The sequence below is a fragment of the Chionomys nivalis genome, chromosome 8, assembly GCF_950005125.1.
Source record: "Chionomys nivalis chromosome 8, mChiNiv1.1, whole genome shotgun sequence".
Taxonomy (NCBI): domain Eukaryota; kingdom Metazoa; phylum Chordata; class Mammalia; order Rodentia; family Cricetidae; genus Chionomys; species Chionomys nivalis.
In genome coordinates, this window is record NC_080093.1 from 28,466,954 (window position 1) to 28,539,042 (window position 72,089).

Genomic DNA, 72,089 nt, shown 5'->3' on the forward strand with positions numbered 1-72,089 from the left:
CAGGGAGGCTGTGATGCGTTGGTTTTAAGAATAGTTGATAAGTAATTCAAGCTCTGGGAATATGCCCTACCAGCATAAAACAACAAACTCAGAATTTATGTATAAAAAAGGAGAGAGAATGGTAAATTAACAATAAATATTCCTGAAAAGCCATAAGGAATCATATCATTAACTATTTACCTAATTGATCTACATGTGAACATACATATATAATTTCATTAAAATGAACTTTTTCTCATCTGGGATGAGCCACAATGTCTCAACTCTCCACAGAACTTCTGGCAACTAAGACATTTAGGAGCAGGAGAAATAGTCTTTCCTAGGAAAAAACACACCAACTGATTATCCAATACCAAATGGGCAACCCTTAAAACATATATACAAGTAACATTGTACAGACTGAACATGTCATATTTATGAATGTATGTATATACATATGGTAACATGTATATATGTATACATGTGGTAACAATGAAAAAAGTACAAGGAAGGTTATATGAGAGGATTTGAAGGGAGAAATGTGATTACATTATAATCTCAAATCTTTTTATATTTATTTTTTTTTAATTTTTTTTTTTTTTTTGATTTTTCGAGACAGGGTTTCTCTGTGGTTTTGGAGCCTGTCCTGGAACTAGCTCTTGTAGACCAGGCTGGTCTCGAACTCACAGAAATCCGCCTGCCTCTGCCTCCCAAGTGCTGGGATTAAAGGCATGCGCCACCACCGCCCGGCTCAAATCTTTTAAAGATTAATTTATGTATAAACAAGATTTCTGCCTTATTAATTGTGATAAAGCCTAGAAGAACTTCTATGACCAAAAATAGGGACACATGATAGCATGGTCATATCAAAAATACTAGAAAGCTATTAAAATCAATTCTGTAAATTATTAAATATGTATGTCATATAATTTAATTCTTCTAAGAACTTCAACCCTAAAACTATTCTAAAGAATGCAAACATAAGTTAATATACTTGTTATGTGATCAAGGGGAAAGTTGGGAGAATTTATACCACAGTTCATGTCTTATTCATGAAATGGTAGAAATTATCAATAAGTTAGGCCTCCCTCAGCTGCAAATACTAAATTTTCAAATAAAACTGATTTTGAGCCAACAGTGATGGGGTGAGACCCATAGCAATCCACCCCCTTGCCCAGACCAGTGGCTGCTTCAGAATCGCTGGCGGCCTGGGCTCTGGGCCCTAGGATTTCTATCCTCTTTGGTGATTTTGACAAGCATCCCCTTTGCTCTTCTTACACTGACAAATAGCTATTGCAATTCTTGGTCTTTTAGCAACACTCCTGGAGCTCCCGCCTATTGTCACATAAACTGAAGGATGAAGGAGTGCCTGGAATACATGCTCCAAGAAACAAGAAAAAGCTGGAACAGTCCCTGGTGAACCATTGCCTCTTGCCTTCACAATATCAAAAATAAAAAGCAGGGAGGGAGCGTTGCCTCCTGATATGGTTTGAATCCTAGCATGTCTCCTACAGGCTCAAGTGTCTGAATGGCTGATCCCAGCTGGAGATGCTGCTTTGACAGGTTATGGAGCCTACAGGAAATGAGGCCTAGCTGGAAAAAATGGGAGGCTGGGGGTGAGTTTTTGACTAAGGTTTCTGTCCCACCTGGTTCTTCAGCCATTCAGTCTGAAACACACAGAGGTCTACATTGATCATAAACTGGTTGTTCTATTAGCTCAGGCTTCTTATTAACCCTTATAACTTACATTAGCCCATAACGCTTGTCTGTATTAACCACGTGGTTTGGTACCTTTTATTAGCGAGGCATTCTCATCTTGCTTGCTCTGTGTCTGGCTTCCTCTGTGTCTGGATTATGACTGCAGACTGAGTCTTTCCTCTTCCCAGAATTATCCTATTCTCGTTCCCCTACCTATACTTCCTACCTGGTTACTGAACAGTCAACATTTTATTAAAATACAACTGATAAATCTGTATAGGGTACAAAATCATTGTCCCATAGCAGTGAATCACTCACAAGCTCCGTGCTTAACTGTTTATTCATTTTTCTGGATTTGGGGGAATTTTTATTATTTTGTGGAATAGATTATTTATATATTTGGGTTCTCTTCAACTCCAGATGTTCTTGGGCTTGGTCTCTTGAAAGTATTTCAGAGTTCTTATACATTTGAATCATGCATATCCGTTTTTGTTCTCACATTTATCTGAGTGTATTATTGTCCTCCATTCTTGAAATTTGTTATTCTGTTTCAACTTGTTTGCTTACTTCTTAGTAATAATGCCTTCTCCTTTCCCTTTTCTGATTCACTTAATCTTTTGCTTCTAGCAGTTTTTTCTTCTTCTGTCTCAATTTCCTTGCTGAATTCACGCTTGACATTTTCTTCTTTTAATTTCTCTACCAAACTGCTCACCATTTTCTCCACCCTGCTAACGTTCTTGAGTAGACTGGATTGATTCTCTTACTTTGTTCTTCTGTTTACTTGTGCCATCTATGTAGTCATTGGTTCTTTTTAAATGTAGGATGCTGGAATCCTTTTCTGACATCTCGGTTGTCTCATTGTCTTTGTCTCCAACACCGAGGAGCTGTTCCATGGGCTTGTTTGAGCCTATTTTGTGTGTGTGCTTCTCTGTTGTTCTTTGCAAACTGTATTTCCCCCCTACTTTTTGTTTGTTCGCCCTTCCCTGCTCTTTTTGCTTCTTTGTTTTCTTTTCCATGAGTCCTTCCTGCCTTCACTTAGTAAGAACACTTGATGCTGTATCAGATGAAATGACTTGACAGCAGCTGCAAGCTGCTTACCTATTCACTTACCTATTCACTTGTGTTTTCAACAAAGTTTGTAAGTTGCATTACTGGAGTGCCAACTGGGGAAAGTATAGTTCACAAGTTTTAAAGTTGAGGATATCAATTAATAATAAAGTTAGTAAGAAACAGGGAAAGAGGGAGTAAAATACAAATGAGAGGCAAAGAATGTGGGTTAGAGGCTTAAGAAAAATAGGTGAAGAGAAAGACAAATGAGTCACAAAATCCCTGAAAGTAAAACAACTAAACAAATGAGCTAGAAAAGTACAAATTACAAGAACAAAATAAAAACTGAAAATGAGAAATAAAATGGAACGAAAGACTTTAGAACTTCAGTGTTTTTCTTCCTTGACATGTGTGATTGTTAGTTTTAGTCAACTTGATAAGAAGCAGAGTCTCCTAGCTAGGGAGCCTCAAAGGACTATCTAGATCAGAAGGGCTGGTGAGCATGTCTGGGGGGCGAGACTGGTGATTGCCTTAATCGGGGTGCAAAGATCCACTCTAACTAGCTGGGCGGCACTTTCTGTAGCAATACAGATAAGAGGGCATGGAAAGATAGATTGATCATTGTTTTGTGGTGCTTGCCTTTCACCCGCACTGGTAAATTCTTTGCCTTGTGGCTGACACTGATGAGTCCTTCACTGATATCACGACCAGCTTCTCTGCACTTCTTGTGTAGACAGCAGCAGCTCTCCAGCTCTCCAGGATTCGTCCAGGACCAGAAAATCCAAGCCTCTGAGGCATCCAGTATTGTGGCCTGAGCAACCAACATTCTCTCACCTCTCTAGCATGAGACACCCATTGTTGGACTTCTCTGACTGCATCCTGCAAACCATGCTAATAAATTCCCTTTTAATGTGTATTCATTCTGTTGATTCCTGTCTTCTAGAGAATCCTGGCTAATGCGGATAAATATGGCTTCTATTTTTAGCAATCTCTGCTGCTGAGGTGATGACAGGTTGAGTAAGGATGCCCTTCATGCAGAGAGGGGTTTCTACTCAGAACTCAACTTTCTGCCTGAGACACCTCAGTCCTGCCTGCCATTTTGAACGTCCTCTCTGATATTTGGGACATCATCCTTAAGGCTCTGAGAGAGTACAGAAGATTTATCTGTCTACCCTTGTTTTGTCATTGTTGGTCATCTCTTGCTCTTGTGTCTGTGAACAAGACTTTACCATGTTTAGAAGCAGTAATTCTCAAATCCTTGGATTGGTGTTTATTCAGGCTGAGGTGGGGGTATGGGGATGTCTTTTGGAGAGGAGGTCCTGAGACTATAAAAGGAACCACAAGAGGGGAAGAAGAGGTCTTAAGGGAGGCATCAGGAGGAAAGAAAAAGGCAGAGAATAATAGAACACATGTGACCTAAAAGCCAAAGGGAGATGTTAAGGGAGAGGAAATAGACCATCAGAAGAGTCTCGGGGGACAGGTGGAAAGACTCCAGAGGGATTAATGAGAACAAAGTATATACTAAAATGTCAGGGCAAAAAAAATCTATCACATGTCATGTTAAGTTTAAATAAAACTTCTAAAAGAAAACTTTGCTTGTATGGTTTCCTTCTGAAAATATAAAAAAATTGTTTGGTTTCTCTAAAATTGTCTTTCAATAGTTGAATCTAACAGTTAAATATAGCCTAGACATATAATGTTATCGCATCAAATCAATGTTCTTAACTGGCAGAGTATTTCCACTGGCAAGGATATGTGTGCGTAAACTTAAAGATGATGAGGAGCGCATGGGTTTTCTCCAATAGTGAAATGAAAATGTAACCAGCCAGCAAAGGTTCTGCTCCTCTCCCGAACTAGTGATCTCATGCTGATGAATTACTCTCTAGGTTTGAATCGATCTGTGACATATCCTAAAACCACTGTTTGAAAATTTCTTAATATTCTACCTATTCAGTTTGTATTCATATGCAGAAGTACAATTGCCTTGTTGTCTGATATTTAGCTTTTATCATGTCAAGCTAAGCTTCAATATTATACTTCCTTAAAAGCATTAGAAAGGGGATTTTCTTCTTTGATCTGGAAAAATAGATATATAACTAAGAAAAGAAGGTTTCTTTATTTACAAATGTCTCTATAGAACAAATAAACAACATTATTCAAAAATTACCAAGTGCTAGTTCCTTCTATCCTCACAAAACTGTTTTTGTTCCTATTTTATAGATGAAAGTTGAGGCACAGAGAAGTTAAGTGATTCGCCAGAGATAACACAGTTGGTAAGTGGCAGAATTTGATAAGATTTGACTCCAGACAGTCTGGTCCCAGCGACTATACGATGACATAATTTAAACCACAGGGCTTCTCCCATGCTTGTATTTTATACTTTTCCAGTTTCTTTCATGATTTCTGGGATTTCCTTTACAAATGACGATCATTTAGTGTGTTAAATTTAATTGTTTTTTGTTTTATAAGGCAGTAAAGCCGACACTAAGTAGTGTGACAAAATTTAAAAATCAGTTCTTCCTGCTGACAAAAATATTTACTGACCTGAACTTGGGGATAAACTTCTGTAAGATCAGCCCTAAAGAGACTGAGACAGGAGGATCAGGAGTTTGAAACCAGCTGGAACACTTCATGGAACTCACCTAAGGAAACTGTAGTAGGAAACCATCCCAAAACTAGGTCGGATCTCTGCTGGCACAGCAGTGATGTTCAAATGGGGCAAGACACGGAAGTCAAATAAATAGGTGGAACATAAGCTGTGAGGAAAGCCAAGTGGAACAAAGACACACAGTGCTGAGCAAGTAAACATCCACAGACAGTGTTGGCAAAACCCGAGGAGGGAGTGGAGCCAGCACGTGTGTAGATACCCTGGGAGCCTCACAACAGCAGTTGGAATGGCCAGTAGGATCGTAAGAAACAGCAGAGGAAGAAAGAGCCAATGTGACAAAAAGGGACAAGGTGAGAAACATCATTAGGAGGCCCCTGGAGTCCGAGTCTTGTGGGAACGTCCATGGGTCATGGTAAGAACAACTTTATCTCATGAAATGTGGCATAAAATGGAAAGTGTAAATAGAGACAGTACACGGACTCCATGAGGAGGACTCTATGGCTCTGTAAAGCTAGAACTAAGGAAAGTAGAACTGGAATCAGAATCCTTGAGGAAAGGCTAGCTGTCATCCACATGACAGCTTCAAATCCAACCAAAAATGACCAAGTCCTTCTATTAGCTGCTGTTATAAGACAGCGTAACCAAGGCAACTCATAGAAGAAATGGTTTATTGTTGCTTACTGCCCCAAAGGGTTAGAGTCCATAGTGATGGAGATACTAGGGCAGTTGGCAACAACATGTCGTCAGGAGCAGTGAACTAAGAGCTCCATATTTTGAACCACTAGTTCAAAGCAGAAAGAAAGACAGAGACAGAGAAACTGGGAATGGTGTGAAATTTTGAAACATCAAAACCCACCCCAAGTGACATAACTGCCTCCAGTAAGACTGCATCTCTTAGATCTGCCTAAGCAGCCACCACCTGAGGACCAAGTGTTCAAATGCCTGAGACTGTGCCGAATATTCATCCAACCACCTGGGTCCCCTACTGCATCACTCCTATTCTTCTGACCCTCTCTCTCTTCTGCTTTCAAGCCTCATTTAAGATGACACTGTCTTACTAAGATAGTCAAGGATGATCTCTCAGTTTTTAAGCTCAGCTAACTAGAAGCCTTAATTATATCAACAACCTTAATGGAAGTTAATACATCCAATAATTTCAGAAATTAGTGTATGGATGTTCTGTGAGGAGCATTGCCCTACCTCACGCAAGAATCTGTCTGATAAACAAATATTCTTTAATGTAGCAAATATAACTTTTCTTTAAGAAGAAAAATGTAGAAAGGGGAGTGGGGGAGGGGGCAATATTTGGGAGGAGGGGGAGGGAAATGGGAAACGGGGACAGGTGGAAATTTTAATTAAAAAAGAATAAAAATAATAAAAAAAGAAGAAAAATGTAAAGAATAAGATGGAAGGTTAAACAGCAATGCAACAATTAGTCTTGCTGTTCTTAAAAAAAAACATTGCCAGTCAGCATTTAAAATTTTAAAAATTGAATAATAAACTTCATTATATCATTACAAATTTGTAGGATGATGTTTCAAGTCATCAGATTATGCACTAATTTTTTATACAGTTAAACCTTTAAAATTGATAATTTTGAGGAAAAATTACTTTAAATCACCTGAATCACAACTGTAGTTCTTATGCTGTAAAGTTTAAATAATTTTAAGTTATGCTTTAAAGCTATTTGCAACAAAGTATACTTAATAACAATCCACTAGAAAATAAATTAAAATGAATTATGGCTAATATTTAAGTATATACTTTGTCATTTCTGTGCAGATACATACAAATACGTGAATATTTATTCATATACTCTTATGTGTGTTTAAGATGTGTTCAATTTTAAAGTAACTCACTAATGTCATAAATACTAGTTGATATCTCAGATATTCTCTGTACCACATTTAGTCTACCACTGGATTCCACTGAATCTTAATGCAGCAAGCTGAGTCTCACTGTTAGATATTTGAATGTCCCAGTCAACTCTAAATATCACTGGAATGATCAAGCTTGTATTGGATTCATTGAATTACCTAGTATTGCTTTTTGAGATAAATCTCTGAAAGAAAAACAGTTGAGACAAATGATTTTCCCTTTTTTCAATGTATTATTTCATAATATATGCTTTGTATTTCTGATATGAAATGAGCATCAGCTTAGTCTCTGAAACAAGTATCTCAAACAAATTAACAAAATCATCATTTAAGACCCATCGCCAGTAACTTCTCACACAAAAATTTCAAATATAGGCATTGCAGCCTTTGAATTTCCAAAATCTCCTACTCTCAAAATGACTAGACTGTGAGGACTGCCAATCATTCCAAGGGTAAACCTAGAGACCACTTTGATTCTCTTGTCCACAAACGTAAAACATTATCCGACTCACGGTGAGAAGAAATATTTATCCTTTCTCCCTCTGCTTCCATTGCAAGTAATAAAAGATGAAATAAAGAATATAATGGGAGATAAATGGTACCTAGTGAGTAACTTCTGTGCATTATGTACTATTCAAACTCTCCACTGTTTTTGCTTACTTGTTTCTCTTTTTTTCTATCTTGAACCTCATAACACAACTATAAGTTAAATATTAAGTTCATTTCTGTTTTTCTGATGAGAAGCCAAGGGTTAGAAACTTGGTCTGCTTGTTAAGGGACAGAGTTAGGAGTCAAAATCAAATCTGTACGGCATCAGGGTACATCCTCCTTTTAATAAAATTCTGTGCTTTCTTGACTTCTTCCAAGAACTATTGGTAGAATTAGTCATAGCAGCATCATTCATTCATTCATTCCTCCATTCATGCATTTACTCGGGAGACTGCTTTACTATCATATAGCCAGATGTCTGCTAGTTATTTGTGAAGCTGTGGAAAACACAGCAGAGTTAATGACCTCACGGAGATTGCAACCTCCTAGAGATGGTGGCTATTTATCTGGCACAATACACTGAGTTGTGTATGTGGAATTACAGAGTATTGCATAATAGTACTTTCTGCAATTCTGGTGAGGAACTCATCTGTATTACCCTCATTACATGAACACATAAATATCAGTGTATGTGCCTATTGCCCCTAAAGATTATGGCTTTCTTGATAGCATGCATCTTATTTATTTTTGTGTGCACATAGTAAGTGCAAAAACCATATTTGTGAACAATTATTTGATTATAACCAGTTCCTAAGTAACTTTTGAGTCCCTCCTCTGGTATTGTCAGTGATTGATTATTTTAAAGTAAACCTGTTAATTATGTGGTTATACTAATCAGCTTAATTTCTAGGAATTAAAAATAATACAGTCCATTCTCTCATTTAACAAACATTTTGCCCACTTACAAGGCACAAAAATGCTACTTTATGTAGGTCAGGAAGGAGAGAAGTAAATTAAAATTTAGGCTCATGTTTAAGATTTGGTATCTAGTGGAAAGTGAAAAATAAATTTATAGATGATCATTCAAGAATTTATGGTATGTGTATGTGGCATGTGTGCATGTGTGTACGTGTCTGTGTGTGTGTGTGTAAGGACTTATGTATCCAAACTCAGAAAGAATGATTATGTTGGAAGGAATGGGAGAATGACTCATTCAGGGTCTCCCTTTCAGTCCTTTTCAAGAAAATGCTGGAGCAGAGAGTGAACCTTTAGACCCAGATGAAGAGTAAATGATAAAAACTAATTTTTGGATTAAGAAATTTTGAGTTTAAGTTCTCGATCTTTCTTTTTGATTTGTGTGACCTGAGTTTCTCATTTCTCTCAGGCATATTTTTTCATCCACAAAGATAAATTTTAAACTCCACATACTTAAAAATCTATTTTTTAATCTATTTTAAAAAATAAAACAAATTACAAACTACCGACAATACTTCCTACCCATACAATACAGGCTAACACATTTATGTCCCCAATGAGTAGCTTCTGTTACCGACTATACTTCCTGCCCATACAATACAGGCTAGCACATCTATGTCCCCGATGAGTAGCTTCTATTACTCATGGGAAGCAATGCAAGTCCCACTGGTTCTTAAAACAAATGCAAAGAGAGTATCCCTGTAGGGCATAGTATCCAAATTCACTACTCTAGAACAAGATTTCAGAAAATGAAAGAGCAAATACGTACTAGCCTAAAGGAAGAAAGGGAATTCTTGATGAATGACTACTGCAACTAGGAAATTTATTCCACAGAGGTAATAAAAGCAAGAGCTTTCTTAAAAAGAATAATCAGATCTGGTTTGCGTTTCACCAGACTGTGTTACAGAGCAAATCTGCTTTACTGTTTCATTTATGTGACCTATGGAGTGACAAGTTATTGAGCTGATAAATTGTTTTAGGTGATTTAATCACAGAGCAATCATTGTACTGTATTTCTGCTCTCCTAATTCCAAACAGATCCACTCCTTTGTCCAGCTGCTTTCCCGTGTGTGTGCCATGCCTGTCAGCCATAGCAACGGGGCTGTCCTCTTCCGACTGTCGGTGTTAGACTTTCGGGGGCAACAGCATGCTTATGTCACAAGGGACGTCTGCCACTGGGTGATTTGTGTTTCTCTTCAGGTTAGTAATATCTAATGTGGGCACCGGGTCTCCTTCCTGTAAAAGCAAGGAGTCAGAAGCCTGCCTGAGAAAGAGGTGCTCCAAAGATCAAAACAGGCAGTGACAGTGACATGTGGGGTCACGAATTGGGAATGGCGGCATCAGATCTCTCCTAAACATGGAAACAGTGGTGACTGTGTAGCATAAAGGGAACATGGGGTATCTCCAGTCCTGACAGAAGGTCAGAGTCTGTGACCTCATACACTGGAGGCTTACACACAGAGAGACAGACACACACATACATGCACACGCGCACACGTGCGCACACACAAACACACACACACGAGTTCTGTCCAGAATGTACAGAATAAAAGAAAATCAGTTAAGATGTGAATTCTCAAATAGACTATGAATTCAGAAATGTGAGCAGAGGTATATGACTTTCAGGGTAAACTTTAAAGAAAACATCTGCTCCGGGTACTCTGAGTATTTAAAACCCTTGATTGGGGAGTTAAGTTAAAGGTTTGGTAGGTTAGTGATTAAACAGATATTTTTAAAGTCCTTAATAATCACCATTATCTACATGTGTTAGCAAGGTAATGCCACCTAGAACTTTTTACTCATATGTACCAGGCAGTCTAGTTTAATTCTCACTGAAAACATGGTGGGACTTTTCACTCGCTAGCTTCACCTCTGCTACACAGTCTCGTTTTGTTCTCACAGTGCTAGGAGACGGCTGTCATCATCAACCCAAGGCCCTCAGAGATGCTGAGAGTGCACAAGTCTGTGCAGCTGGTGGATGGTGGAGGGAGATTCAAGCCCCATCTGTTTCCGGATGCCTCTTAACCTATGGCTCTGAAGGCTCTGCCGTAGCCTTTAACCTCATTAATATGGAGGGTTGGGGGAAATCCCTAACCTACTTAGGCTCAATTCTCTCAGTTCTCATATGTATGATTGCAATCATCATTCTATATACTGAATGGAACTGATATAAAGTTCTATGCGGTAATACATAAAATTCTGTAGCCTATTGACTGGCATATAAGATTTGGGTTTAAACAATCCAGAGTATGTTTCTTGGATTGTTTGTTTATTTGGTTGGTTGGGTGGGGAGGTGGATGGGAGGTTTTGTAGGAGAGGGAGTGTTAATTAAAGATTTCAATCCCAAATGACAGAATATAGTTTTATCCTTTATCATCAGGATTTGAATACTGTGTAGTCCAGTTTTAATTATTTTAACCCAATGTTGTCTTCGTGCCTTTTTTCCCCATCCAACTCCGAGTCTTATATTACTCAGAAAATGTTTGTTAATTTGTTCTTTTCTGTGGGCTCCCATCCAGGCAACATTCTTAAGAGGAGAAACTGAAGTTAAAACCTCACTAAACCTACTCCAGCCAGGGGGTTATGCGTGTGTAACAAAATGCATGGGAAATTTAATCTCTGACTTAAAAAATCATAGTATCTATTAGTGGAAATATTTTCCAAACAGTTAAGTATAAAATCAGATGAAAAATCATGGCCTTAAATCTCTCTGTTAGTTTTTTCCTAAGTACAAACATGTTCTTCCTGTGGCTCAGCAAACATTTCCTTATCTGGGAATTAAGGGACCAGCGGTATAGATAACCTAATAAGGAATGCACTTAGACAAGTCTTGGAAAGTTCCTGTGCCAGAATCATTTCCTTTGTGACCGGGAGCATTGGGAATGGGCAGTCCATTGCAATGTGAGATCTTATTACGACTGTATTACGGAAAAGCCTATGTGGCTTAGTGAACCTGGAGTGCTGCAATCTTTCTGATAATCCCATGCTTGTCACTTGAATACATTTTACCAACAATCTGATAAACTCAGCCACAATTTTTAAAAATCTGCTAGACTCCTATTTATGTAATAGTAAAAGTTTACTTTAAAAAGTAGTGACTGAACCACTGCTTTCTACCATAACAATGTATACAAGCAAGCTAAATTCAACGATCTTTTATTAAACTCTACCAAACTATATTGATATTGTGTTTATATCCACTCTTCTTTCATTAAATATCGAATGTATAATCCCCACTGGAATTACAACTGCTTTTCTCTTAGAAATAAAAAAAAAAATGTGCTCTTTTCTCTTTGAAAACTGAAAAAAAATAGAATTTATGAGGTGATTGTAAAACAAAGCAAAAACGGTAATTCATGGGTAACACTAGTATTGAACTTAATGCACAATCTTGTACTATGAAGTCCACGGTGAATACTAAGGGTTAGTCATAGATTAACATTGCATTTTAGTGACAAAACCAGGAGACACATATTAGAGTTTTTTTTTAGAAAATCTCATTCAACATCCTGCCAGAATATCTGCTAGGATGTACTGGGTGATTTTATTTACTAAGATCTAAGAAAATACAAAATTAAGTGCCAATGTATTAAAGCCAAAGTTATTTAAAAAGAAGTACGTTTTTGAATTTGATATTGAAAATTAAGCACAATTTCTCCTTAAATCATTGTAAAATATGTCTCACTAATTTTAATAGTGACTTTTACTATGATGTGTTGGCAAACAATTACAATGAATCATTTATAAAGATGTTATATACAAAATAAGGGGGATCTAGGAGAAGGGCAATTTAGGCAACCTGAAAGACTCACAGAAGTTGGTGGTCAATTAATATTTAGGCTATTCATGAAAACTTGTAAGTTTCCCAGCAGAATTTACTGGTATTCCAAATAAATAGGGAAAATGACAGATAAGGAGACAAACACTCATGATTCTAAGTTCAGACTGATAGTTACCTAGGTTTTGTGCTGAGGTGACATGCTAACGTGCACCTGCAATTTCAGCTGTCAGGGAGCAGAGGCAGGAGCATTCCCCATGAGTTCAGGACCAGCTGAGCCTACATGGTGAGTTTCAAGCCACACAAGATTTCAAACAAGACTGTTTTTTTAAAAAGTGCAGTAAATGAAGCTGAGTGAGCAGAAAGGCTGAAGATAAAGAGCCTAGGATGCCACGCAGAAAGAAAGCATTCCGACTCTGAAACCACTGGGGAAATGGTGGACTTGCAAATTAGAAAGATAAAGAAAAAGCTGAGGAAAGATGGGACTCTAAAAAGGAAAAAAATGAATATAATGCCCAAAGTAAGAGAAGTATAAGGAACCTGGACAGTGATGTAATAGGTAGAGGAAAGCAGGAATGGACCTGGGGGACGTAGCTGCTGATGCCTTGCTTGACTGAGACATGGCAGCACGTAGTGAACACAGGGAGTACTTTTGTCTTTCTCAGTTTCTAATTGTAGACTGTTTTTCCCCTGGGAAGCAAATTTTCTTTATCACAGCTCTGTGTGTTTTCGTTTCATAGACTTGTAGCCTGTTTTTCTTGTTGCTGGTGCTTTGAGACAAAATCTCCTGCATTAAAGCTGACCTTGAACTCACTCTTTAACTGATGCTAGTAGTGAACCCTTGGTCCCCCTACCACTCCCTCCCCAGTACTGGGGTTACAGGTATGTAAGCACCACCATGCCTAGCGGTTTGCCTGTTTTTCTTAATCCTTCCTGTTTCTTCTCTGCCTGCTCTTTTCTTCAAGGCCACGTGTCAGTGACAGTGTGTGAAAGAGATGACATTTGCTAGCTTCCCTGACTAACAAGGGTGCAAGTATATTACCCTTGTCTCTTGACCAGTAACTCTCAAGGCAAGATGCCAGACTGCTTTAACCCCTCATGATGAGTACATTCTGTGTCTTTTAGAAGTTCGGTTGGCTATATCTAGAAGTTGTAACAAAGCAGTCCCTTCCAGTCTTGTGACATAGAAGAGTTGAATGCTGCTATCTCTTCCTTCTTCCCCCACAGCTCTCCTTTCCTTCCTGTTTTCCCAGGAGTGCTTTTCACCTCCCACAGTCTTTCCTGAGGATTGCTTAACCACTACACACCAAGAGCTCTCAATGGATGGTGGTGATGGAGCCCAAAATATGACTTCAGCCTCAGTCTGTAGTGTAACTCAGGAAAACTTGAGTATACAGACCTTAGCATTGAAGAAAAACTGCCTCTGGTGCTCTGTTTCATCTGCTCTAGCCATTCTGGGTCCTTTCTTCACACTCTAATAAATTCTAATCTGAGGTTCGTCAACTTTTAGGGCAGTTTCCATCACAAGTTGCAACTTAAATGGAGTGTGTACGGAGGGAACTCCTGTAGGAGAGGAGCAGAAAAGTTGGATTATAAGAGTTATAAGGAGAATTAAGAAATGGATGGCAAGCCGGGTGGTGGTGGCGCACGCCTTTAATCCCAGCACTCGGGAGGCAGAGGCAGGCAGATCTCTGTGAGTTCGAGGCCAGCCTGGTCTAGAAGAGCTAGTTCCAGGACAGGAACCAAAAAAAGCTATGGAGAAACCCTGTCTCGAAAAATCCAAAAAAAAAAAAAAAAGAAAGAAAGAAAAAAAAAAAGAAATGGATGGCAGTGTTGCTCCTTTCCAAACTCTGCGTTTCAGGCTGTTTCCCCTTTCCACTCAATTCATATGTTGAGATCATAGCCCATGGGGTGATAGTATTGGGGAGGTCATTAGGTCTAGTGGGGGGGCTCTCATGGATGGGTTAATGCCTTATAAAGAGAGCCTGCAATAGCATCTCATACTCTTTTGGTCCCCCAGGACAGTAAGAAATTTCTGTCACTTATAAGCCAGCTGGTCTATAGCACTTTGCCATAGTCACTTGAGCTACGATACCCTGCATGTCTCTAAAACACGACTCCTCATTTCTTCCTTATCTTTGGCTTACACAGACTGTCAAGTGACTGTCATGAACTTGGGAAAACCAAAGCTCCCCGCTAAACAAACTGTTCTCACGGTAACGCCTTGCTCTACTGATGACGTCCAGGCACTAGAGAAGACTACAATCACTGTATCACACCATTTCATTTCATGGCTTTTGGGAAAATAGGTGAAGAATTATCTAAGAACACTACAGATTTTGCTCTGAAACACCGAGGGAGGGGTAGTAACATCTACCAAGGTAAATTGTACCCCAAAACAAGGATGGTGTAGGTAGAAGAAACTTCCATTTTAGATGTCTAATTCAAGGTGCTCTTAGGCGAACCAGGCAGAAATACTCAGTGCTGATGTACTCCAGGTATTTATTTCTATGGAGAGAGAACACTGGGCTACAAATTCAAATTTTAGGGTAACTATACCTCAAGTGAAGCAATGTATAATGACTTTTAAAATACAAGTTATTCCCAAGCTAAAAAAATAATTCCTCCAAATTTAAAATGTTTTCATAGCATTAAAATTCTTGTACTAAGGAAGGATATAGTCAGATATTTACATGCGGCATTACAACAGTGCAATAAAGGAGGAGGAAAAGGTTGTTGTCGTTGTTGAAGTTTGAGGTGCTCACTTCGGCAGCACATATACTAAAATTGGAACAATACAGAGAAGATTAGCATGGCCCTGCGCAAGGATGACACACAAATTCGTGAAGCGTTCAATTATTTTTATACAGCATCACCTGCATGGAGGATCTAATTCATGAGATCTATACAGTTGGAAAACGCTTCAAGGAAGCGAATAACTTCCTGTGGCCCTTCAAATTGTCTTCTCCACGAGGTGAAATGAAGAAAAAGACAACTCATTTTGTAGAAGGTAAAGGTGGAGATGCTGGCAACAGGAAAGACCAGATAAACAGGCTTATTAGACGCATGAACTAAGGTGTTGCCCATGGTATTTTTGTAATCTGGTCAGTTAATAAATAGTCACAGCTTGGCAAAAAAAAAAAAAAGAAAGAAAAAGATGAGGATCTATACATGATTTTCTAACAACTGCTTATTACTTTATTAGCACTTCCTTGACAAAATTCCACACAGTGGGAAGATTTAACACCAGAGACGGGGTTGGCCATCTAGGTCAGGGCAGGGTAGGTTTCTTCTGAAGACTTGCTCTTTGCCTGGCAGTTGGCGGCCTTCTCTGTGCCATCCCTCTATGTATGTGACTTCTTGTGGTGTGTGTTCCAGACTCTTCTTTAAAAGATAACAGTCCCAACTGTTGGCCTTATTTTAATTTAATAACCTTAAAAATCTTATTTCTCAGAGAAGCTGTCTTCCTAAGACCTGGGAATCTGGACTTCAACTATGAATTGCAAGGGGACCAAATCACCTCATGATAGAATACTTCTCTGTGGCAATTTGAAGTATGTTAGAGATGGAATGTGTATTTCTAACTCCTTCTCACCAGAAAAGCAATCAACAGTTATCAGTTCCAGTCAGCACAGAGAGCCTGGTCATGCAGTCCTCTGAGAGAATGTTCCAGTCTCTTCTTACCTTGCTCAAAGTCCAGCAAAAAATTTTCTTATATCCTACAACCTCTTCCTGGTGTTCTTACCTCTTTAAATTTAGCTTCCTCTCCTCTGCTTGTAGATCTCTATTCCAGCACCCCAGACCACTCCATCAGACCTTACTTCTTCAGTATTTGTGCCTGCTGCTTTTCAGCCATCCATCCCTTTCCCCTACTTGCTCTCTCGCGCTGAGCGATCATCATTTATATATGACTTTCTCATGGGAGCCCCCTGTGAGCTGTATAGTTTGCAATCCTCCACCCTGGCTTGCCTTCAGCATTCGTCACTAGTATATCTTGGTTTTATTTACCATGATGTCTCCTCTCCCACAAGTCCACCTACTAGATTCTGTCAGCTTTATTGATTGATGTGTCCTCAGAACACTGCCTGAAAAGTTACGGGTGCCCAATGAACATTTTGACCAAAATGAAGAAAAGAACAGCGGGGTTCGATTTGGATTCCTTCTCTTTCAACTTCTCTTGTTCTGATGAAACGCAATGCTGAGAGTCCACAGTGGTCAAAGATAAGGGTCTTGGGGAGAGAAACAATTAGACTACCCTTCCTGTTAAATGATTGATCTTAGAAAGTCTTCCAGCTGAGCCTTGGGCTAACTCAGTGAAACTGAAAGTGGTTGCCATCTTTAAAGGGTGATGGATTGAAGTGGGTTAAACAATTAGTTATCAGAGTACTCGGTACACTGTAATTATAAACCCAGGCTTGAGATCAGAGATGAAACTTCTATTGATTAACCAGGTCACCTCTAGGGAGGGTACACGTGTGAACTATCGGGAAAGCTGGTGGATGCCCTAATGCCTGGAAATAGGGAGCCTAGAGTTACAAATCAGGGTCAAATTATGTTTTTTTTTTTTTGTTTTTTTTTTTTTACTTTTTCACAGTATAGAGATCATCATTGAAACTAGTAAAATTAGTCTAATTTGTGTAAGCTTAATTATTTGGGTTTGAAGTTAAAAAACAAGAGGATTTTTTCCTCTCATTAATTTCTGTGATTTTTTTAGTTTTATATATATATACACATGTTGTTTTATTGTTTCACTGTCTTTAGTTTCTTCACATTTCCAAAAATGCTTATAGGATTGTATGACTTGTTGAAAGAGATCATTAAGGTATGCTGCCAATAACCCAGGCTCTACAAGCAATGAGGGTAAAACCCAAGCTGAGGCTTACCCTAAAATACATGTAACTGTTAGAGATCTGGAAACAGACCTGATGTGTAAAAGGAAATAAATACACTGTGAAAAAAATGTGAGCTGCTGAGTTGGGGTAACATGGTCACATAATCTTGTCTTCCTTTAACACTGAGTCTTCTTTTTAAAAATGATGGAGTCAATCCTAGTGACATTAGTGACTCTGGTCACTAAATCCTCAGGGCTTATATTGACCTATATTTGTGAGGCCGTATCTAACTTCATTCCCCAACAAGCAACCACAGACAACTGTGAAAGACCAAAACTCACCCAGGATCGTCCGCCTCTGGGCAATGCCTACAGAATGGCCATTCTTCTAAAGCCTTTATAGTTCCCGGGGGACTTCTTCCTCTTGCTTTTTCCTGAATGAGGAAACGCTTATAATCTCACCTCTTAAATTACATTTTAAGGCCTCACAAAGCACAGTAAAGGAAGGAACAGAGTCAGCACCAATTTCATAAGCTATCTATAAGAGAATTAATTGCAACCTGACATTTTTCTTTTTAGAAAGAAGTTGTAAAAGAGTCCTATAAATTGTGAAGGAGGAATAGCTTTTTTCTCAAAAGGGGAGAGAATAGCAATAAAATGTTAAAATGGCATAGATTAAATTTGACTGAGATCTCCTATAAAATTAAACCAAGCAAAAGGGTAATAAACATCACTCTGAAGAAAAAGCAGTGTGTCCAGCAAAAATCTAAATTATTATATTTACATATATGTTCTGTATAAATTCCTTTAAGTTAGGATCCAAGAAAATTAAATATATCAAGACATGATGTTTTAGACTAAATTTAGTGTTCTTCAAAATAATTCATTTTTTATTATTGACATGTATTCATTGTACATGGTGATAAGTTTCACAAAACGCATATCCAGCATGTACTTTAAGTACATTCATCTGTTCTGCCTCTCCCTCATCCTCACTGGTCCTCTTTCCCCAGGCTCATTTCCACATTTGTTTTATGTGTGAATATATGTATACACACGCACATGCACACACACACATATTTATATATAACCTAGAATCTACATTTAAAAGAAAATATATTTGTCCTTCTGAGTCTGACTTATTTAACTTAATACGGTAAACTCTGGTTGTATTCATTGTCCTGGCAATGACAATAGCTTTCCTTTAATGACTAAATAAAAGTACATTGTGCATATACACCAGTTTCTTTATCCATTCATCTGCTCACAGACACTAAGACTGGGACCCTAAGCTACAATCAGTGCTACAATCAGCTTAGTTGTATGGTTATCTTTGCCATCCAGAAACTTAGACTCCTTTGAGACTCTAAGAAGTTGTAGTTGTATTGCATGGTAGATCTATTCAGAGGTTTTCTGAGAAAGCTTTCTACTGATTTCCACAGTGTCTAAATGAATGAAATTCCCTTCAACAGTGTATAATGGTGTTGCCAATTCACAGCATACAGAGGGAAATCCCACATCATAAGGGTTTCCATCTCACCATATTTTCCTCAACATTTGTCATTTTGCTTCTTATTGATAGACATTCTGACTGAGGTAAATTGGGAACATAATTTCCTTCATTAATGTGGAATGGATCACTTTATTTCTTGTAATTTTTGTTTGAAGTCTTCTCTATCAGATATCAGAATGCTATTGCAACTTGTTTGCAACTTCTGTTCACTTGGTAAATTATTTTCTGTCCTTCGTCTCTTTGCCAGTGAGTGTTTTTCAAAGAGAGATAGATGTTAGATCTAGTTTTCTAGTTTAGTCAAGCAATTTGTGTCTTTAGTTTTCTAGTTTAGTCAAGCAATTTGTGTCTCTCTGTGAGCAATGTGGGGGCATTTGTCATTACCATTATCATAATTGTTATTTTTATGGTTGGGAGATGATACTAGCTCCCATGATTTTTATTTATGATTTCTATGGATGGTTAGATTACAGTTCATCCTTCTCGCTTCATGCTTGAAATACATTAGATATTTGCTGGTTGACTAAGTTGATAAAATAGAGTTCTTTCTAGTTCTCCTTTCTTCAGCTATTTCTCCTAAGAATTTTCTTCTTTCCTGGTTTCTTCTTATTGAGATTCTTTTGTCAAGAGTTTATATTATCAGAAGATTATTTGTCACTTTCAAAATGCAAAATCGCTAGCTTATCAACCTTGTTCAGCAGTTATTTCCTTCTGGGGCTTGAATTACATCATCTGTCTTTTACGATTGCCTGTGAGAGAGCTGATGATATTCTGATGGGTTTTCTGTTATAAGCAAGTTGGCATTTTTCCCTTTCGGGTCTTAATATTATTTATTTGCTTTGTGCTTTTGATATATTGACTCTGATACAGCTCCTCCATCATGTGTACTTAGGGTTCTAAATGCCTCTTGTTGTTGGACTGTCCATTTCATTACCAAGATTTTGGGATTTTCATGCTGTAATTTCATTAACTAGATTTTCTTTAGTTCTTAATTCAGTTTTTTATATATATATATATCTCATGGAGTCTTGAATTTGGATTCTTCTTTTTTTTTTTTTTTCTTTTTCTTTTTGGTTTTTCGAGACAGGGTTTCTCTGTGGCTTTGGAGCCTGTCCTGGAACTAGCTCTGTAGACCAGGCTGGTCTCGAACTCACAGAGATCCGCCTGTCTCTGCCTCCCGAGTGCTGGGATTAAAGGCGTGCGCCACCATCGCCCGGCTTGAATTTGGATTCTTGATCATAGCCCAAAGTTGTTGAATATTGTGGTCATGCTTATTCATTTCTTTTTGGGAGGGAGAGTCTCATTATGCTATTTTGGTTGTCCCTGAACTGTAGACCAAGCTGGCCTCTAAGTTACAGAGATCTGACTGCCTCTGCCTTCTGAGTGCTTGGATTAATATTTCTTTCCTTCTTAATATATGAATCAAGTTTTCTCTGACTTTCTCCTTCAACCTTGGTTTTTTATATGCTTGGTTGATTCTACTGTTGGTGAATTCATGTATGGTTCGCATTTGATTGTTTGAAGTTTTCACTTTTAACATCTTTGTTTCTTTTTTCAAAACCTCAATCTCCTTGTTGAAGTTTTCCTCAATGTTAAAAAAAAAATGACATTTTTAAGCAATTTTCTCATCAACTGGTGATACCTTTTCCATCTCTATTCCCAAATATTCTTTCAGTCCACTATCATTTTTACTAGTAAATTTTTGAAATTTTGATGTGGCATTTACAATAATACCATATATGAAAGGATGGATGTTTGAGTAGCTTCTTTCTGGTTCCTCAAAAATTAGCATCTGGCAATTATGTATACATGTATCATGTGAACTCGTTCGTTTTTGTCTTTCCTATTATTTAGGCTGCAGCCTAGTCTGTATTGGGCAGATGCCTCCTGTTTGCCAGAGCTGTCTTCTCCATCTTGATTTCTTCTTTGATTTCTTCTTTCCTTTTTTGATTATTATTGCCCTCTGATGGCCATACTTAGCTATGCAGTCTTTGAGGCTGGAATGTTATCTCAGATTCTTCTGCCTGAGGAGACTAACTTTCTAAATGGGGAGTGTCTCCCACATACCCTAGAAGTGTAAGAGATACCCATAATGTTGTACCCACATAGGTCAAGCATCTGTCTGCATAATCTCAAGACTCCTGAGCTCCAATTGTCCTGCTGGAGAGAAGTACCTGTTGCTATTAAGTGTGATCTGCCAAGAGAGAGAGCCAAGAGGCTTACAGAGGTTGACCCATCTGTTTGCTTGATGCTCAAAGCCATTGAAGCCCAGAGTTATTTTCATTTGATGTCACTGGGGGAAGTCCTGCCTATATGCACTTTTCCATCTGAGTTGAGCCTCCTGGTGCTTTCCAGTATTTTGCTCTTTGATCTCCAGCTCCCTCTGGTGCTTTCTTCATTCTCAGGTTGCCAAGAGCCTAACTGGTGTTCCCTAATCTGTGGTTGATTCCTCTGGCTGATAGGTCAATGGTGGGGAGAAAGGCATTTTTGTCCCTTCATATAAATAGGAGGGCATACCCAGGGTTTATATTGAGAGATTCTGTACTGTTAAAAACCAACCTGCTACCTAAGAAAGCTCAATACAAGAATCAACCATAAAATAGGAAGCACCAATTTGGCTCATGGCAGCCTGAGAGTGGTTTGTGATGTTTAGAATTATTCACCATGTCTTATATTTTACACATTCATTTATGCAACCCATGGAATTTATCATAAATGTGTTAAATTTTTATTATTTTAAGACTTCTTCGCCTTTTCCTACTTTCTAATCTTTTGTAGAATTATTTTTCCCTCTATATCACAGTTCTTAACATACTACTTTCTTCTAATATCTCTCATAAAAACTGAACATAAACAGGTGTAGCAGCACATGTCTATAATCCCAGCACTAGAGAGGCTGAGGTTGGAGGATCACGAGTTATTGAGATCATTACCTCAAGAACAGACAATAACCAAAACCTAAACCCATGAGTTTGATTAATGAATTATTAAATTCTCTCACATTTCACAAAACTCTTAACAAAAAGTACAGTTTTGTAAATGTAAGTTGATAATTGTTAATAAAACTAGACAGAATTTTAAAAAGATTTTGTGTCTTCTCAGATTTCACTAAACATTTTATTTTTTCATTTTTAATTTGATGTTTGAAAATTTCAGACGAGATATTTTTATCATATTATTTTCTGTCCTCCATTTGCTCCCAGACCATCTACCTCCCTATAGATTTTGGAGTGTTGTGTTTTAATTTTTATCCTATTATAAAACAACTTTAATTTTCTTTTGGTTTCTGCCTTGACCAAATTTTTGTGCAGAAGTGAGGTGTTTTGTTTATCTTTCATAAGTTTGTCCACTTTCTGCCATTTATATTGTTATTGATATCCATCTTTAAGCCATGTTGGTCAGATGTGATTTGGGATAGTCTTACTTTTCCTATATTTGTTCACTAAACACTCTAAAAATCATTTTAATTCATTGTCTGGGGTTTTAAAGGCTTCACTTTAATTGGAATCCACTGCTGTGGAATTAGTGATTTGAGAAGAGTCAAGTTTCCTTAATTTTTCATGTTCCTTGTATCTCTACATTTAGGAATTATGATTCTTTTATTATGTATGTCATTAGACTATTTTGTCAACCATATTATTTATATTAAAGTATTTACAATGTTCAGATGATACAGTAGTACTGAGGTCTTGTTTCTGAACTAGGGGTATAACTCAGTGATTAGCCTCTCAGTCCATGTGATCAGGATACCAGGCACAAGCACCAGCTCCTATCTGCAAGGCCTAACTGGGAGGCAACCACCACAACCGAATAGGCCTGTAATGGAAATATAGCATTAACCAATTGAAAACAGTTGCACCCTCAAGTAAAATAACTTTGAGGAAAATAAATTAAAAAAGGATAGATAGCCTAGTATGTACTAAGAAATTAGTTATTAAGAGCAGGAAGGAAAAGGGGGAAGTAGTGTAAGGCGGATAATTAACATTAGAACAATACAGAAAAAATAGAAGAGGGAAATAAATATGAAGGAGGAACAATAGAGAAGAGGGGAAGAGATAAACCAGCAGCAATAGGCACCAAAATAGATTTTCTTTTAAATGCCGTTAGAAAACTTTTACAAATCTCAGCGCCCAGGAGGGTGAGTCACGGAGACCTCCAGTCCATCTTGTGCCCTTACGAAAGCCTGCCTCCAAACAAGAAAAAAAATCAGAAATAGAGAGAGATAACAAGACAGAACAAAGCTCATCTACAAAGACCAGCATTAAGTACAGGAGGTGTAATAAGGCTAAACTGTCGTCAACTCCTTTTCCCAATTTAAAAGTTAACAATTCCCTAACTCTAAGAAAGATGGCATCTAAATACTTGGTGTACACTTACACACACACAATATGTATATATATATATATATATATATATATATATTACATAAAGATATTAATATGTGTGCTACTCAAATATTTGGGAGTGCCCCCCAGTAAAAACTAAGCATGCTAGAAGTAAGTAGTCTAAAATAGTGGGAATAGACTTTTGGTAAATTTATGTCTCAAACCCAACTGCAAAAGACCTAGCTAGCTTTGCCATTTTGTCGAGCTCGGTATGTCTAGCCTGTAAGTCTCTCTTATAGCTGCTCTTTTAGTAATAAAGGTCTTGCCTTCATTTCTTACCCATCACATATGAGGAGTATCATAGTTTCTGTGGATTATCCTTTTCCCACGGGATTCTGTTATCTATACACTTTAGCAGTTGGGTTCGATGGTTGGTAATTAAAATGCTACTAGTCGAGTATAAAATACACTATAAAATATGGTATAAAGTATAGATCAGATACTATGTCCTCTTTTTCCAGAAAAATCTTTAAATGACCATCCCATGCAATATAAGAAGAGAAGTGTCTGGTAGTGCCTTTCAGCATTTAGTAAAGAGAAGCACAAGATAGGAGTTGTGAACCCACAGCAAGTTCTTTGGCTGAGTTTAACTTTTGGCAACCTCTAATTTTCTTATGCTTTCTTTGGGTTCTTTTTAGAAGTCTGTTCAACTTTGTCTGATTGTGGAACATCATCTATAGAGGTCAAGCAGTTCTTTTGAGATTTTCAAATGTGCTTCCAATCTGCTCTGATAGGTTTTAGAGACACTTTTAGACATAATTTCAATTTTAAAAAATTCTAATGAAAATAGAAGGAGTTCCAGAAGGACGGATTAGTGGATAAAATATACTTTATACAATAGTATTTCTAGCTTAAGGATGGCAAGACAGTTTACAAATCTATTCTACACTTCTGTTGCAGGAGGTCCTTCCGCTCCTCCAGCCAATAGCCGCTGAGATACCAGCCCATTGGGGTGTAATCTCTCTCCCTTTAAAAAAGCGGCCACTTCCCTCCTCACTCTCTCTTACTTTCTGCTCCGCTTCCGGCGACTAGACTCCCTTCCTGATTGTGCAGAGGACTGTTGTCTGGGACGGTGATCTGTAAGTTTTTTCCCCTTTAAATAAATAACCATTCTATTTTTTTTTTTTTATTAATCATAATTCCAAACTAGCGTGGGATTGTTTGTGGCTTATGCCTTCGCCTTCACACTTCTAAGATGTAGTCATATCATCTTAAAAGTCTTTTTTACTTTTTATACTCATTCTTTCCTAAATGTTTTCATGGGTCTTCCTACTTAGCTTGAAATCAGAGTCCTTGCAGTGTTCCTTGTACCCCAAGTCCTCTCCATCTCTTAACCAAAATTAAACCATCCTAGGCCTAACTCCCTTAGTAACCCATTATTCTTCAGTTACATTAATAAGTAATAGATGCAGTTTTAATATTTAGTTTTTAGCTGTGTAGGTCTTTTTCTTGCATGTGTTTCCCTCAGAGACCTAAAGAGGATTTCAAATCCTGGACCAACTGGAACAATAGCCAGGGCCACTGACCACTAAGCCATCTCTTCAACCCATTATCTGCATCCTTAGAAGTTTCAATTTTATGTTCATATGTGATTGAGGAAACACATATGTGGAGGTCAGAAAACAACTTTCTGGAGCTAGCTCCCTCCTACCATGTTGATCTGAATTTCAGGAAATAAACTCAAGTCTCCAGACTTGCATGCCAAGGCAAGTGTCTACCTGCTGAGCCTCATAACTGCTCCTCCCTTTATTGCTGAAGTCAGTCCCTTCCTTTAGAAAGTGAGTCTAAGTTTCAAGACCTTTCCAAGTCATTTTAAAGGAGAGTTTTAAGCCATTCAACTACTCATTCTTTTAAGACCATGTCCTGTTCTGGATCTTCCTGTCCTTCATATTCATCTATCTGCTCGAAAAAGAACTGACATAAATAGTATAGATGTATGATGGCTTTGCAGAACCAATTATCAACTCGACTTCAGTGATGCAATGCATGTTTGGATAATGGAAGACAAACATCCCCTGGACTTTGAACTTGGTCCATGTTTATGCATGAGTTTCTGTTTTAGCGACAAAAAGAGTGGCATACATAGCTGGTACTACAAAGAAAAACTAGCTCTTCCAGCCGGTCATTCGGTGAGCAAACTGTTAACTCAATGGGTAAACCTCAATCCTTCTTTATCCAATAAATGAACTTTTAGTAAAGACGACTTCAAACTTTCAGGTTCTGAATGACTATGGAATTGATTTGTAAACAAAATTTCAAAGACCTGTGAACAGGTTAGTAATGTCAATCTTTTTGAAAATTGGAAGGATAATCATATCTTTTAAAAGAAGAAGTGAACTTGAAAAAAGAATAGGAAATTAGAAAAAAAGAAAGCCTTCAAAGAAGGACATAGGCCCTGTTGTTCCAGATCTCATATGTGTTCCAGCTTCTGCCAAGGTAAGGATTCAGACATACATGTGAATTCTAAGCATCTCATCAAGTCCCTTTATTTTTTTTAATCATTTTAATCATTTTCTTGAGCTCTACATTTTCCTCTCCCCTTCCCTTCAACCGTCTTCCAAGGTCCCCATGCTACCAATTTACTCGGGACATCTTGCCTTTGTCTACTTCCCATGTAGATTAGATCCATATATCTCTCTCTTAGGGTCCTCATTATTGTTTAGGTTCTCTGGTATTGTGATTTGTAGGCTGGTTTTCTTTGCTTTATGTCTAAAAGCCACTTATGAGTGAGTACATATGATATTTGTCTTTCTGGATCTGAGTTACCTCACTCAATATGATGTTTTTTAGCTTCATCCATTTGCCTGCAAATTTCAAATTGTCATTATTTTTTCTGCTGTGTAGAATTCCATTGTATAAATGTACCACATTTTCCTTATCCACTCTTTGGTCGAGGGGCATTTAGGTTGTTTCCAGGTTCTGGCTATGACAAACAATGCTGCTTTGAACATAGTTGAGCACATGTCCTTGTGTATGATTAAGCATCCTTTAGGTATATACCCAAATGTAGTATTGCTGGGTCTTGAGGAAGGCTATTTCCTAATTTTCTGAAAAATCACCACAGTGATATCTAAAGGGGTTGTACCAGCTTGCATTCCCACCAGCAATGCAGGAGTGTTCCCTTTACCCTACAACCTCTCCAGCATAAGTTGTCATCAGTGTTTTTCATCTTGGCAGTTGTAAGATTGTGTAAGATGGAATCTCAGAGCTGTTTTGATTTGTATTTCTCTGATTGCTAAGCATGTTGAGCATTTCCTTAAGTGTCTTTAAGCCATTTCAGATTCCTCTGTTTAGAGGTCTCTGTTTAGGTCTGTACCCCATTTTTATTGAATTATTTATTTTTTGATAAACAATTTCTTAAGTTTTCTGTATATTTTGGAAATTAGCCCTTGTTTCGATGTGGGGTTGGTGAAGATCTTTTCCATTCTGTAGGTTGCCATTTTGTCTTGTTGACCATGTCCTTTGCTTTACAGAAGCTTTTCAGTTTCAGGAGGTCCCATTTATTAATTGTTGCTCTCAGTATCTGTGCTACTGGGGTTATATTTAGGAAGTGATCTTCTGTGCCAATGTGTTCAAGTGTACTTCCCACTGTCTCTTCTTTGAGTCTTAGTGTGGATGGCTTTAAGTTGAAGTCTTTGATCCATTTGGACTTGAGTTTTGTGCATGGTGATAGATATGGATCTATTTTCATTCTTCTACATGTTAATATCCAGTTATGCCAGCACTACTTGTTAAATATGCTTTTTTCCATTTTATATTTTTTGCTTCTTTGTCAAAACTCAGGTGTTTGTAGGTGTGTGGATTAATATCCAGGTCTTCTATTCAGTCCCATTGGTCCTCCTGTCTGTTTTTATGCCAATACCAGGCTCTTTTCAGTACTGTAGCTCTGTAGTAGAGTTTGAAGTCAGGGATTGTGATGTCTTCAGAAATTCCTTTATTGTACAGGATTGTTTTGGCTATCATGGGGTTTTTTTTTTTTTTTTTTGGCTTTTCCATATGAAGTTGAGTATGGTTCTTTCAAGGTCTTTGAAGAATTTTGCTGGGGTTTTGATGCAAGTTCATTTATTTTTAAGACCAGTATTCTAAGCCTATTTTCTCTTGAAGTAGCTTATATCCTAATTGCTGGAATTAGTTCAAACATAAACATCAGACTAATTACAATGAATTTAAGATCCAAAGTTTTTAGAAAGGAAAAACATTGATCTGCATTTATTAGAGTTACTGATCCTTTATTTAAGCATTTAAATCTACAATGGTTGATACACAAAATTTAGCAAATACACACCATTTTTCAGTTTCATTTTCTACAACCCCAAGACCATGATCCACCACCAACCTTCCATCTTTCTTAATAGTTTCTCAGGATAAATCATTTTCCACATGGTATTCTCATTCATCCAATCTCTTGATTTCTTCAAATAGAGTCTAAGCCTAAACCACAAAATATTTCTTTAGTCATCACTTCTCTCCTAAAGCATTTCTGGGTGTCTCTGCCTTTGCCAAGCAGTCTATGCAGCTCCGCATTTGCCAACAATGGCATGAAATAGCATAGCAGCAGCCAGGTACTCAAAGTGAGCTCTTTATTCCTAAGACACGATGTAAGTATTGAGCAAACATAACTCTCCCAGAACACACAGGAAGCACACCTTTTCTTTGAGACTAGACACCAGAAACCTCTGCCAGGCACATGCAGATGTTCTTTTTATAATACTTTTGCCAAGGTCCTTACCCTTTGTTGCTTTTATATATTTCATGGTACTTGGAGTAAAATTGTGTGTGTGCACATTAATAAATAAATAATAACTGACAATACTGAATTAATAAATCTACTTGGACAGGAAGGCTTCTAATGTAATCTTTCATTATGGAGATGTTGAGTGGTGATCGCAAAGAAGATACTAAAATTCTCTGTCCCCTCACCTCCGCATGAGACCCGAGGCTTATGGGAACAGCCAAACAAGCTAATACTTGGATTCCGGGTATGTCTACTTTTGCCCTATACTGCAAATATAACTTTTTACACTAGTCCTGAACTCTTCCTTTCAGATTTGGCAAGAAACCAGGATGTTCGGGATGAGAGACAAAAACAGAAATTACAAGAAGATAATTACATGTTTGACAACACCAGAACAATTGCTCCAAGGCCTGATATAGTGAGTAGGGAGGCATGAATCATAAGGTAAAAGGCAGCTTCGGAGTTAAGTGGCTAACCACAGAAAAATGCATGGGATAAGCCAATAAGCCCCTGAGTGAGGCATAAAATCCACAAATGCACAGCATACATTATTTTTAAAACCACTTACCTGTGAATGATAGATAGTAAATGCGAAAATGAGACCATGAAATTTTTCACTCTATGACTATATTAAGAAATGTTGGCAAGGTGCTGTGCTAAGAATAAGAAAGAAAAATGAGAAAGTGAGTGACGCCATATATCAATAGGTATTCAATTTGTGAGCCAGCCCCAAAGTGATTTTCTTGTTGTATTTTTGTTGGCTTTCTTTTGTGCTTAATAATATGAAAACAGAACAAAACAGCGGTTTTTTTTTGTTTTTGTTTTTGTTTTTGCTTTCATTTGTTGTTACCTCTCCCTCTCCTCTTTCCAGCTCACCCAATTCTCCCCTGATGCCTGGAGAGAAGGGATATTAGTACTGAGTGGGCTGTTTTGTAAGATGTTCAATTAAGACTTTCTAAAAGGACATTTTCTAGGAAGATGATTAAAGAAGCTCATGCAACGTGACTTGTTGAGTTTCCCTTAAGTTTAATATTCAGTATCAGATTAATTTTTGCAACTCTAATGGATAGTAAAGCATTGGTACTTTTCTGTTATTTTAACCTACATGTGAGTGCAGGTATCCACAGAGTCCAGAGGCAACAGACCCTACTGTAGCTGGAGCTAGACCCTCCTGTAGCTGGAGCTAGACCCTCCTATAGCTGTAGCCGTTGTGAGTCATGTGATGTTGGTTCTAAAATCTGAACTTGGGTCCTCTGAAAGCAAGTCCTACTAACCAATCAAACGATTTCTGAAGTCTCTAGAGCACTGATATTTTAATAAACAAGAGAACACGACTTACTGCTGTAGTGATATTTTGTTTGTGCTCTAACAAATAAAACTTGCCCAAGGATCAGAGTGTAGAGCTAAGCCACTAGTTAGTCATAGAGGCCAGGCAGTGGTGACACACACCTTTAATCCCAGCACTCAGGAGGCAGAGGCAAATAAAGGTGGCCTTTAACTCATAGGCCACCCTGGGCTACACGAGACTGACCCAGTCTAAAAGAGAAACAGAGCAGTGACATCTCACAACTTTAATCCCAGTATTTGGGAGTCATGCACCTTTAATCCCAGCACTAGGGAGGTGTAGACAGAAAGGAATACGGCTGGGCAGGCAGGAGGAGGCAGGAGCTCAGGATTCAGTCTGACACCCGCTTGGGTTCGAGGATTTCATTTTGTAGAGGTAAGAACTAGTGACCGACTGCTCTGCTTCTCAGATCTTCTAGCTTTCACCCCATTATCTGACTCCGAATTTTTCTTATTAAGGTCAATTAGCATTCGCTCAGCACACTGCCATTGTCAGGTTTTTAGTATTAAGACCAATTAGAATCTGCCAAACATGAAGAATGGGAGGAAGGAGAATATAAGCAAAAGGTCATGACCATGATGGGGACACCCACTGAAACAGCTTATCTGAGCTAAGGGGAGCTCACCAACTCCAGCTGGACAGGGAAGGAACCAGCATAGGACCAAACTAGACCCTCTGATTGTAGCTGGGTCAGACTGTGGGGCCACTGGCTGTGGCACCAGGATTTATCCCTACTGCTTGTACTGTTTTTTTTTTTTTTTTTTTTTTTTAACCCAAATGGATACCTTGCTCAGCCTAGATATAGTAAGGAGGGCATTGGACCTTCCCCAAAGCCATGTGCCTTACCCTCTCTGAGGATTGGATGGGGGTGCAGTGAAGGATAGATGGAAGGAATGGGAGGAGGGGAGAGAGTGGGAACTGGGATTAGTATGTAAAATGAAAAAAGATAGTTTGTTTTCTTTTTTTAAAAAAAGTAAAATGTTTTTTAAAAATATATTTTAAAAAAAAGAATCGGCCCAAGAGACTCCATTGCTGCGTTAAAGACCTCCCTCCTCAATTCAATCTTTACAAGCTCAGTACCATTTGAGGGGTGATAGGATTCTTACTTCCTTTTTATTATTACTCATACAGTTGATTCAGAGTTTATGCTCTTTTGGCCTATCTGGAGTTCACATTTGTAACAGGCAGCTACATGCCATTCACAAACACTATTTAAAAGAAAATCCCAAAAGTTTGGGGCACTACTAAAACTAGCTACACGGTTACATACTGTGAACTCCATGTAAGGAGTATCACGTGCTACAATAAAAGGTCTGTGGGCCAGCCAAAAGATGCAGAATAATATCAATGAGACCTATTAAGTTAATTAAAACTCAAAAAAATCCCATTTTATTATTTATTCATGATAGTTTTATTTAGTTTCTTGCTCTACACATAATGAAGATTTTTGTAAACGGAGGTCAAATATACAATTATGTCTAAACCACAGTCTATTTTTTACATTTGATTTCACTTGTATTTGCACATCTTCTACATGAAAGAATTTACCACCAAAAATCACCAAAATACCTTATTTTTTAATGTTTGTAAGATTTTGTCTGAAACATATTATATTTTGAATTAATTTATAAAAGTGTAAATATGAGTTATTTATCATTTTATATTGGTTGATTTGTAAAACATAAAGTGGGAAGGATTTTAAACTGCACTGACAAGAACAGATATTGCACCTGATCTTAGCCAAAAGGCTGAGAAATGATGGGAAGAATTTTAAATGTATGATGTATTGAGGCAATAAGCCACATTAGTAACTTTTTGCACTGAAATAACCCATTGATAATGTGTATCTCACTAACTCATAAGTAGATTACATTGTAAAGTTAATAGTTCTAAAGCTGATATATGACAAAGTTGGAAACCCACTCACAGATTTGATGTTAGAACTACAATATAATAAATATCAGATTCTTGTGAATAATTTTCTTAGTTCATGAACTTCTTAGTTATTTGATATAGTTACTCAGAAAATATCAAAAGTTTGCTTCAAGTAGATAGCTAAATAAAATAACAATCTTCAGTATTGTGGCATTTATGTGAAAGAATATAGGTCAAAAATCACACATTATTTTTATTTGTAAATATATATGTGAGAGGATGATACCTTACATGGCAATCCTTTAGCTTTTATATCCTTCTATTCCTCTTCTTTGAATACAATGCACTCTCTGCTCATAGCAAGGAGGAAATACATATTCAAAGAAACTGTTGGCCTAAGTTCAAGACAGAAAGACTTGAGTTCATATTTTCCCAAGAGATCATTGTTATAAATTAGCTTACAGTTCTAGAGGGACAGAGTTCATAGTGGTGGAGAAGGAGTGGCAATAGGCAGGTGACAAGAATAGGAAGCTGGCCGATCACGGTTCATACACACATTGGAAGCAGAGAGAGTGGAAAGAGGAGTGACATATAAAACCTTATAGCCCACCCCCAACGCAATACTTCTTCCAACAAGGTTCCACCTGCTAACCGTTTCACAACCTACTCAACCAGCACCACCAATTGGGGACCAAGTGTTCAAAAACAGGAGCCCATGGGGGACATTTCACATTTAAACCACCAAATGAGCAAAAATGTCTAACTGAAATTTTAGAAATGAAAAGCTCAGTACGCCAAGAAAATAAAACCTTAATAGAAAAAAATCACTGATAGACTGGATCAAGTAGAATACAGAACATCAGAGACTGAATTGGGACTGATAAATTAGAACATCCAGACATTAACAAAGACAAAATAATAAAACAATATGAACAGAACAAAGTGCTTCTATGGAAAACATTAGAAGACAAAATTTATAAACTATGGGGTAGAAGATAATGTCAGAATAAAGATGTAAGTAGTATATTCAATAAAGAAATAGCCGAAAATTTTAAAATCGAATGGAAGTTACAACTATCCAGATTCCAGATGTATTCAAAACATCAACTGACAAGACCAAGAAGGATCTCCCATATCATATTTTAGTTAAAACTCTATACATAGAGAACAAAGAAAACTTCTTGAAAGCTGCAAGTCAGAAACATCAACTCACTCATAAAGGCAAACCATCCTAATTAGAGTGATTTCACAGCAGAAACTAGCAGCCAGGGAAAATGGAGCAGTGGATTCTTATCACTCAAAGGCAACAGCTGCCAACCCTGACTGCTGTATCAAGTAAAACTGTCATCATTGAAGAAGAAACAAAAATCTTCCCACAGTAAAACAAAACAAAGAAAATTATGACCAAGCCAGCACCACAGTGCATACCTGAAGGAATCTTTTCTAATGAAGATAAAAATAAACACATCCAGGAAACCATGGAAACGAGCAAGCCACGTTAGGACAGTAGTTAAGCAAATGAAAAATGGGAAATCCTCAAAACACTACAAAATTTCAAAAACTAAAACTGACAAATCCTTAGCCAAACTAACCAAAAGAAAGAGAAACTCCAACAAAACTAGAGTTGAAAATAGAGACTATATTATAGGAGATATTAATGAAATTCAAAAGATCATTAGGACGCACTTTAAAACATATAATACTTTGGAAAACCAGAAAGAAATGGATTAATTTCTTGATTCATATGATGTAACACATTTAAGCCAAGACTAATTAAGAAAGTTAAATAAATCAGTAACTAGGAATAAGAGTGAAACAGCTTAGGAGGTTAAAGCTGAAGAGGCTAAAGTTTGGAGCAGGAGAGATGGCTCAGCAAGTTAAGAACGATTGTTGAAGTCCCAGAGAATCTAGGGCCAGTTCCTGGAGCTCACGTTGTTCTTCACAACCATCCTTAACTCCAGTTCCAGTGGATCCCAACTTCTTCTGATCTCCTCTGGCATCAGGCATGAACATGGTATACCATACATGTTGACAAAATACAAGCATAAAATTAATTAAATCTAAAAAAATTAATTTAAGCTTTTTTGTTTAAATTTTGGAAGTCCTGGTATAGGGGACTGTTTTGATTCCTACAATTTATTAACAAACTATTAGTGACAGTGATGGCTCAAGACAGCTCTATTGTCCAGCTCAGATGGTTAAACAAGTAAATACAGAGTAGGGGAACTGTGCCACCTCTGTTCAAGTGTATGGGATGCTTATAAGTTGGGCAAAACTCTCAAGAGTACCTTTATAACACCCGAGAAAGAAAAGGGTAAAAGGTTATGCATCATCTCAGCTTAGGCTGTTTAAATAGCTTCACAATCTGTCAATGTGGTTAATAGTATCTTTTCATAAGGATATAATACTTTTACCATGTAAACCTGGGATGGGAATGTGTTTGCTTATGTGACAATCCTTTTTCTAGAGAGACCATTCACAACAATGCAACTCTAGGTTAACTTGAAAGGATGCATTTTTCAAAAAGAATTGTGACATCAGACTGGAGGGAGAAGATATTTAGATAGGACTTCTGAGTATGTTTTTTCCTAACTTCTGTCCCCATGAACTTCCTAAACAAGGAGACACACAGGAAAGCACAAAGGAAAACTGCACCCCTGCCTTTCTTTGTGGGTACCCAGCTGCTAATCACCCTCGGTCTGGAGTTCAGTGGACCTTCCCCAGTTACTTGAGCTCAAGAATTGCATAAAGCTTTAAATCCCCTATTGTTGCCAACAGTTGTTTGCAAGATGAACATAAATTTCTCTAAAAATTTAAATTCCCCTTGGCCTACACGAGCTGAGTTCAAGATACTTGTGCTACATTCAGAGGCCAGGTCCTGAATTGCTTTTCTCTAGGGAGGCTGGGAAGAGGTGAGGATGAGCTCCAAGAAAGTGAACTACATCCAAGAATGGGAACTTTTAATGCTGAAGGACCAGGAGACTAGCACATTGGGTCTAATTGGCTCTGGATGGTGATATCATCAAAATACCAACTCTGTGTGTTGGGAGGTGGGCTGTAGAGAGTGAGGAAAGAAGAATTACGCTCCCTACCGAACATAAATATAACGATATCCATTTTTAACTTCATCTTAGCTCACCTGCTCAATATTAGAGTAATTGGCCGTGAATACTGTTAAACACTTGATGCTTCTGGGAAACCGGAAGACCAAGGAAGTACATTTATTTGATTCAATTTTAATTGCTATAAATTTAAATTTTGGTGCAGTGTGGAATTTTTTTTGTTATTATGGTTTATTGCTTCAACGGTATCACATTTCACTGCAGCATGTGATTGGTGGGCGCATGTGATTGGTTCACACCAAACCATCATCAGTCTTCTTAGGGAATTGTCAGGGCATTCATTTATGTGGGAGGTTTTTTCCTACATTTAAGTTTTAGATAGATACCACAGGTTATAATAATGCTTACCTAAGATATAATTGGTACTTTAATTGAATATTATTTGAATAATATTATTCAATTTCAGTTAAAACAAACATTGGCAATTTTAAATTTTCCACCGCATATATTTACTTGCAAGTGTTCATTGCAAAGAGTCATTGGTCTGGTTTGAGGCCTCTGGTTACATGACCTATGCTGGGCCCTCATGAGACTCTGTTCGGCTAAGCTGTTGTTGCCCCTTGTGTAGTGGAGATCCTGCAGCTACAGATATGCAGGATTGGCCCCTTGGTGTGCTTCAGCAGATCACAGATTGGGTAGATGTTGGGTGGGCCAACTCATAACCCTGGTCCTGGGCCAGCCTAGTAGCAGGGTTGGTCAACCCACCAGCCTTCTCCCCTTGCAGCAATGAGCAAGTGGTGGGGCCAGTTCTCATGCTTCCATGCCCTCAGGGTGGGCACTGCCACACTGGGAACGTCAGGGCCAGCTCTATTGCATTGCCCAGGCAAGATGAGGAGACCATTGCTGTCCCAACTGCAACAGCTGGTAAGGGGCACGGACAGTTTTACCGCTCTTATGAACACAGGGCCAGCTTCCCCACCCCATCACAGATGGTAAGGGGGGCATCTCTCCCCCATTCACACCATCATATGGCACATGAGGGGCTGGGCCCACTTTCTCAAGAGTTGCAACTGGTAAAGGGGAGGGTCAGCTCCCTCACCGGCTGCAGGAGGTAGGGGCAAGCGGGGAAGGCATCTTTTCCTTGCTCTCACCCTTGTCACACAGACAAGGGAGGCGGCACCAGCTATGCCCCTCTTGCACCCTCAGAATGGGCTTACTCACACTCTGTCTACAAGGTCAACTCCACTGTGCTGCCCTGAGGAGGCCCAGGGCCTGTTTTCCTGAGCACTGCAGCTGGTGAGGGATTGGGTCAGGTCCCCCATCTGATGCAGGTGTTGAGGGGCAAGAAGAGGAGGACATCTTTCCCTCACCCGTGCCACCACATGGCATATGAGAGGGGCACGACCTGCTCTGCCATTCCCATGCGCTCAGAGCCAACTCTCCCACGCCCCTGCCAACAGGGTCAGTTCTATTGTGCTGCCCAGGTGATGTGTAGGGTCCTCTCTCCTGAATGCGAGAGCAAGTGAGGGAAAGGACCAGTTCTTCCTAGTGTTGCAGTCAGTAAGGGGTGAGGCCAACTCTGTACAGCCCTATCCTTTCAGTCTTTAGTGGTATCAGGAGCCATTGGTGCCTACAAAGACTGTGGCTGCATCAGAGCCATGAACCCGGATATGGGCCCCAGCAGCAGCCAGGCCCAGGGATCACCATGGCTCTGGGTGGCAAAAAAGCCACCCACATTATCCCACTCCTCACCTCTTTCTCCTCTTCAGATGTGCCTCTGTCCACAGGGCATGAACCATTCTGTCTCTCTCCCTCCAATACGACACCATACATTTGCCCGACATAATAGTGCCCATCTGCCCAGCCCCACAAAGTGCCGAGTGCCCACGTGTTTTCTCCTCAGAGCCTGGGCAGAGGGCCCCAGGCCTGCAGGTGGGTCTCCTTGTCCTGCTCAGCCTGGCATGGCACTGGGCAGGATCATGCTTCTTCATCACAAGGATATCCTAACAGTGCTCAGCTCAGCAGACTCCTGGTTGGTGCAGATATGTTGCTGGAGTCCTCTTGCGGGCTGGGCCTAGAAACCTTGGGCTATATTTGGTTTGCAATTTTCAATTTTAAAACAAAATCATGTATCTGACAATGAATCAGTTGAAAATAAAGATGCTCAGTGAAGAAAAAAATTAAGGAGCTTATATGAATTGGTAAAATGTTTGCCCAGCACACATAAGCTGAAAACAGTGAGACACTCATAGCCGCAGCACTCAGGAAGTGGAAGCTGGCAGATCGTAATCTCAAAGTCACCATGGCCACTTAGAAAATTAAAGGTCAGAATGGAATACGTGAGACCATGTCTCAGACATATAAACAAAACAAATGATAGCAATGATTAAGTGGAATTACATATTATTTGGCTGGTCTACACAAAGAAAGTTATTTACAATATAAAAATCTTTTATATGCTCAAATAGAAAATAATCAGCATGTACATACTAAATTTGATATGTTTTGTCTCAATAGTCCAAAGATTAACAAATTTAATCGTGTGAAATCAGAATCACATGTCTAATAAATATTTATTTTCAGTAGCATCTAAGCTCGGACCTAACAAGCTATAAAATGACTTAGGTTCTTGCACAAAACAAGAAAATCAATTTTCAAAAGGCAATTAATTATTACAAATTTAATTGCACAACTCACTGTACACTTATACAGAGCAGCGATAAGGTAGGGTGTCTTAGGATTCCTATCGCTGTGAAGAAACACCAGGACCACAGCAGCTCTTAAAAGGAAAACATTTAGTTGAGGTGATGGCTTACAGTTTCAGAGGTTCAGTCCATTATCACATGGTGGGGAGCATGGTGGCATGCAGGCAGACATGGTGCTGGCTACATCTTGATCAGAAGGCAACAGGAAGTGGACTGGGACACTGAGCGAAGCTTAAACAAAAGAGACCTCAAAGCCTGTACAGACATTGACACAGTTCCTTCAATGAGGTCACACCTTCTTCAACAAGGCCACACCTCTCAATAGTACCACTCCCTATGAATCTGTGGGGGCCAATTGCTTCAGACTAGGACACAAATCCTGTAGTCAGAAGTAGAATGCTTGCCGAGAACAGTGCTGGTTCACAGTCACTTGAAAGAGTTTCATCAAAGTAAGAATCTTGGAGTCAATTTGAAGCTAACACTCTTAAAATGTTTGGTTCTAGAGAGAAGCTTCACAATTAAAAGCTGCTATAAATATTTCCTTCTTGTATATTGCCTCCATTTCTCACACTCTTTAGTATAAGCTCCATGACAAACATTTGTGTGTATAGCATCCATTTTAACACCAAAACACAGAATTCCCTTGAATCTATGAGTGTTGGTCCAAAGAGTGGTTTCTTTATGACCGTCTGTCTAAAAGCCTTAATCCTGACATCCCTCTAGATAAGATTCCAGAGAAGAGGGATTCTAGAGCATGAATTTCAAAAGCAAACCAAACAGAAAGAAAAATGTATCAGCAAGGACCAGCTTAGGAAATGCTTATGAAGAGTAGCATGCAGAAAAAGACAAAAGTTAGTGGAATTGGAACACTCTGTAAGACTGGAATGTTACACAACAAATTAAATTTGAAATTGTTCTAAGGAATATGTACATGTGGAAACAATAGAAACCCCCAGCTAGAAAACATATCTGCTCAATCTTGAATAGACGTGGGCATTTTGTGAGCTGTTTTATATTCGAACTCTAGGCAAGAGGATTTCTTCTGTTACAAACTCACTGTCTACTTCTTTGCTTTTCCACAGAAATAATAAAAATAAGTAGTATTTTTGTAATAGTTTTTATGTAAGTGCTTATATCGTAAGTGCATTATGCTGTTTAGGGCAATTACTCCACTTGTTAATTTTTTATCAGAAGTTACATAAATCTACTATAATATCTCTGACCTTTTTTCTAGCAATTGAAGACAAACTATTGTGAAATATCTACCTCTTTTTTAATAGTTCATCATTTTATTTACTGAGATCTCCATGGCCACTTTCACTCAAGGAGAATCTGGTTAAAGGACAAGGCTTCACTCCTATGTTGACAACAATCAGACCAATTCCTAACAGTGGAGAAAGGCAATAAGTAAATAAATAGCCAGATGGACTATTTACAAAATGCATAAGAAAGCCACATTCCTTATAGAATTTGCTTTAGTTAATTTTAAGAAATAAACATAAAATTTTCATAGAATATGGAAACAGACTACACAAATTAAGATAATTTAAGAACCTAATGTTTACCATATTAGAAATGTCATGGAAATATCTCTCTCTTTAAATAGCATTGTTCAATTTCCTTTTCTCAGAATATGGAGAATAGGAGCAGGGAGACTACTCTGTTGTATGGAGGAGCGGGCTGCGTCCTGCTGCCCGACTAGCCTGGCTAGCTTAACCCCTGAAATAACCACACAGAAATTAAATTCAGCTTGCCATAAGCTCTAGCCTCTCATTGGCTAACTCTCACATCTTGATTCAACCCATTTCTAATAATCTGTATGCCACCATGAGATCGTGGCTTACCGGGAAAGATTCAGCATGTCTGACCTGGCAGCTCCATGGCGGCTCGGCTCTATCTGCTGCTTTCTTTTTCCCAGAATTCAGTTCTGTCTTCTCTGCCTATCTAAGTTCTGCCCTATCAGGCCAAGCAGTTTCTTTATTGATTAACCAATGAAAGCAACACAAATACTGAAGGACCTCCTATACCACTACTCAATGAGTAAAGTCCTTGCCCTGAAAGCGTGAGAGCTGCGTTCATCCCCACACCTACACTCCTAGTACTCCTGGGAAAACGTGGGAAGTAGAGACCAGAGAATCCCCAGACTCACACAGACCACCTGGCCTGGCAAACACAGAGACAAACAAGGAGATGTGGTCTCTAACAAGGGGGAAGGCAAAGACTGACCTACAGCAGAGATCACTCTCTGACAGTCAGAGACCATAGCATATGCATACCCATCCCATGCAATCAGAGAGAGACATTGACCGAGAGAGATCATACACACAGATTTCATATATGTGTGTATGCATTTTATTTTTCCACGTATATGAAGGTCCCCTCATGAAATTGTTGAAAATATTAAATGAGATGATATGGCTAACACTGAGATACAGCTGTGCAGGCAGAGCTAAAACACCTTTAACTTGGGCAACATCAACTCTATGTCCCATGTAAAAGAGGGAGAGACTAACAATCGTATAGGTCCTTTTGTCTAATTTGATATGCCTCCTACAATGGGGCCACTGGCAAATATAATCGCAGAATTTGAATCCAGGTATCTTCAGGCATTTCGTGCCTCCTGCTTTAGGTATAAGCAGGCTATTGAACAAAGTCATGGAGATTGTCTTCACACATTACACAGAGGGATGTATGAAGTTGGTTTTTTAAAAGCTACTTCCAGAACCTAGGTTCTTGATAATATATTGATTTTAAAAAGGTGCCTCTTGGCTATTTCTATTCATTGACTATGACTTTTTAAACAGAATAGTTGCCTCTTTTCCTCACAGGAGTGAGAGAGAGAAGCCTGGATGATGTCAGGCCATGGATTTGTAGCACTCTGTTCAAAAGCTACTGGATAATCATTGAGGGGTTTTGAATAAGGAATATAACTAAAGTTATATTTTTAAAACACTAAATTAGCCAAAACTTGTAAGACACAAAACTTAAAACTTGAATTTTTAAAGCGATTTTTTTTTCAAACTTTGTTACCATGTGAGTCTAAATGAAGCAGGCTATCACTTGGAAAACAGAGTGAGGGACAGGAAGTCTAAGCACATAAATTGGATATCCGGAAAATACAAGTCCACCAGCACAGAGGAACTGGCATGACCACTGTCCTCCAAGCACACAGCTCGCTTCGGTTGCAGCTTGGCAATGGAGCACGGCCCCGAACAATGTACCAGCTTGAGTGGATGACTGACACCCCCGCGCAGTGTGGGCATTATAACCCCAGGGTACCATTTGGAGAGCTATTTTTAGTTATCTGATGACCTAGTTCTCCTGATCCATGATATTTTGCTCTTTCCCTCTGTATTCACAGACTAACCACAAAAATGAATGCTTGATAAATCATTTCATCCTTGCTACTTTTCTTTTTTTAAAATCTCTGTCTGTTGGCAGTTCAGTTGTGTCGTTTGTTTTAAGGTCAGGAGGCAAACCGTTTTTAATTGCCCTGCAAGTATTTACATCCTAGGCATCCTGTGATTACAGCGATTACACTTGTCAGTTTCCCACCCCCTGTCGAAGAAACCACAACATTATCATGAGGAAATCATAAAAAAACAAAGTGCATCAGCATACTTATTTGACTCTAACTGTAACACCAGGACAAATGCCAGCCTTCAGAAATTCGCACGACAGGATGGTTTTCCCCCTCCTGCCACCGGTGGGCCGCCACTGCAGCAGGACTTAACTATGACCTCGGAAATAACAAGATCATCCTATTACAATGCCACGTCCTGTAAATGCTCCAGTTGTGTCTGTAATTGCCTAAAATGTGTGGTCTGCTGTGCTTGCCTGTGTCCTATGGGAGTTGAGACGCTCACCTTCAGAACCACAACAGATTCTATTACTGATGTTTCTTGATTGGGAACTGAGTAGAACAGCAGCAATGATAGTTATTATTGGAGTTCATTAACTGAAGAAACACGTCTGGAATTCCTCACCAGTTGATGATGTCATTTATCCTGATTCAGTTATTAGTTTGTTGGAAGTTTCTAGATTTTGTTGGTTGTTTTCTAACATGTCTAACAAACACAGAATTGCTTACTCACAAGGAGACAGTGCTCACTGAGTATAAGATTAAACTACATAACTCGGCACCTAAGAGGTCTCCTGGACTTTGTCCTGATCTCCTGTACTTAGCACAAACTGGATTTGAAATCTGGAAATAACAACACCAAAAAAAAAAAAAATCTGGAAATATCAATAGCAATGCCAGATTGGTTGGGGAGTGTTGCACAGTCCTGACAAGGTCTATCGTGATCTGTTTTTAAGGAACTGGGCCATGGCTGAAGTCCTCTAGGGAAGCTGCATACCTCTATCAGTGTGGGACAACAGTGACATCCAGTGCTAATAGGCGTGATGTGAAGAGTTCAAACAAGAGCACATCATTTCTCAAGTCAAAGAACATCTAGATCGCCCATCTGGATCGCACATCTGGAACGAACATCTGAATTGCACATCTGGAATGAGCATCTGGATCGCACATCTGGATCACATTCTGTAACGAACATATGGATCGCACATCTGGAATGAACATCTGGATCGCACATCTGGAATGAACATCTGGATCGCACATCTGGAATGAACATCTGGATCACACATCTGGAATGAACATCTGGATCTGGAATGAAATTCTGGAACGAACATCTGGATCGCACATCTGGAACGAACATCTGGATCGCACATCTGGAATGAACATCTGGGTCGCACATCTGGATCGAAATTCTGAAACGAGCATCTGGATCGCACATCTGGAATGAACATCTGGATCGCACATCTGGAATGAAATTCTGGACCGCACATCTGGAATGAATTTCTGCCGCACATCTGGAATGAACATCTGGATCGCACATCTGGAATGAACGTCTGGATTGCACACCTGGAACGAACGTCTGGAATGAACATCTGGATCGCACATCTGGAATGAACGTCTGGATCGCACACCTGGAACGAACGTCTGGAATGAACATCTGGAATGAACATCTGGATCGCACATCTGAATGGCACAAACCTAAATCCTTAGAACAGGTATGGATTGAAGGCTGGAGGCTCCCTGAAAGATTATTTGTATGATTCTTGCATGGTCAGTCAGAGTTTGTGAAAAGTCTGTTGGTTTTAGATTATTCCCCCACAATATGAAAACCAAGTAACCCAAGAGTCTAATAAAATATAGTTCATATTAATTCTCTTATGAATAATAATAAATAAATAAAATATTTATTAAAAACAAAACAAAAAAAAGAGCAAGTCTGATGACAAGGGAGTCGTGGTGAAGATAAACGCCCTCCCTAATAGCTGCCTCACAGTGATAAACACAGATAGAGGGAACAACTCAGGACCGCACCCGCTTCTGCTTTGTCTCACCGTCACTTCTGGGAAGCACTCATAGGGCACTCAACTCTCAGCACACTCTCACTTCACGTCTCCGCCCTGTCTTTGGTCTTGCTTCTGGGAGTTAGTGGCACCCCTTGAACTCTCAGCACTCTCTTAGTTTATCTCTCAGTACCCTCTATGGTTATCAGCAAAATGGAGTTGGTGATGCCCTCCCACTGTTTGCTCACAAATACCCCAGCCTCAGCAGCTTTTATCCCGATAGTGGAAAACACTCAGAGATGTCACTGAAAAAGTAGAAAAGTCCAAATTGCAACTGTAGGAAATTACTGCCTTGCCCTATCGTGGAGCAGAAGTACCTTCTGATGCTATGGTGTGAGGGCTTTGTTTGTTTCGCTGTTTTATTTTGAACGACAAATATCCCCCAGAACAGTTATGAATCTAGCACTTATTGGATGGCAGTTACAGGCAGGCACAGCTTATCCTTGGACACATACTATCTTTAGTTTTAAAACTGCCCACATCAGACAGATGTTGCCTCCATTTTACTCCATTTTACGGGTGAAGAAACTGCAGCCTCAAGGAACTCAGTAATTTTCGGTGCTCACAAAACTTAGGTGGCAATTGCAAGATGTGAACCAGTATGTTCTAATGCCATTGTTCTCTTTCTGAGAGTTCTAGAGTTCAGAGCCCTAATGTAACCAACCACCTGGCAGAAATGAACCTATTCTAACAGATATTTGGACCCTTCCTTTTGGCTGCCAGACAATAGAAATGACAGAAGTCCTCTGGAATCTCATGCCAGAAGGAAGAGACGGAAAGCTGGTGTCAGCCCGCAGATGAAGCTGTCTCCCAGGCAGATCTTCCGTGTTGTTCTGACAGCTTGTCATAACACCTTGTAGAAGACGCTGGAGCCATGGTGATGGGTGGAAGCCACATCTTGACTAGAAGTTCTGCATTCCTTCAACCTTCTATTTAAGCATAAGCCTCATGTCGGGACTTAAAGAAGGACTTGAGATGGGGGTGGGTGTCACTGTGGTCACATTGAAGAAATCTCAGTTCCCTGACTTTCACAATTGCTCGTCTCTTTAACTAGTCTAGTGAGAATGGATGACGGGTTCCAGTTTATTAGGACTTCTGGGGCCCAGTCTATGAGCCTAGCAACACCAAGACCACTAAACCAGCTGAGTCTAGCATCTCTAGGCCCCTCGAAACTGTAAAGCTGGGTTTCACTTAGTGGTAAGAACTGTAGTTCTAGAGACAGTTTTATATTGTTCAGTACATTTGCATGTGTGCATAGACGTGCATGGGTTCCCAACTAGAATTTACTCTTTTGACACCAGTGACTGTACTATTTTCTTGTTCTTTGTCACAGGGAGAGCATGGTTAAGGATATACATAAAGTGTTTCTGTTATATTTGTTTTTGTTTTGTTTTTTTTTTTTTTTTTTGGTTTTTCGAGACAGGGTTTCTCTGTGGTTTTGGAGTTATATTTGTTTTAAATGGCCAGGTGAATATAATATGGCCCCGCCCTCAAGTTTAGATCACTTTTATTTTCTTCAGCCTTTTTGAAGATTGATGGAATTATGTTTTCTGTTGCATGTATGTCTGTGTGAGGGTGAGGGTGTCAGATCCCCTTAGAACTGGAACAAACAGTTGTGAACAGCCATGTGGGTGCTGGGAATTGAACCTGGGGCTGTCTGGAAGGGAAACCAGTGCTCTTAACCACTTAACTATAGAGCCATTTTCTTTAGTCCTGGGATTGTGTTTTCTGGGGAAAAAGGAAAAGAAAATCACAGAATAGTTTCAATTGAGTTGTTTACAATCTGGGGCTCTGTGGAAGACAGAGACAAAATTTTGTAGATTTTTGATTACTTAAACTACCTAATCCAATGACTTGGATGCTCAATAAAAAAATGGAGTTGAAGTCAGCGAATTTTGTTCGTTTTTTTATGAAATTTAACAAATAGGGGAAGAACTTTCCTTTTCCAGAGACAGAGAAGAAACTTTATACCAAATCACCAGGCTCTGTTTTCTCAGGTGAATTTGATTTTGCACTCTGAAAGAATCAAGTAGTCCTTATCTTCTCGAGAAGAGAAGCCCAGCCGGTTTCCCCTCAGATTAAAGAAAGTTCCAGGAAGCATTCAAAGCACTTGTCGGGGAAAGGTTAAAACTGTCAAAGGACTGGACGTGCTGGAGAGCACACAGTCTCATGTCTTAAGGAATTGGGGAGAGTTCAATGGAGACAATCTCTTCCACCCTAGGTGGGCCTTGACTCAGGAGATGGAGAAACAGAAGCCAACAGTCACACAAAGCTTCCACTGAACTAGTGCCTCCAGATTGTCGTCTGGAGAATTTGAAGAATGAGAAACTCATGGACCACAGAGAGCAATTTTTAGAAAGAAATTTAGAAAGAAAAAAAAAGAAAGAAAAATCAATGTCCCTGTGTTATTTGGAGTGAGTCTCAGGAAATGGAGTACCTCTGAACTGTTAGCCCAGAGGCTTTTTCTGGCAGAAACTGGGGTGAGGTATGACAAAGGAATTGGCCCAGCCGTGAGGTGTCTAGATGAATCTCATTTTCTCTCACATCCTCAGGTATAGTTTCCAGGCAGTGGTGTTCTATAAGGGGAAGAGATGGCAGACTAGACCTCCTTTGACAAGAACAGAACTGGCGAGACCAAGTATTTTTCCAACTTTTAGTCAGAAGTGGAATCTGCCAGCTTTCAAGGTCACTGCCCTAAGACGGTAGGAGCAGTTTCTATCTCTTGTGCCTTTTAGTATGATGGTTGGGTGAGCAAGAATCCTCCTTTTCCTTCCTAAGTAGATGTTTGCCAGGCAAATACACATAATTTAGGACAAAAAAAAAAAAAAAGCATTTCTTTCTGCCATGAAGGCAGGAAACATGTTTGTTTTGCGAAAAGCTGGGTCTAAAGATCATAGTACCAAGGGGGTATGCACAATTAGTGAAATTCTTCCAGTCATTAATACGTGAATGAGTACACAGGCAGGTTTTTTTTTAAAGGACTTTAGTCAGAAGAGTCCAAGGTGGAGTCCAGAAGACTTAACTCAAGCTGTTAACTAACCACATGTCACTATTTAAATTTCATTAAATAAATTTAGAAATTTAATTCTTCAATCTTACTAGCTGCATTTCAAATGTGTGTTAGCCGCATTTACCTTCATGGCTACCATAAATGAAAATCTTATCTAACAATATTGAAATGTCCTTTTAGACAGTTTTATTCTAGCGTATAAGGAAGGAAAGTCAAGAATATTTTTAAAGTCTCCCTCCCTATTATAGTATCCATCCTAGCTCAATAGTAAGAAACCGTTCAGGGCTCTGGAGTTAAAAGGGAATTCTGGGAGAAACAATATGCATTTGACTGGAGCGTGTCATCTTTTGTGTTTCATAACAGCAATAAGCAAATCATAGGTTCCAAGGGGATGAGAAGACCTGTCAGAATGGCCCTGATCAGTCCAGTCTCTGGCTAATGGTGTTCTCACATTTTGGGAGGAACTCCTACGATATAGAGCAAATTTAGAGGGAAGGTGGAGAAGGGAATAAATTTTTTTATATCAAATTTGAAAGAAATAGATATTATAAACAAAAACTAAATTAAAATGTTTTCCCATTCTGAAAATGACAGGCTTAAAATACAGCTTCTTTTTAAAGATTCTGTATATGAGTATGTATCACAAACTGTTTTTATGTCATTGCCCTAAACTGTCTTTTACAACTTCTTAATGTGGCTATTTAGAATTGTTGAAGTAGAAACTGAAGATGGAAGTTATAAAGTAATCCCACAGTAGCTCAGAATCAAGCATGATAATGCACATCTCCAAATAATTTACTGGGCTCGCATTGTGTTTTAGGTTAGAATAACTTAGCAACGTGAGAATTGTCCAAGAAGTGTTTGCTGCGTCCTTGGCTTACCCGCCACTCCAGTGTGCTCCGTTCCTCGAGGACGCCTGCTACACTGAAGAGCCAGTAGAGCAAGGCTTTTGATTTTTGTTTCATTTGGGTTTTTGTCCCAGCTCCCATTTTAGACAGACATTGAAAACTCTGTGAGTGCTAACACAGGCAAATGCAAACCACTGATGTGTCTGTCTCCTCTGTGCTGACTCTGTGACATTGAGTCATCTCCTTAACTGCCCTGACCCCAAGTTCCTTACCTTTAAATGGGCAACCAAAAACTTTTCTTACACCACCTTCCAATGAGTTGTTGTTTCTGCTCTATCGGGTGCTTGAGTTCATGTAGCTCACTACCAATACTTCTATCTGCTCATGTTTTGATCTCCACTTATGTGAGAGAGATCGGAGGATGAGATTAAAGTTTCCTGCTTGCAAAGGGTCCAAGGGACAGATCAAAACCAAGTACACAGATCTCTTGTCTAACCTGCTTACACTGGCTCAGGACCATATAGGGTTTTTTTTTTTTTTTTTTTTTTTTTGGTTTTTGGTTTTTGGTTTTTGGTTTTTTCGAGACAGGGTTTCTCTGTGGCTTTGGAGCCTGTCCTGGAACTAGCTCTGTAGACCAGGCTGGTCTCAAACTCACAGAGATCCGCCTGCTTCTGCCTCCCGAGCGCTGGGATTAAAGGTGTGCGCCACCATCGCCCGGCTGACCATATAGGTTTTTTAAATAACTCTTTCCGCTGACTGCATGTTAGTGCATGTATGCATGTATGTGTCTAGATTCAGGACAATGTAGAGGATGATCATCCATAACTGAAATGGTACATCAAAGAAACAGCAAGATAGGCTTACAGGGGTTACCCTGTTCTGTGCTGGTTTGTTTTTGGTTTTATTTTTTCCATTTACAAGAGCAAAATCCAACAAACAAAGAGTCCAATGGTAGGAGAGCCTCATTTCCCATTACTCTAAGGAGTATCGGTGCTGAAAGCCTACCAATCCAGCGTATTGTTTTCTTGAAGCATTAGCATTTGCCCTTCGCTGCCTGGAATGCTTGCGAAGCTCTGTCAGTCTCATTTACCACTGCTTCTGAGGAGGGCTCCAAGCTGGCTGCTCTGCAAGGGAAGCTTTCTGTTCTTATTTGTAAACTGTCAGCATGAGGCAGGAACTAACCATCAGCGAGATTCGCTCCTCTGAAAACGCCAACCAAGCAATTGCAAGCCTACAAACCTCGGTCGAACTTCTTTCATTCCTTCCAATTCTTTCCTTTCTTTGTGGGCCTCTTATGAAGAGAGCCTACCATCCTCTTGGGGCTGTTCCTCCTTTGTGTGATTGACGTTTTTTTTTTTCTCAGATGGCTTCTTTAACTGCTGTATTTGCAGAATCAGTTCGTGAATGCAAGTTCGAATAAAACCAAATAGCGCTGCAAAAAAAAAAAAAAAGTGTTTCCCCTGCTCTTAGAAGTTGTCATGGTATTTGAAATGAATACCTTCTGGGGTTTCCTCACATTTCAATACACTAAAGCACCAGAGATGGACTCAATGTAATATTAAACAAGGATCAGATATAATGATTTGGTATCTCCACTTCATGTGTGGTCTCCTCAGTATTTACAAATGCGGGATGGCTTTCCGAGTCACTCATGTTCCAGCCTCCCAGAAGCACTCATTTAAAGACACTGTGCCCACAGAGTAGGGAGGAAACACTAAGCAATGCATTTTCAAAGGGGGGGGGGAAACTCTAGGAAGCTCAATCTTGGTAATTACAGGGCGACACTGAAGCTTGGATCCACAGGCTTCTCTTGACTCTCTTCAAATGTTTATTTGCCAAATATGTGTGTCGGTGAAAAGTCACATTTAGGAAGTACGGTCTTCGAGTTGCTCAGACCTCACAATTCCCTTCTACCCTACAAGTGAACGCTGAGCTGAGTCCATGGGAACATTGCTCGGGCACAAAGCTGAGAAACTAGACAAGAAGCACAGTAAAACAGGCACTTAGAATTGCATTTGCACAGCATGAAGTTTTAGCAACAGCCCTCCAGCAAAGGACAAGTTTCAATGTAGTGTCAGCTTGCTACAAGGATTGTTTATTACAGAATAAAAGATCCATAATTACCATTGTCCATGGTTAAAATCGGTATAGGATTGGGGGTTGGGAGGAAATTTTATTGGCTCAGGGATGTTTTTGGGGAAAAAAAGGGAAAGTTGGATGGGATAATAGATTGGTATGAGCTTACTCACACTAATAATAGTGAATAATAGAGTGAATACTTGTGAGTTATTATTTATAGACAATTACATTGGTATAGATTCTTGTATATTGATACAAAGTTAAATTATATTGAATTTTTACGTGTATGCTTCTACCTCTGTATAAAACATTTTTATATATTGATATATATTTACCACATTACAATGTACATTTCTACCTCTCATCAAGATACTTATACATTGTTTACATTTGGAGGTCATTGTCCTCATTTATTGCACAGTTGTTTATTGTCTTAGTCTTTAAGTTATATAGGTACTAAGAATTATAGATAATAGTCATCTATGTTTGTCATTCTTATAGTTAGACTAATCAGGTTCTTTAGTTACATAGAGATTATATTTTGCATAGATAGATAATCTTCAACCACCTCAAAGAGCTGTTGAAATGGCATTTAAATAACTCAGAGTTCTGTTGAAATGAGACAGATTGCTCCTGGCAGCACCGATCTATTCCCGAGAGAATGTTGAGCACCGAAGACACACTCCACCTGGAGCTTGTTTTCTTCTTGGCAAAACTGGTCTTTGGGCAAAGAAATGCCCATACCTCAACCACTGACGAGATACATAGTATCTGGAAATGGATAAGCAGAACTGTCAAATCTTGCCAAGAAAGGGTAAGAAAAAACCCTTGTGGCATCAGTCACCAGCAGCGTGGCTGACCAGGGCAGACAGAGAAGAACCAATGGTCTCATGTGGCTGCTAGAAACACTTTTCTTCCCAGGACATTTTTAGATCTTTCCACTTTAAGATGCATTTGCTGTATTCTATCACTGCTTATCAAAGCAGAGAGAAAAGTGTTTAAAATCCAAAAGGGGAAATTCCCTTCAAGGGAAAATTTCTGTTAAGTCCTTTTTCCAAAGGTACACATAGGCCTTGTTCTTACGTCTTGTTGTTTGAGCTCTGAGATAAATCTGAGTTTATGCCATTTGCCATTGACCAGAAACTCTGAAATTATGGCTGGATTCTTGCTACTTTTATGTTTAAGATTTTTGAGACCATTCTGGGCTTAAATCACTATTAAAAACACACAAACAAATAAAAAAACGGAAACAGGTAAGCTGGAAATTTAATTTTAACTATAATCTGCTTTTTTAAATTTATCTTTATTACTTAAGCTTGAAGGCTGTTTTGGCCTTAAGCCATCTGATTCTAGATAGAAAATGTTAAAATTCTATATGGCCAAATAGTAAGAAGAAATGGAAGATGCATTTAAGGAGTCAATGGGAGAGACCACCATTATAATTTGTATGCCATGAGAAGAAAAATTAATTCTATGCTATCAGGAAACCCCTTAGGAATAATTCTAGAAGACTGACCCAACTATAGCTACAAAGCCATAAATAAGAGGAACTGGCTACTCTTTAAATTATATTTAAAGTTCATTCCATGAGGTGGAACCTAATATTGACAGTGTCAATAAGGCCAAGAACACATACCTAGATAGGCCCTACAATGGGAAAACCTATTATTCTGCTAAATAAACATAGCAATAAACAACTCCTAATGGCATATTACTATACCTGTAGATCAGTCAGTACGTGACTCAACCCTCATCAAAGAAGCTCTTACAGTAGATGGCAATTAACACAGGAACCCACAAATGGCCCACGCCACAGAGAATAAGAGACTTTGGGATGCTCAGCTCTAAAGAGGATGTCTATACCCCACCCCTCCCCTCAAGCCTCAGGGATCTACATGAAGACAGGGTAGAAATGCTGTAGAACCAGAAATGGTGAATAACTTCCAGCGAACTGTTTCCCTGACACAACACAACATACAAATGCAGAGAGTGAGAGATTGTAACACAACGTTCAAGACCTGCACAAGTTCAAGCTAGACGAAAATCCCTTCATGAAAAAGGGTTGGGCCTGTTACCTGTCAGTGAAACTGTCCTAATCCTACAGTCTGAATCAGAAGAGGATAAATGGCTCACCGTTTCTGATCTAAAGGATGCTTTTGTTTGCTCTCTGGTTGAAAACAAATCACATCCAAGTTGGCCTTTGGATGAACAAACTAGCCAGAAGGTGCTCTACAGTCCTCCAATACTTCAGCAGCATGCTGTCCATTCAAAATCTCACCATCACCTTTGTGAGATGTTAACTAAAGATTTGAGAATGTAACAGTTAAATCAGTCTCACTTATGAATTTTTTTCCCGGAAAATAGCATTCAGGTCCTTAATCACCTTGTTGAACGAGGGCATCTGGTGTCCCCTTCTAAAATACAAATCTACAAGGAACAAGTTGTTTATTTGGGAGCCCAGTTATGAAACATCAACAAAACCTAATGGATATCCAGAAAAAAAAAAACATAATTACTATTGCTAGGGTTTAGGTTTCCCCAGCACACAAACAATTGGGGAGTTCTTGGTGATGACTGTTTAGTGGAGAATGGGGATATAAATAAATACTTATAGCTCTTGTTGGGATGGCTCTTGAGCCCTTAACTCAGCCAAAAAAATAGAAAATTGCTTTTAAACTTTCAAAGACCAGCTAGCATCTGAGGCCACTTTGAGAATGCCTAACTTAACAAAACCATTTAAAGTTTATATATAATAATATCAAGAAGAAATGTGGGTGCAAGTTCTCGTTTAGTTTCCTGGCTCAGTTCTCAAAGCAATTTGATCATATAGCCCAAGGATGACCATCTTATCTCTAGCACATAGCTCAGGGATGGTCTCCTTATCTCTAGACAACAGGGATGGTCTCCTTATCTCTAGCAGCCCCTTGAGATGTGCCAAAAGAAGTTGATAGCTTCCCGTTGGACTATCTATTAACTTATATAGATCATACTAGATATAACTTTACTAGAGAAGAAGGGAAAAACTAACACTGATTAACTGGTAGCAGGCTAAAAAGTATCTTGTCAGATAACCCTGACCTGACTCACCGAACAATGCCACTTTAAAATCCAGCCACTCTGTTGCCTGAAAGACAGGAGCCTCTAAGCAAGCATCAAAACATATGTGAAAGTTGTTGATACTGTATCCATGACCAATCAGACCTGACAAGCCAACCATCTGCTCAGATACTTTGGGCAAACTCTTCACAGAAGGAAAGAACTTCCTGAGTCACAGACGATGCCATGCTGGGCACACAGTAGTAACTTTACAAGAGCTCACTGACTTAGATCCTCTCCCTGAAGGTACGTAAGCTCAAGAGAGTTAAATTACTAGCTCTTACCAGAGCCTCTAAAGTTTCATAACAGAAAAGTCTTCACATTTCTACTGACTCCAAATATACATTTGGATTGCCCATGCCCAAAGGTCTCTATGAGGAGAGAGAAGAGTCCTGACCTCTAATAATAAAGAGATAAAGCTTCTTCTAGGTACAACTCCTCTAGAAGCTGTCCTCATGCAGAAAGAAGTGGTTCTCATACACTGTCCCTGTCATCAAAAAGGAAACTGTCACAGCCCACGGCTATGGCCTGGTTGACCAGGGCAGTGCTTTTGGTGCCCCTAATACTTGAAATAAACTTGACTTCAGTCTTTCCTGAGTCTTTAAAAACAAGCATTAGGGACCAGAGGATGGAGTTTCGATGGACAGGACTGTCTCTTCTCATTGGAAGATGAAGTCTCATGGAGTTATCTTATTGCATGAAAAGTTTGTGTTTTCTATAGTTAGTTTTAGTCACCAAGGCTTTCATTCTGCGGAAGACACATCCACTGAATTTTTAGGTCACAGCTCAGATGACCAGCAATAAGTGAGATAACTCAAACATGCCTCCCTGTGCTAAGCACGAGACCAAAATGAAACAGTGAACAAGAATTAGGAGATTGAGAACTGAAGAACAATGGCAATGGGTTCTTGATCCTATTGCACGTAATGGCTTTGTGGGAGCCCAGGTAGTTTGGATGCTCACCTTAATAGACCTGGATGGAGGTGGGTGGTCCTTGGACCTCCCACAGGGCAGAGAAACCTGCTTGCTCTTTGGGCTGAGGAGGAAGGAAGACTTGATTGGGGGAGGGGGAGGGAATGGGAGGTGGTGGCGGGGAAGAGGCAGAAATCTTTAATAATTAAATTTATTAATTAATAAAAAAAAGAAAGAAAAAAAAAAGAATTAGGAGATCTAGTGTGGTGGGCCATATCCCTCTAGACTGATCACAATACTTCATCCAGGTGACCAGGCTGTTGGAAACTTCTAGTATCTACTAGTCAGTGTGGCTATCTGTTCAATTGAGTTTAAGAAAGAAATCTCACTAGGACAGAAAAGATGTCTCACAGGTAGCATGAAGCTTTCTAAAGAATATTATTCCCAGTTATGGCATGTCTAACTCTGTTAACAGGAAAAATGGTCTTGCCTTTGTCTCTACAGTAACACGACTGTGGAGTCAAGCTCCAGGAACTGACTGGAAGCTATTAGTGAGTGGTGCCTGGAGGTCTCATTAAGATGAAAACAGTAAGATGGGAAAGATAAGCCATGCTCTGAAAAAGACTTAACTAAAATATGTCTAGTCTAACATAAAAACAGTACTGTTTCCTACTCCTCTCTGCATCCGAGTGACTCCTAAAGAGAAGGCTACAATCGAGTTCATCTAAAATTACTTATGAGAAACCATTCCAGATCTCCATACAGGAGCTACAGTCCCCACAATGAAACTACGAAGATAATTATTGTGTATAACAACTCAACTTAGTCTAACCTCTGTACATGAGCTTGTTTTTCCTATGATTAAGTCCTAACCGAGGAGGAGCACACAAAGTCGGGTAACACTCACACTTTGTTAAAACTTACAGATAAAGTTATGGGTCCACAGTACCACAGTACCTGAGTGAAGATGGCAGCCGCCGCTAATTACCCTCCTAACCTTCATATGGCCAACGGTCATCTCATCTCATTGGAGAAAACCAATATCGAGAACCTCAAGTATCTCTTTTAAAAATAATATAAAAAAAGACATTTTATATCACCGTAAGTTGTGATGTTGCCGCTCTCAACTTTCTGTCTTTTTCTTATTCCAGGTTAGATCAAATCTACCAGCAAGCTAATTCAATACGCAGGGAGCGCGCGCGCTCTCTCTCTCTCTCCTATTGACGGATCCTTAGAAAATCCAGCCAAGTTGTCTGAGATTAGAGAATACATTTTCCTTCTCCTGCTTGAGGACACCTCTTTCCTTCCTCTAAGCAAGAGGATCCTAAGATTTTCTAGCTGAAACAAAAAGGCACGTGTTTGCCTTAACAGATGAGCAAAATCAGTCACACCTGGTGTGATGTAGCTAGCTGGGGGGATGAGCAGCAGAAAATAATAGTTGCCATGGGATTCTCCAAATAATAGATTTAACTCTTGCCCAGCAAAAGAAGTGTATTTTGACTGACTCTGACAGAATCTATGTGGCTCAGTTGTCAGAATTTCTAGGAAAACAGTCACCCTCTATGCCATGAGGTCATGCACCTAACTTGCCAAGTCTTCCAAGATGAATCCTCTCTCGCTTGCCGGCACTACCTTATAACTGGGACACTGTGAAAAAGTCAGCAACTCAATAAGCAGCTTCTGTGTTCTACCTTCAGGCCCTACTTGCCCGTGTAGGGCTCCTACTATTATAGAATCATCCTCTTTTAATCAAAGCAGACGAGACATCACCCACTAAATGAAGAGACTCGCAAACTCAAAAGGTAGTCCTCCCCTGCTGAATGTCCTTGGATATTTTGAGTATTATTCAAGACGGAATTCGTGCTTTTATCAAGACGAAATATTGTGCTTATATCCCCAACTATACAAAAGTTAGCAGAAGCGGTGAAAGACAGCATCGCCACTCGCAGTGTCTTTGCAATAGAGACTTTGAGCAGCTGACTAGTCAGCTATTTCTCATGCTTAGGGCTGTTGTTTTTCTTCTCTTTCTTTCTTTTTTCTTTTCTTTCTTTTTTGCTGCTATCTAACTTTCTGCATTTGTAAGATTGCTGTCCACACAACCCCTATCACCATAGAAACACCTCTGCTGCATATCCAGGAAAGGGCATTGGAAGCAAAAGTCTCTAATACTGTCACAGTCTTATGCTGAATATTCCTGCAGTGCCACTGGCTGCAGGGAGCAGTTATTAAAGGGAATAACATTTGGCCCTTAATCCTTCATTGAAATGAAATGGAGGCTAAACGGAGGGTGTGAAGGAGGATGCCCGCCACTGGCCTAATTCCATTTTGTCCTCTTCTGGCTCTGAATTTGCCCCCTTACCTTTTCTTTTTGAATCTCTTTGAATCCAGAAACAACAGAACTGATAGACAAACACCTCTGTGACATGAGATTCAAACTCATCCAAGCGTCTTGTGAACCTGCAGAGTGCACCCAAACAGGGGCAGTTATCTGTGATGGTGACGCTGCATCCTGGAGCGGAAGTGGTCATCTCATAAGAAACGAATTTTTCTCTGAAGAGATGCCAGTCTGTCACATATGTGTGACAAGTTGTATGAGTACCAGACTTACAAATGCGGAAAATTAAACAGCAGCAAGGAAAAAGGAAAGAAGGAAGGAGGGAAGGAAGGAAGGAAGGAAGGAAGGAAGGAAGGAAGGAAGGAAGGAAGGAAGGAAGGAAGGAAGGAAGGAAGGAAAAAAGAAAGAAAGGAAGGAAGGAAAGAAGGGAAGAAAAATAGTAATAGCCCTAAGCAAGAGGAGTTTGTTAGTCAGTTGCTGAAAGAATTTATTTATTACAAAGGTGCCACCTTACAGAGCCAGAACCCAGGCAGTGATGAACTGGACCTCTCTGTGACCAGGACTGTAATTATACCAGCTTCTCGCTCTCTGTGTTCCAGTGGTTTCTCTGCTCAAACCTAAAGCCAAGCTAGTACCCTGACTCAGGCTCACTGGGTCCTTTTATTTGTCTCTTTATCCAACGTGGCAGTGTTGACTGAATCCCTGCACTCTGCTGTCACTGTAATTAGTCTCTTGAAGTGCAGGGCTGGAATGAGTGGCACAGCCTAGTCTAGTGGGCTCCCTGAGCAGGTAGTTACAATAGGCTTACAGCAGGGTAAAGGTGCATAGTCCTTTAGGGAGAGCTTGACGTTCTTGCAGTGAGAGAAAGCTACACTTCCTTGCCCAGTTTTTAAGTAGAAAACTGGTTGCCTTTAAGACATTCGGAAGCTTATGTTTTAATGAAAAGCATGCTATTTTAGTCAAGATAAAAGGCAATTGATTTTCAAGTTTAACAGAATGCTCTCTCTTTCTTTGGTTCATAGAGTATTGTTTCTGATTGGCTTTTTGTAAATTATTTAGGAAGGGGAAAAGGTATGAAGTATAAGTATATTTTTATTTATTTACTTTGCTCCTTAAGAAGCAAGATTTAGTGCAGGTTGGAACCTATTCATTAAATTCTAGGAATGTACTAATAGATGTTAACGGATTATCAGTTCTTTGTCGCTGCTTCCCTTTTGAGACAGGCTTTTGCTAGCCGTCACGGGCTGGTCTCAAACTTGCTGTGTAATTCAGGCTGGTCGGGAATTCATGATTTTGCCATATTTTTCTGAGTGGAATGGGAGAATTAGGGGCACGTGCCATCATATGTAGCTGCATTGATTAGTTTGGGGAGTCAGGAAGGCTTCTCAAAGGAAGAACATAGAACAGTTAAGAGCAAGCATCCACTGAACAGACTTCCTGGGTTCAAATTCCAGAGCTTCCACACTGCCTTGGCTCCCCGAGTAAACTATAGGCTTTTGCATTCTTTTGTTTCTTCTACCATAGAATGGGGTTTTGAAAATTACAGCAACTGCCTTTAAGGGTTGTTGAGAAAGCTGGGCAAGACAATGTCTGTGACGTGTTTAAAATGAAGTCTTGTGTAGTAGACTAAGGAGAACCAGAGACTCTTTCTGATCAGAATAAGAAGATGTTTGCCTGGAGCAGAGGAGGGACACCGGAGAGGCACAGCATTTGCGAGGTTCAGAAATTTAAAACATAGGATGTTTAAAGAGCTGCAGGAGTTCCAGGGACTTGAGGCACATGGTTCACATCTCTGGGCCTGGGGCTCAGGCTGTCGTGGAAAGTCAGACAGCTCATCGATGGGGTCCTAATCTACGAGCCTACCACAGTGAAGTTCTTTCCACTGAGCAGCCCCCACGCAATGTGTTTCCTAACTTGCGTTACAATAAATGCTTCTTTTTGTCTTTACAATCTTTTTTAATTTTAAACTATGACAGATTTTTGTTAAGTATTTAACCATGTTAACTCAATGCAGCCATTCAATTGTTTTTCATTTTATTGGTTGGGTTTCTTTTCTCTACTTTAAAAGTATATTTATAATCTTGAAGGATTATGCAAAGAGTAAAGGGAGAAATCTTGGAGGCAGTTTTAGCCTAAAGAGGTTGGGTGTCTCTTTCTTCTACTTCTGAACAACGTTTACCTTTCCAGAGTCATGTGGTTCCTTTAACCAAAAATATTGCCTCAAAAAAATAAGAGAAAGCCCCTGTGTATAAAGAAGTTAGCTTTAACTGTTTTCCTAAAAAGAACAATTGTCCCTTTGGGAGACTTGAGAAAAATCTTTAGAACGACTGTGATTTCTGGTTTCTCAAGTGTATCTGTGATTAAATATGTTAAAACCCATCATCTCCAGCATTCTTGGCCTCCACCTCAGCAGGAAGACCCTTACCATACTACAAGTTCTTTCATGAATAGTAAGTTTAAAGCTCTGTTTTCTCCCCCACATAAAATAGACTGCTTTTCCTTGTCTTTGAGGAGATTAGAAAGAAATCACATTTTTTCACAACACTTTTTTAAACTTTAAATAATTTAGTCTAAGTGTCTCTTTCCTGTATTATTGAAATATCATTCTTTTAATAAATTGAATGATAGCAAATGTTGTGGTCCTGGGGCTAGAGACATGGCTCAGGGGTTAAGAGTGTGTACTGAGGACCTGTCGCAGAACAACCCTTCTGTATACCGAAATGGCCCTATCCTATTGCCATACTGATATCTTGCATATCACCATAGAACCTTCATCTGGCAATGGATGGAGATGGAGACAGAGACCCACATTGGAGCACTGGACTGAGCTCCCAAGGTCCAAATGAGGAGCAGAAGGAGGGAGACCATGAGCAAGGGAGTCAGGACCACGAGGGGTGCACCCACCCACTGAGACGTTGGGGCTGATCTAATGGGAGCTCACCAAAGCAAGCTGGACTGGGACTGATGGAGCATGTGATCAAACCAGACTCTGAACGTGTCGGACAAGGAGGGCTGACTGAGAAGCCAAGGACAATGGCACTGGGTTTTGATCCTACTGCATGTTCTGGCTTTGTGGGAGCCTAGTCTGTTTGGATGCTCACCTTCCTAGACCTGGATGGAGGGAAGAGGACCTTGGACTTCCCACAGGGCAGGGAACCCTGACCGCTCTTTGGACTGGAGAGGGAGGGGGAGGGGAGAGGGCAAGGGGGAGGGAAGTGGGAGGAGGGGAGGAGGAGGGGAGGAAATTTTAAGTAAAAAAGAAAAAATAAGGAAGAAAGGGAGGGAGGGAGCGAGGGAGGGAGCGAGAGAGGATAGAAGGAAGGAAAGATCTACATGTCTTTCAATTTGACTAAACTTTGACTACAGTGCCCTACAGTGCCTAACTGAAACGCCTTCACTTTCCTGAAGCAATCACGTAATATTTACTCCTTCAAACCCATGGAAATGTCTAACACATTGTATTTTGTGTTTTCTTGAGCAGATGAAGACAAACGTGACTCTTAGAAAGCAGTAGGCAGGCATTGTTTTCCTATGACTGTCAAAACAAAGTGCCCAAAGCCAGACGTTAAACAGAAGAAGCGAACTGCTTCACAGGTCTTGAAACCAAGTGTCAGCAAGGCCACACTCCCTCCAAGTTCCTACAGAAATAGCATTCGCGTATGTCTCAGTTGCCTTCTAGAAGCCTCAGGCCCTCCCTACTGTACAAATACATCATTCCAATATTGATATCCCAAGATGATGCCTTCTATACCCGCCACTCTTTTTCTAATTTCCTCTCTTTATAAGGATCCCAAGTCATATTGGATTCCACACTCACGAACTCATCTTAAATTTTATTGCCTCTATAAAGATTTTATTTCCCAATATAGACAGAATTTGAGGCATGGGTCACAACTTCAGCACATTTGGGGGGGGGGTCAGATCATATATAAACCCTTAACAGTTGTCCAAAATTATTAATGTATGAGAATTTTTCAAAGTTCTAAGAGATGAGGTCGGAGAAGTAATTGTCACCAAGCAGTGAGTTTAAAGTAGCTCTACCTTGAAAGGACTGGAAAATACTTAGAAGATAAAGACACCACTGTGCTTAGGGTGTAGAAAATACATTTACTTATTCATAACCTTTCATTACCAGTTTAGTATTTAAAGTCTCTGACAATGTGATTGCTTTAGCAATATCCCTTAGCTACTCAGTGTGTTAGGCTAAGAACCTACCCTCTAGAAGCTGGAAGGAACTACCACTCACCAAGACCACACTTGGTGGGATATTTCCCTCAAAGTCACAATGGACTGCTTAGAATAAGAGACTGGCTGACAAAAGCAAAACTAACACAAAGTGAAATTAAGTTTTAATATTTAAGAATGGGGACTGGAGAGATGGCTCAGTGGTTAAGAGCACTGACTGCTCTTTCGGAAAACCTGGGTTCAATTCTCAGCACCTGTATGGCAGTTCACAATTGTCTGTAACTCCAATTCCAGGGGATTCAACTTCCTCACACAGACATGAATGTGGGTAAAACACCAAAGCCTGTAAAATTAAATAAAATTTTAAAAAATATTTTAAATGTTCTGACAATCCCATCCAAGTAAGATTTCATCTTTGTGTAGGTTTAAAGGGAGATATTACTCAAAGCAATTTCATGTTCGCTTTGAATTAAGTTGTTCCCTTGCATCTCTAGAAGATCTTCTATTACCATATATCTTAACACAGCATACATGAGTGCTGTATTATAAAATAAGAAACCGCAGAAGAACACTATCCACTTAGGCATATAAAATACTAAATATACATCAGCGAATTGCAATTCACGTTTCAACTCATTTCTCCTTAGAAATGTATTACATTTAAAGGAGAAAGCTTTGGGGTATTTCCATCATGAGTTGGAAATGAGATATGATACCTCTGGGAATATTAAAAAGTTCAGCTCCTGTGTTCTGCTTTTCTTAGCTATACACAGTACCACTAGCCACAAATAGTCATGTTATTTTAGCTTTTTTGTTATTTTACAAGCATCAGGTTGGTGGCCAGAGAAACACTGGCAGTCAGCAGCTTCAGACTGTCACACATGACAGCATCAGACCCAGGAAGGAAAGCTCATCTTCACAAGCAGGGCTGGCTCGCTTTGTGAAAATGTCATGCAGTTGATTTCAAAGAAGCTCATGTATTTCCACCAACCTCATCCTAGCACGGCAATAATTCTGTCTGCATTGAACTGCAGAACCAGTGGAAGAAGAAACTCAGGGAAAACAAGTGAAGAGACAAAGAGAGAAGGCATTTTAAATTTGGCAGCCTTTAGTCTAATAGCATAACATCACTGGATATATATTGTGGTTCCATAAGAGCAAAGGAGCAATAGACATGCATTAGTTTTTATTTCATTTCTAGACACCTCCGTACTATTGACCTTGCTCACACTTATCTTTGCTTCTTTATTCTTGTAACTGACATCAGGATGAGGAATAAAGAAAACCTACAAATGTGCCATATACAAAGTTGGAATATTTCTGTAGTTTCCAAAATATTGTGTAACCTTCGTAAAATAAACAGAATTTTCATTTTTCTTCTGAGGGGAATGCTTACTAAACCATTTATTAATTAGACAAATAATTATTTAACTTATCATTGTACCAAACCTTATTTAGGTCCTGCATAAATGAAAACAAGGCAGCCAAAGTGACTGCTCTGACGGACTTTGTGTTAGTAGAAGTGGGATACGTGACGGCTCAATGGGAAAGTAAGCATCAACAACTCCCACAAATGGCAATTCGAGTGCTGTGGCAGCAATGAAGCAAGGCACTGGGATCAAGAGTTACTATGAGCCGGGCGGTGGACAGGCACCAAAGATACAGAGAAACCCTGTCTCGAAAAACCAAAAAAAAAAAAAGAGTTACTGTGGAATCCTTAAAGTGGGTGGTAAGAGGAAATCACCATGAATTGATGACAGTCTAACAGCTAAGTGACAAGAAAGACACAGCCAAGGACAGAAACAAATAACTCAGAGCATCACACTAGAAGGTCATGTTACAGCACTATAAAGTCTATGTTCTAAAATGAAAAGAATATTGAACTGGTGGGAGTACAGAAGGCAAAGAAAGAGGTCAGCAATGATCTCAGAGAGGCAGGTCCAAGCCAGCTCACACCAGATTCACGAAACAAGAACTTCAGTATGATAGGAAGCCACCTTGCAGTAAGGACTAATTTTTAAAATACTCCACATTCTGAAAACCACTCAGTTGGGAAGCGAAGACATTATTTGGGGTGTCAGTAATGAGCTGATTTACCACACACAGTAGTTTACATAGGATAGATTGTTTCAGGCTTGCCTGGAAACACAACATCCAGGAGGAATCTGAGATGCCATGGATATGTTACAGTGCCTTGATATCTTTTCTTTTTGGTCAGTATTAGCCCCTAGATAGCTGGTCTTAGGAAAATCTAAGTCAAAGGAAGAAGAAAGCCCAAGGAACTGAAAAGATCTCTGTCAGTTGACTCCTTTCCCTTTTAAAGAATTTATGCAGAAATATCACCTAAAATTTATATCTCAGGGATCTGTATTGTATATATGAACAACACTTTATCCAAGGAAGACAGTTTTTGAATTTTGAATTAGACACACTGATTTGCTTCATAATTTTGGTCTTCCTAATCTCCTGTTTTCTTAAGTATGAACAAATAATAAAATAGTAGTGGTAACTAGTTATTTCATGACGATAGGTTTTTAAAGTGGGAACGAGGAGATGCAAGGAGAAACACTTAACACAACACACGATGAAATAAATGCTCCATAAACACTATCTACTTGAATGTAAGCTTCGTGAAGGTAGGCATTGGGTCGACTGCATGCAAGTGCTCAATAAATATTTGTTGGATGTTGGATAAATAAATGCTAGAGGTAACCTCTCAGGAAGCTTAGAGGTTGTGGCTGTGGCTGCACCGCAATGGGTAGAGTGTATACGTTTGTGTTAAAAATAAACACACGAGGAAAGAAACAGCAGCATCAGACTTTACAAACATACAATTAGCTGCGCCCAGATTAAGCTTGCCCTACATTCTCCGGATTTTTGGAAGAAAAGTCATTGCTGGTAATGTTGTCTCTGGAGTATCGCCAAGACTCAAAACATAAATTTGCTTCGAATGATGCTCTGTGAAGAGAGGCTAACACAGAAGGAAAAATACTTTAGCTGGGAAAACTCAAGGACTTCCAAGTTTATTTAAAAACAAAAATTAAAGTATTTACAATTTTAAATATTTTTTAACATTAGGGAAATGATTAATAACATATTTAAGAAAATAGCATTATCAGCTAGCTGATAGTAACCCTTTTAAAGTTGTAAGTCACAGGAAGGAGGTGATTAGCTTTTTCAGAAGACACAACCATGTGTATTTCGTTATCAAAGCCATTTTTGTGAGGTCCTGGATTCTTTCTTTGAATAGCTACATAGAGAATATAAGAGGACAGACATCTGCTAGTTTTTCTCCACCTACATCTCAGTTTTAAGCTCCTTTCTTTGAAGTCTTGGTTTTTGATTTCTTGTTATTAAATTTCATCTTCCAGAAATAAAAATGATAGCTAATAAAATATTCTGAGAAGATCTACTTTCAATGCTCAATGACTGGCTGCATGCAGGTTTTTAATCCAAAGAGAAAGACTAGAAGCTTAACTCTCGGTAGGAGCCAGAAGCAAAGAGTTCCTGAGGTCCATGCAAATGGATTTGCAGGTTTTTATTGAATATTTTTTATTTCTGAAATTAAAATATAATTACATCTTTTGCTCCCTTGCTTTTTCCCCTCTAACTACCCACATATACCTTTTCTTGCTCTCTCTCAAATTCATAGCCTCCCTGTCTTTAATTATTGCTATATAGTATATATTACATGTAGTTGTATTTATACATAATATATACTGTTATATTTGACATATATGTGCCTGTATGTATAGGATTTCAGGGTGGGCTGGCCACTTGGTATTGAATAGCCAACTAAGAGGAAAGGGCTCTTTGCTAGGTTAACTATTCAGTTTTTAGAATAGAAATATAATTCTGCCTGCAAAATATGGATGATTTAAGATAAGTTATAAAAGAGATACAATAAGGAAGTGGGACATTGAACTAGTCAAAGGTAGCACAGTTGTAATAGACACCTGTGAGTAAGTACAAGCTTTCTTCTACAGGTAGAAATTACAATAGCAAACAAAAATTGGATATGAAGAAATAAGAAAGAAGAAAAAAATAAATGAAAGATAGATTTTACAAAAAACAGTTGAATTTAGCAATTGAGTAAGAATAAATATAATAAGGGAAACTTAAACAGTCAACGCATTCACTCGTGCTCAGTTTTAAAAAAAAATGAGCAGACAATGAAGTTTTTAGAGTAAGCTAAGAGATTATAGGATTTCAGATTCCAGAGTAAAGGGGCCATCTAGTTTAAGAGGCAAAAGAGCGACCCATGCAGTTGTGTAGGCACAGAACACCAGGACAACGGTGGGAAATGAGACGGAGTCCGGTACCTAAGTGTTATGTGTAAGACTGAAAGAGATGATGGCTGACTCTTTTAAAAAGAAAAGTTGGGTACATCATCTATCCCAAAGAGCTTGGGCTTTATCTTGTGGTTAGTGAGAAAAGCATTGAATGGGTTTTAATATCATCATAGTGGTGGCAGTTATAATGGATGTCAGGTCAGGAATCTGGCGGGAAAGAGAGAGACTAGCTAGGATGCTCTCGCAATCACTTGGTGAAAGATAATGAGAGTGTTTACTAAGATAGCAGCAGTGGGAAGGGATGTGAGGACAGAGTGAAGATATATTTAGTTGGTTGGGTAAGAGGACAGAAGGAAAGAGGAGGGGTCAAAGACGATGGCTACCTCCATTTGAGCTTCAGAATAAGAAAACCTTTTTAACAATTATGAAAACAGGGTGGGGGGATACAACCTAAGATAGGGCCAAATAATTAGAAAGAAATGTGAGGATGTTCAGAAAAAAGAGAGTCCGAGGAAGTGGAGAGTCGTGTTAAATGCTACTGGCTGTCAAGGAAGCTAAGAACCAAAAGTTCCCCCTCTGATTTAATGGCCAAGTCTCTGGGTGAAAGCAGTTTCAGTGGGGTGGTAGAGACAAAAACCAGACTGAGGTGGGGGAAGACTAAGAGAGGAAGTGGTGGTAGTCTAGACACCCTCTTCAGAAGGCTTAGAAATAATAAAAAGGAGACAGACAGACAGAGGCAGAGAGAAAGACGGAGTAAGGAAGAGAACAAAATGAGCCTATAAAACGGATCTAACATTTCCCTTGATTGAGACGCTATGTATATATATGAAATTATATATGCAAAGTTATATGTATAAGATTATGTGCATATATACACATCTATGTATATAACCTATCACCCACATAAATACATATGTTAATTTCTATCTTATGTTTAATTTATTTTAAATTTATAATATGAACAATTTTAAGTTAAAATACTGATGAAAAGGAGAGAGTTTGCCACCACTGCTTACATTTTCCACATGTTGTTTATTCTATAACAATATGATAATTATGTCTAGGCTACCATTTACCCTCTGTAGGCCTCTGAATGTTTCTTTTAAATGTGCTTGTGTCTTATTGTTTGAGTGTTAAGTATTTCTTTAGAGTAGGAGTATATGCCTGAGATTACCACTTGTGGAACGTAAGAGTCCTCTCATCAAGCAAAATACAAATATCTTTACCTTTTAATAAAACAAAAATATTTCTCTTGTTGAAGACTGGATAATGTCAGCTATTCTAGAATGAATAAGTCTTCTAACTACGTCTTCCTAACTTTGTCTCATTAACTTATCTATCATACAATCTATGATACAATACTTAACCATATATATATATATATACACACACACACACACACACACATCATACAATACTTAATCATACACATACACACACACACAATATCATTACAGTCTCCAGGATTTCTAAACTACAAATAAGGTCTGTAAGTAAATCCTGTACGAAGACTTTCCTTACCCAATCCAAACACTCCTTCCCTGGGTTTGACATTTCATACTGAATCATAGTGCTCCTTCCCTTATGGGGTTTTAAAAAAAAAATGGGTTTATTCAGTTGGTGCCTCTCAGGAGGGACTTGAAGATGAAGTAGCTCCTCTCAACAAGCAGGATAGGAATTCTATGAGGTGGAGACAGGAGAGGTGAACGCATGTATGACAGCCATTGTCAGCTTTAATTACTGTAAAGTTCTAAGTGAAAAATGTCAGAAGTTGTTTCAAGGTTGGTGTGGCACCAGCTCAGAGAAGAGAGGACAGAAGGGCAGAGGAAATCATCAAACACAGAGGAACTGGGGTCTGTTTCAGCCTCTTGCTGTTTCTTGCTCACCCTGTCAGCTCTGCATGGAGGAAGTGTCTTTCTATGGGGCTGTGCTCAGCTGTTTCCTCTGAGTCCCAGGGTTTTGAGTCAGTTCCCTAACTTCTGGCGTCTACATTTGTCATAGGTGTTAGGATGAATTTGTTCTGAAAGGGGAGGTAAGGGGAAGAAGGGGGAGAAAGAGAAGCAGAAGTGAATGGACAATTAAAAAAGAATAAAGAAATAGAAAATGAAAATGAAGGATTTTTCAATTACTCCCTTAAAGCTCCCTTGCCATTAAAATGCCTTCCATAATGTCTCTATAGTTTCCTTGAGCCTTCACAGTGTAGAAAGATCTGTTAATAACAAGGATATACTCTCAGAAAGATCTAGACTCTAGTTTCTTCATTTTCACCTACTACATCTATGGCACTGGGGGAAGTAATCTTTCAAAAGCATTATTAATGAAGTGTGTGTGTGTTGTGTGTGTGTGTGCTGAATTTGAACCTATAAAAGAAAGGATAGAATCTGAAAGAATGGGACCCAAGGACCAGATCTTCCTCCGAGACATTTCTTATTTCTATTGCTTTTTGTGTGCTGGTTTCATTTCCTTTACCTCAACTTGTCTTTCTCTATGAAAAAAAAAAAAAAAAAAAAAAACACATTAACGTCCTGGACTCACAGCATCCCATCAACTTCAACAGAAACCCATGTTCTATTTATCAACAAGGAAAATACTTAGGAATGGGTGCACATTTTGGCCTCGCTCGGGCCATCTGCCCATCCTCAAGTGAACCGCTGTGACCAAAGGTCTGAGACATTATGTCTAAATTATACCTTTTCTTGTGGCTAGGATTATGTTGTCAGTTACAGAGGCTTACCACCCAAACCCAGACAATGGTTACTGTCCACTCCATATAGTTTATGTGAAAATTAGCTATCTATAAAAATACAAGCTGTGTGTGTGTGTGTGTGTGTGTGTGTGTGTGTGTGTGTGTGTGTGTGTGTAAAAACAAAGGAACAAGAGAATCCAATCATAAAGCAATTCCATTGCCCTAAAACTTCTTTAGGGTTATTTCTCTTTGTACCTCGACTAACTATAGATAAATCGTACAATTTCTCTGGTTCATTTCAGCCATAAGAAAATCTTACCTACTAATTAATCTTCAAAGGACATGGATGATTTATTCTTTTCGCCCACTATTTAGGTGTGATCCATTTCCGTTTCTCATGTAATGGAAAGAGTTCACCGTGGGTAGCCAGGATGTACAACTTTTCCCTCATGGAGAAGGAGAGCCAGGTGTATGGAGCACAGAGGCCAGCCCCTCTGCAATGTGACCAATCCCACAGACGAGGAATATGCGTCAAATTTAACAGCTTACAAGATACTAAAGCTGACTTCCCATGGATTCCACTGCACATTCCTCAGTTCCCTGCAAGAATGTCTCAGATCATTCCTATTCATTTCTCCTTCCCTAGCTAGGAATTTCCAAGTCCCCCTCGTCTTGCAGATTTCTTAGTCACCCCTCCAACTGTCTCCATTTTCTTAATTTCAATCTAGCTATATTTATATCATTCCCCCTTCCCTTTCCTCTTTCTAATCTCTCCCATGCCCACTTTCAGAATCACCATTAGATCTACATACTCGCCTGCCCCTTGCGCTTCTGTCACAATAGAGCAGCTGTTGACATCGGCGTGATGGCTAGGAGCATGCAGTTTGTGGTTAGACAGAAGTGAATCAGAAATGGCAATGCAAATTATCTCTTGGGAACTTGGGCATATTGCTCAACTCCTGGAGATTTTAGTTTCCTTATACCTAAAATAAGATGATAGAAACTTCTCTCCAGACTCTTACATGACTAAGCGATAATGTACACAGCGCACAGTCCATAAGTCAGGGCTGTCCTCTTATGACCTTGAATTCCCATCTTGTCTTACACCTTTCTCTTACTCATGCTGCTACTTCTCATTTAGCTGCAGCTTCCAGCAACCAATGGGAGTTCTTAGAACATGTCCCTTGCACATAGGGTAAAAGACTGCATTTATTGCACTCTTCATTCATGAGAAACCCCCATCTAATAAATATACCCCGTTTCACTCTTGAATAGTCCCAAAATTAATTACAGATCTCCATTGTAGCAATTGTTTGTCATAGGGTATCCTAAGTTGTTTTTAAATGAAGGAAGGAAGGTAGAATACATACACAAATATGTGCATATATATATACACACATACACATGCACAGATGTGTGTACACACATTTAGAAGGATTAAATGCCCTCTCATTTTTTATTATACTATTTACCTTTATCCTAATAGTTTTGTCTTCATATGTCCTATATCATTATAGTTTATCATTTGTTAATAAGTTTTTATGTCATCAACTAATTTTATAGTTACTTTATATTTTGAGGACATATTTTCTATCTTATTCACATTTAAACTTATTTGTTAGTAATCATGCCTAACTATTAAATATAGATGTGGATAATTACCACGATTTAGAAACTATCAGCAAATATTTTCCAAGTTAGTAATAACTCATAGTCAATACCTTGTCAATAACTGGTTTTTTCAACGCTTTTAATTTATTTTCAAGATGCACTTAGATTGTTTTCTAGGAATGTTGATTTTATTTTATGTGTATGGGTGTGTGGTCTGCACATATATATGGGTACCACATGTGTGCCTCGTACCTGCAGAGGTCAAAAGAAGGTGTCAGATTCCTTGGGCCTGACGTTAAGGTTGCTTGTGAGCCACCATGAGAGTCCTGTGAACTGAACTCATGCCCTCTGCGAGAAACGTCAATGGATTTAAAATAGTAATCAGTTTATGTGTTTTTAGAAGACTAAATGAACAAGGAATAGAAATGTTAACTGGATATACAAAACAAATTATTCAAATTATTAATAAATACCAAAGAAGTGAACTGAATAAAATTTCCTCTATTGGACTGGAAAAATGGCTCAGTGGTTAAGAGTATTTGCTGGCATAGAGACAATGCAATGCCTAAGTAATTCTCATATAACTTATATAACAAATTGACGGCTATTAGTATTGTATATACAGTAGGCCTTTTATATGTATAATATATATATGTGTGTACATTGTACAGAGAGAGAAATTTTATGTAGTAATTTATTCTACTTAGCCAATATTTATTAAAAATTAGTAGGAAAACAAATGGATGTTTAGTTTCCTCCTACCAAAGGCTTTTCTAAAGCCATATTAAATATTTATGGTTTTATTTTACAAACATTTTGTGTGTGAAGTCAGAGTAAAAGTTTCCTATTTGCCGTAGTCAATTTGTTCTTCAGTAGGAACAATGGCATCATGCAGACAATGTGTTTCACACTGATCCTCACTAAGAAGTAATTGGTTTAGTCATTTAGATTTACAAGGTAAAACCACAGAGAAAGCAACGATCTGCAATTCTTCAGTATAAAACTGTACATCCTGAAAGCCAGAATGCTTCTGACTTTCTGAGAGCTTTCACTGAACTGCTGTACTGTTGTTACTAAGTTATCTAGATCATCACCACCTTACTGAGAATTTTGAAACAGAGTAAATATGCACAGATTGATCTAAATGTAAGACAAACTCTGAACATGGGTTTTCCTTCGTGCTTTTCGTGATTGAGTTTCCTTATCCGTTTGAGCTGGTGTCAGGATAAGGCTTATCTTGCTCACACTGGGTTAATACAGGACTTTGTCTGCTCTTTCTCTACTTAGTATACTTTATAGCATGCCACGGGTTTATGGCATTGAATCATCCTACATTCGCCATATCACAGTCCTTACCAAATACTCTTTGCCATCCTCAGGATAAAACTCAAATTGTTTGGAAAGGTATTTCTAATTCTCTCTATATAGTTATTGCTTCACCTTGCTCATGACACCAAACCATCACATTGAAATATTAAATATATTTGATACAAATTAACACATTGTTACAAAACAATAGTAGACATACAAAGTGAAAACTTAAGGAACAGCTAAAACTGGGTTTTTCAGGATAACAATAGTTTACCAGTAGGGCACTCACCTTTTATTTTGATATCAAGCAGCATATTAAAATAAATAAACAAATATTAATATAGCCAGGGTTTCAGTACTCATCTTTTATTTTGATTTCAAACAGCATGTTAAAATAAATAAGCAAATATTAATATAACCAGGGTTTCAGCTATTACTAATATTTATTGGGAACATTGACTTTGGAAAAACCATTTAAAATTTTAGACTTCAATGCTTCCAGAACTATAGTGGGAGGGATAAATCATAATACATCTGCATAGAGGAGTTTTATTATCACCTTAGACGTTTCGCTAAGAAGTTTTACTTATTGACATTATTGTTCTGTTTGAAACAGATTCCATTAAAGTATCTTCCATTTCTAACACTGAACGCCATTTCAGGTTCCATCGTTATGTTTCAGAGTATAGATTAGCAGACTACCATGTCACTGTATAGATGACCCGTGAACTTAACAAGAGAATACTTTGCCTGATCCCTTTACTGAGCTCTCACCTCCTACATCATTTTTTGATATAATAATAATGCAACTTCATGACTTTAAAAAATGTTGATAACCACGTGCTGTAATTAATGCTAGGTATAATTATAATTTCTGTGTCAAGTTTATAGGTTATGTCCATAGGAGATTTTTGCTTACACCATGTTTCTAAACCAAACTTAAATACATTAAAACATAAGTTTCTGACATATTATTTACTATACTAAGTTTAAGAGCTTTTCTTTAGCAATTCATATCTTACATTAAAATATTGTTATTCTAAGTCAGATTTTTCTTCTTATTTCTTTGCGATACTTTTATTATATTTGTGTATGTATTTGTGGAGAGAGTGTGTACCGTGGCACACATGCAGTGGTAGAGAACAACTTACAGAAGCAGGCTCTCTCCTTACATCTTGTGGGTTCTGTGATTGCACCTCAGGTCACCACTTTCACGTTAGCACCTTTACCCACTGAGCTACATCACTGCCCTTCTCTTTGAAGGAAGTTTAAAGGTGACCAAGCTTTTGCAAAATTTCAATTGCTCTGCAGACTTACTTGCTAAGAACTTAGAGTTTATTGGTGTGATGGTGTAATATTGCCTGACTTTCACCACCATATATTCTCTTAATAGACACTGGCTAGGTGACAGGCAGGCCATATCTATAAATAATCCATTTTGGAAATTTCAAGAATCACTTCAATTGTATAATCAGTATATAGTTAATACAAGCTTTCAGAGTCTTTGTAAGCACACGATTTCAGCAGGACGTCCAGGAAGAGTCCTAGTGGGGGCCCATCATCGAACGTGTAGTGGAGACCAGGGGCCTCCAACCAGACCAATGACTCTTTGCCATGAACACCTGCAAGCAGAGATGTATGAATAAAAGAGCATACAGCGTGACTTGTTGGGTCATACTTCAGCTTCCAAGATGAGATTATTTTAATTCCTTCCCTCTTTTTAAATTTTTTTCATTTTATTTTCTTCATTTTTTTCTTTCGAGTTTTGTTTTAATTTGAGGGAGGGGTACAAGGGCAGAAAGCAGATGAGAAGAGATAGGGAATGAAGGGGATCAAGATGTATGATGTAAAAAACACATAGAATAAATAAGTTTTATCAATTAAAAAAAAAAGAGTCTTTGTAACCAAGATGTTCCATTAACTCCCAAATTGTACCATCTGCCTCTTTTGCCTAGATAATCAGCCTGTCTCTGGCAGTCCACTCATTACAGCTGTGCTGGTGTCCACTCTGACCACCATGCCCAGAACAACTGCATGGCATTCTACATGTGGAACAAAACCAGTTGGCATAAACACATTGACCTTCAGATGACACCTGATGTAGGCGGTTTGTATACATAATCATGGCCACAGACTGCCTGGCTTGGTCAAAGCCATGAAACAAGTGTGGGTTTGGTGGGTTTGGGTACAACTTAGAGTCCTCCAGTGTCTAGTTTAAGGTAACCTTAACACCAACTTGAACTACTTTTGTTTTTCTTCAGTAAGTACTGTAAATATTGTCTCCGTTTTATAGAATGCATTATTTACAAAAAAAAAAGTGGCATCAATCTAATTTCATTCCCGTTTTATCATGTTATATATTCTGATCATGGTGTCCACTTAATGTCACTCTCTTTAACAAGTTGGTTTACAACTGAAATGTGTATGTACATTTAAGAAAGACACACTGGCATGTCTTCCTTGAGTGCCAATTGTACTTTGTTACGTAGTAGACAGTATGCCAAGACTAATCCTGTATTAAAATATTTGAAAAGTATATGATATTCATAATACAGTTTAAAAACATGAGCCTTCAGAAAGCTAACTCTTCATTATTCCATTCTTCTGTTCCACTGTGCTCCATCTCTCCTCCCTTGGAAGCCCTCCAACTCCTTTGATAAGCAGGCAACCAGTTCAAAGCCAGCATCCACATACAAGAGAATGTGTGGCATTTGTCTTCCTGGGACTGTGTTACCTCAATAAGAATGACTGTTTTCAACTCCATTAGTTTACCTGAAGATTTCATCATTTTATTTTTCTTAAACAGTCAAATAATATTACATTGTATAAATGTACCATATGTTCATTACCCATTTATCGGTTGATGGACATCCAGGTTGATTTTACTTCCAGGCTATTGTGAACAGAGCAGCAATAAGCATGGATAAGCTAGTATTTCTATAGCTGTATATAGAGTTCTCTGGGTATAGACCCAAGGATGGCATAGCTAGTAAATGTGCTATATCTATTTCTAGTTTTGGAAGAACCTTCACAGTGATCTCGACTAATTTGTACTCCCACTGGCAGCAGATAAACGTTCCCTTTCCCCACATACATGCCAGCATTTGCTGTCATTTGGCTTTTCTTACTCTTAGCCAATCTGATAGAAGTAAGATGAAATTTCGAAATTGTTTTCATTTGCACTTCCCTGATAGCTAACTAAGGATGCTGGACATTTAAATGGCTACTTCTTAGCCATTTGTATTTCTTTCAAGAACTCTGTTTAGTTCCATACCCCAGTAATTAATTGGCTCTTTGAGTTCTTTATATATTCTAGATACTCAGCCTCTGTCAGATATACAGCTGACAAAGGTTTTTCCTCATGCAGTGGGCTGCCTTTTCACTTGAATGATGGTGTCTTTTGCTGT

The 72,089-nt window shown here is 38.9% G+C and overlaps 1 non-coding gene and 1 pseudogene across 1 annotated transcript; one reads left to right on the top strand and one right to left on the bottom strand.

The window, feature by feature from the left end:
- The first annotated feature begins 15,208 nt into the window (after nucleotides 1–15,208).
- Nucleotides 15,209–15,314, top strand: LOC130880864 (U6 spliceosomal RNA). Its single transcript, XR_009057661.1, has one exon. It is a non-coding gene; the product is annotated as a U6 spliceosomal RNA (small nuclear RNA).
- A 15,584-nt stretch (nucleotides 15,315–30,898) lies between these two features.
- LOC130880858 (U2 spliceosomal RNA) lies at nucleotides 30,899–31,017 on the bottom strand (annotated as a pseudogene).
- Nucleotides 31,018–72,089: the final 41,072 nt, after the last annotated feature.